Genomic DNA, 72,089 nt, shown 5'->3' with positions numbered 1-72,089 from the left:
TAGTGCAAAGCCCCACGTCAATTTTTTTTTAATTATTTCAGGAAATTCATGAAATAATTAAAAAAAAATTATGTGGGGCTTCGCACTATATTTGTGTCCAGTCAGGTACAGCAGGCAGGAACGGGCTGCCCCCAACCACCAGCTGCCTATTTGTACCTAGCCGGACACAACAATATAGGGAAGCCCTTTTTTTCTTAATTATTCCATGAATTTCATGAAATAATTAAAAAAAAAAATACGTGGGGCTTCGCCCTATTTTTGTGTCCAGCCAGGTACAACTAGGCAGCTGAGGGCTGGAATCCGCAGCGCAGGGAGGCCCAAGCTTTCTGGGCCCCACCCGCTGCAAATTGCAGTCCGCAGCCGCCCAGGAAAATGGCGCGTTCATAGAAGCGCCATCTTTTGGCGCTGTACCCAACTCATCCAGGGCCCTGATGCGGTGGCTCACTGGGTAATAAAGGGGTTAGGGCCAGCTTGGCATTATCAGCTGGCCCTAAGCCCGAAATTCATGGGGTCACGCCAATATTAGACATGACCGCCATGAATTTCTAGTAAAGTATTTAAAAAAACACAAACACCCAGAAAAAAGTCCTTTAATTGAAATAAAGACACAATTCTTTATTGTTCTAAATTAAACTATACTTACAGTCACGCCCATTCCAGCTGAAGCCAACGATCTCCTGCAATAAAAGAAAAATAATAAAGCAACCTCATCCTTACCTTTCCATGGTTCCCACGACAGCTTCAGCTCTGCTACATCGAGATGACAGGCTGGACCGCAGCAGAACGCTGCCATCCAGACTGTCATCCCGCAGACACTGAGAAGCGCAGGCATGCTTGCGCTCCTCAGTGTCTGGCTGTGACGGCATCCAGATGAGCCGAGGTCATGTCCAATGAACTCAGCTCACCTCATGCACGTCACTGACAGCGTGGGAAAATTCTCCTGCACTCAGCGCTTCAGCGTGAGACTTCTCCCACGCTGTCAGTGACATACATGAGGTGAGCTGAGTTCATTGGACATGAGCTCACCTCATGCACGTCACTGACAGCGTGGGAAAATTCTCCTGCACTCAGCGCTTCAGCGTGAGAATTTTCCCACGCTGTCAGTGACGTGCATGAGGTGAGCTGAGTTCATTGGACATTAACTCGGCTCATCTGGATGCCGTCACAGCCAGACACTGAGGAGCGCAAGCATGCCTGCGCTTCTCAGTGTCTGCGGGATGACAGGCTGGATGGCGGCGTTGTGCTGCGGTCCAGCCTGTCATCTCGATGTAGCAGAGCTGGAGCCGTCGTGGGAGCCATGGAAAGGTAAGGATGATGTTGCTTTATTATTTTACTTTTATTGCAGGAGATCGTTGGCTTCAGCTGGAATGGGTGTGATGAATTGTGTGTTTATTTCAATTAAAGGACTTTTTTCTGGGTGTTTGTGTTTTTTTTAAATACTTTACTAGAAATTCATGGTGGTCATGTCTAATATTGGCGTGACCCCATGAATTTCGGGCTTAGGGCCAGCTGATAATGCCAAGCTGGCCTTAACCCCTTTATTACCCAGTGAGCCACCGCACCAGGGCCCTGGATGAGTTGGGTACAGCGCCAGAAGATGGCGCTTCTATGAACGCGCCATTTTCCGGGGCGGCTGCGGACTGCAATTTGCAGCGGGTGGGGCCCAGAAAGCTTGGGCCTCCCTGCGCTGCGGATTCCAGCCCCCAGCTGCCTAGTTGTACCTGGCTGGACACAAAAATAGGGCGAAGCTCCACGTATTTTTTTTTTAAATTCATGAAATTCATGGAATAATTAAGAAAAAAAGGGATTCCCTATATTGTTGTGTCCGGCTAGGTACAAATAGGCAGCTGGTGGTTGGGGGCAGCCCGTTCCTGCCTGCTGTACCTGACTGGACACAAATATAGGGCGAAGCCCCACATCAATTTTTTTTAATTATTTCATGAATTTCCTGAAATGATTTAAAAAAAATTGACGTGGGGCTTCGCACTATATTTGTGTCCAGCCAGGTACAGCAGGTAGGAACGGGCTGCCCCCAACCACCAGCTGCCTATTTGTACCTGGTTGGACACAACAATATAGGGAAGCCCTTTTTTTCTTAATTATTTCATGAATTTCATGAAATAATTAAAAAAAAAAAATACGTGAAGCTTCTCCCTATTTTTGTGTCCAGCCAGGTACAACTAGGCAGCTGGGGGATGGAATCTGCAGCGCAGGGAGGCCCAAGCTTTCTGCCCCCCCGCTGAAAATTGAAGTCCACAGCCACCCCAGAAAATGACGCGTTCATAGAAGCTGGATGCTGTACCTGGCTGGCATACAAAAATATGGCGAAGCCCACGTCAAAAGTTTTGGGAAAAATTAATTAAAAAATAAATAATAGATAAGGGACTGCATCTTTATTAACTCCTCAAATGTCATTTAGTGTTAAAATAAAGGATTTATTAAAAAAAAAATTGATGTGGGGCTTCGCCCTATATTTGTGTCCAGCCAGGTACAGCAGGCAGGAACAGGCTGCCCCCAACCACCAGCTGCCTATTTTGTACCTGGCCGGACACAACAATATAGGGAAGCCCTTTTTTTCTTAATTATTCCATGAATTTCATGAAATAATTAAAAAAAAAAATGCGTGGGGCTTCGCCCTATTTTTGTGCTCAGCCAGGTACAACTAGGCAGCTGGGGGCTGGAATCCGCAGCGCAGGGAGACCCAAGCTTTCTGGGCCACCCCCGCTGCAAATTGCAGTCCGCAGCCGCCCCAGAAAATGGCGCGTTCATAGAAGCGCCATCTTCTGGCGCTGTACCCAACTCATCCAGGGCCCTGGTGCGGTGGCTCACTGGGTAATAAAGGGCCCTAAGTCCGAAATTCATGGGGTCACGCCAATATTAGACATGACCACCATGAATTTCTAGTAAAGTATTTAAAAAAACACAACACCCAGAAAAAAGTCCTTTAATTGAAATAAACACACAATTCTTTATTGTTCTAAATTAAACCATACTTACCATCACGCCCATTCCAGCTGAAGCCAACGATCTCCTGCAATAAAAGTAAAATAATAAAGCAACATCATCCTTACCTTTCCATGGCTCCCACGACAGCTTCAGCTCTGCTACATCGAGATGACAGGCTGGACCGCAGCAGAACGCTGCCATCCAGCCTGTCATCCCGCAGACACTGAAAAGCGCAGGCATACTTCCACTCCTCAGTGTCTGGCTGTGACGGCATAAAGATGAGCCGAGGTCATGTCCAATGAACTCAGCTCACCTCATGCACGTCACTGACAGCGTGGGAAAATTCTCCTGCACTCAGCACTTCAGCGTGAGAATTTTCCCACGCTGTCAGTGACGTGCATGAGGTGAGCTGAGTTCATTGGACATGACCTCACCTCATGTATGTCACTGACAGCGTGGGAGAATTCTCACGCTGAAGCGCTGAGTGCAGGAGAATTTTTCCACGCTGTCAGTGACGTGCATGAGGTGAGCTGAGTTCATTGGACATGAACTCGGCTCATCTGGATGACGTCACAGAGAGACACTGAGGAGCGCAAGCATGCCTGCACTTCTCAGTGTCTGCGGGATGACAGGCTGGATGGCAGCGTTCTGCTGCGGTCCAGCCTGTCATCTCGATGTAGCAGAGCTGGAGCTGTCCTGGGAACCATCGAAAGGTAAGGATGATGTTGCTTTATTATTTTTCTTTTATTGCAGGAGATCGTTGGCTTCAGCTGGAATGGGCGTGATGGTAAGTATGGTTTAATTTAGAACAATAAAGAATTGTGTGTTTATTTCAATTAAAGGACTTTATTCTGGGTGTTTGTGTTTTCTTTTAACTTTGACTATGGGGTTAGTAATGGGGGTGTCTTATAGACGCCTCTCCATTACTAACCTGGGCTTGATGTTAGCTGGCATTATAAGCTGACATCAACCCCAGCCCTATTACCCCACTGCCACCGCTACAGGGCAGTGGGAAGAGCGAGGCTAAGTGCCAGAATTGGCGCATCCTATGGATGCGCCATTTCTGGGGCAGCTGACGGCTGGTGTTTCTAGCCTGGGAGGGGGCCAATATTCATGGCACCCTTCCTGGGCTATTAAAATCAGCCCCCAGCTGTCTGCCTAGCCTTTGCTAGCTATTAAATTAGGGGGGACCCCACGTTATTTTTTTTGGGGGGTTCCCCCATTTTAATAGCTAGTAAAGGCTAGGTATTCAGCTGGGGGCTGATATTAGTTGCCTGGGAAGCTCCGTGGGTATTACCCCCTTCCCAGGCTTCAAACATTTGCCCCAGCTGTCTGCTTAACCTCCGCTAGAGCCTAAAATTAAGGGGAACCCCACGCCAATTTTTTTTTAAATAAATCCTTTATTTTAACACTAAATGACAAGTACAGTAATCAACACTGTCACTGTACTTCATATATATGTGACTGACATGTTTCTATCTATCTAATCTATGTGTGAAGCTCTATTCCTTCTATTCTAAATTGTCGGGTACAGATGCTGAATTGCCGGCCGGCTTTCTTAAAGAGACGGTGCACGAAAACACTATTATTTTTTTAAAAAATCCTTTACACTCAATGACAAGTACAGTAATCAACACTGTCACTGTACTTCATATATATGTGACTGACATGTTTCTATCTATCTAATCTATGTGTGAAGCTCTATTCTGTCTGTTATAAATTGTCGGGTACCGCTGCTGAATTGCCGGCCGGCTTTTTTAAAGAGACGGTGCATGAAAACACTATTATTTTTTAAAATAAATCCTTTACACTAAATGACAAGTACAGTAAGCAACACTGTCACTGTACTTCATATATATGTGACTGACATGGTTCTATCTACCTAATCTATGTGTGAAGCTATATTCTTTCTGTTGTAAATTGTCGGGTACCGGTGAATGCCGCTGATGAATTGCCGGCTTTTCATGTCATTCTACATTATTCTTAGTTGTTTTACTTCATGTAGAATTAACCTACAAGGAAAGAAAGGGTTTATTTTCATTCCGATATTTGTGTCCCATTGACTTGCATTGGTTTCCGGTATCGGAATCGGCGATATCCGATACTTTTTGGGTATCGGCCCGATCCAATCCGATACGATATTTCCTGATATCGGAAGGTATCGCTCAACAATAGTCAATATATATTTAGTTTTTCTTGTGAAAATATCTAAAGTTGCACAATTTCATTGAAATGCGGTGATGCCCCATATGTCTTCAGAAACTACTGTTTGGTCACACAGCAGGGCTTTGAAAGTAAGAGCGCTGTTTGTGTTTTGGGAATGCAGATTTTGCAAGAATATTTTGAGGGTGACGTTTGCGGAGTTCCAAAAGTACCAAAACAGCAGAAACCCTTCCAAAGTGATCCCATTTTATAAATTACTCCTCATAATGAATTCATCAACACCGGCAATTACTATTTTTGTCCAACAGGTGTTTTCACTCTGCAACATCCAGAATTGCAAATAAGCCAGTTTAGTGCCCAGCTTGCGCTTATGGAGACAAGCACCCCATACATTTTAAGTGGGCTCTACTCGCTAGAGAAATGCCAAATCTGTGGATTCTTTGTCTTACCATTAACGTGGAAACCCCTATTTTTTAGAAGGAAAGATGACGGTCCTGAGTTGGGGCTTGTGTTTTTTGCTATCCTGGCTTTTTCCCCAAACAGCTTTGTTCCTGCCATATTTTTGAAGCATATTTGTCTCAGAAAAGCCACAGCGATTCATAGTCAAACATAAATGGCTGAAATCATTCAGCTAGTGTCTGATACATGCTGCCCGTATTAGCTATCAGGTTTCCTTTAAATCCTCATACAGCTAAGTCAAACTAAAATAAAACAAAGTGATGACGTCCGGAATGAAGGAAAAATTACAAAAAATATTATTTTCCTCAAAAGTTAAAAGTGTTCAGTTCTCAAGTTTCTATCATTTTTTTTCCTGTAGATAGTTATAATGATTAGGATTTTTACATTCTCTGTAAACAGTCAGTCCATATGCTTTGTTTATTTTCTGCTTAAAATTTAATGGGTGAAGAAAAAAACTTTTGCCGAAACCCAGGATTGAACCATGTTCCTTTAGATCTTCAGTCTAACGCTCTCCCAACTGACCTATTTCGGCAGGACACATTTAGATTCAGGAATGTTCAACACACTGTAGATGTCACAACTGGATGTATTTATTTTTACTTTGACTTGTTTTTGCAAGATTATCTATATTTGAAAGTCCCGCTATTTTGCGTACATATTTAAGAACTTACATAAATTCTCTGTGAATGAATAGAAAAAACAGCAATTCTGCATTTTTTTTACATTTTCAAATTTACTCAATTCGCTAGGCTAATTCTGAATGTGTCTTTGTAGGACAGGTGATGATTGAGCATAAAACACAATTTGTAAGCATAATGTTGCATCAAGCTTTATTTTCTTCTTAGGTGCAAACAATTTTAAGTGAAGAAAAGAGATGCAAATTTAGAGAAAATATTCTACTGATTGTTAATGTTGAAAGTGAAAACATTTGTCCCAAAATGTGGTGAAACTTTTATGTCAGTATCACATGCGCATTTCAGACTTGTTAAACTATGTTCATCTGCTCTTTTAGCTTTTGTTTATTAAGTATATTTATAGTCTATTGATGCCTGAGGTAAAAAAATCTGAAATTAGACTTACTGGTAATTCGGTTTCTAGGAATCTTCCACGACAGCACCTTAGGAGGTTCATTCTCTGCCCTAATAGGGACAGAGAACACATAGAGATGAAATATTTCCTCCCATTTTCCTATCCACAGTATTTTTCCGATGCCAAAGCAACAACTAACATATGCACAAAGAAACTATTTGATGTTCCCAGAAGTCTTTAGTGAAAGCACAAATTCAGGACATTTAAGATTTGCGTCAACGACCCCCAAGAATACTGCCAAAGTGCCAACGTTGAGAATTGGTTTTGCTAAGCCCCATCACTTTTAGTTTTCGATTTCATATTGCCACCAATGGAGCGGAACCGCAACTGATCAGTAACAGGAATGAAGCTATTCAATTTCTTGAAAGAAAATGCTAAGGTCAGAAGTGGGATTCGAACCCACATCTTCACGAGAGACTGTGACCTGAACGAAGCGCCTTAGACCGCTCGGCCATCCTGACTTCTGCTGGCTGTTTTAATTTAACTCTTTCTAAGCTAAGCAGTAGAAAGATGAGCATTACTTGTGATGAAAGGAAATATACCATGAATTATTTTATTTCAATATTCATTTGTAACCTATTAGTTACAGCCAATTTTGAGCTTCATGACCAAGCACCGTTTTTTAAATCTGACATGTATCACTTTATGTGGCAATAACACTGGAATGCTTAACATATCCCCTTGATTCTGATAGTGTTATTTTGTAATACATTGTACTTTATATTAATGGTAAATTTAGGTCAATATATATTTAGTTTTTCTTGTGAAAATATCTAAAGTTGTACAATTTCATTGAAATGTGGTGATGCCGATATGTCTTCAGAAACTACTGTTTGGTCACACAGCAGGGCTTTGAAAGTAAGAGCGCTATTTGGGTTTTGGGAATGCAGATTTTGCAAGAATATTTTGAGGGTGACATTTGCGGAGTTCCAAAAGTACCAAAACAGCAGAAACCCCTCCAAAGTGATCCCATTTTATAAATTACTCCTCACAATGAATTCATCAACACCGGCAATTACTATTTTTGTCCAACAGGTGTTTTCACTCTGCAACATCTAGAATTGCAAATAAGCCAGTTTAGTGCCCAGCTTGCGCTTATGGAGACAAGCACCCCATACATTTTAAGTGGGCTCTCCTCGCTAGAGAAATGCCAAATCTGTGGATTCTTTGTCTTACCATTACCGTGGAAACCCCTATTTTTAGAATGAAAGATGATGGTCCTGAGTTTGGGCTTGTGTTTTTTGCCTTCCTGGCTTTTTCCCCAAACAGCTTTGTTCCTGGCATATTTTTGAAGCATATTTGTCTCAGTAATGCCACAGCGATTCATAGTCAAACATAAATGGCTGAAATCATTCAGCTAGTGTCTGATACATGCTGCCCGTATTAGCTATCAGGTTTCCTTTAAATCCTCATACAGCTAAGTCAAACTAAAATAAAACAAAGTGATGACGTCCAGAATGAAGGAAAAATTACAAAAAAATATTATTTTCCTCAAAAGTTAAAAGTGTTCAGTTCTCAAGTTTCTATCATTTTATTTCCTGTAGATAGTTATAATGATTAGGACTTTTACATTCTCTGTAAACAGTCAGTCCATATGCTTTGTTTATTTTCTGCAGAAAATTTAATGGGTGAAGAAAAAAACCTTTGCCGAAACACGGACCTTGAGATCTTCAGTCTAACGCTCTCCCAACTGAGCTATTTCGGCAGGACACATTTAGATTCAGGAATGTTCAACACACTGTAGATGTCACAACTGGATGTATTTATTTTTACTTTAACTTGTTTTTGCAAGATTATCTATATTTGAAAGTCCCGCTATTTTGCGTACATTTTAATAACTTACATTAATTCTTTGTGAATGAATAGAAAAAAAACAGCAATTCTGCATTTTTTTTACATTTTCAAATTTTATTAATTCGCCAGGGTAATTCTGACTGTGTCTCTGTAGGACAGGTGATGATTGAGCATAAAACACAATTTGTAAGCATAATGTTGCATCAAGCTTTATTTTTTTCTTAGGTGCAAACAATTGGAGTGAAGATAGGAGATGCAAATTTAGAGAAAATATTATACTGATTGTTAATGTTGAAAGTGAAAACATTTGTCCCAAAATGTGGTGAAACTTTGATGTCAGTATCACATGCGCATTTCAGACTTGTTAAACTATGTTCATCTGCTCTTTTAGCTTTTGTTTATTAAGTATATATATCGTCTATTGATGCCTGAGGTAAAAAAATCTGAAATTAGACTTACTGGTAATTCGGTTTCTAGGAATCTTCCACGACAGCACCTTAGGAGGTTCACTCTCTGCCCTAATAGGGACAGAGAACACATAGAGATGAAATAGTCCCTCCCATTTTCCTATCCACAGTATTTTTCCGATGCCAAAGCAACAACTAAGATATGCACAAAGAAACTATTTGATGTTCCCAGAAGTCTTTTGTGAAAGCACAAATTCAGGACATTTAAGATTTGCCTCAAGGACCCCCAGGAACACTGCCAAAGTGCCAACGTTGAGAATTGGTTTTGCTAAGCCCCATCACTTTTAGTTTTCAATTTGAGATTGCCACCAATAGAGCAGAACCCCAACAGATCAGTAACAGGAGTGAAGGTGTACAATTTCTTGAAAGAAAAAGCTAATGTCAGAAGAGGGATTCAAACCCACGCATCCAGGAGAGACTGCTACCTGAACGTAGCGCCTTAGACCGCTCAGCCATCCTGAATTCTTCAGGATTATGTAATTTAACTCTTTCTAAGCTAAGCAGTAGACAGATGGGCATCACTTGTGATGAAATCAAATATACCATGATTTCTTTTAGTTTAATATTAATTTGTAACCTATTAGTTACAGCCAATTTAGAGCTTCATGACCAAGCATCGTTTTTTAAATCTGACATGTATCACTTTATGTGGCAATAACACTGGAATGCTTAACATATCCCCGTGATTCTGATAGTGTTATTTTGTAACACATTGTACTTTATATTAATGGTAAATTTAGGTTAATATATATTTAGTTTATCTTGTGAAAATAGACGGGTCTCTGTGTAATGCTGGGGGTTGTAGTCTCCGTGGCGGCGACCCAGTCCCGTGGCTCAGGGTGGTCAAACCAGTGGCGGATCTGTTTATTTGGTTTTCAATGTTTAAATGTCCGACTACGCCACCCATGGATCGCGGTCACTGAGAACCGCCGCTGCGGGGCAGACCGCTGAGGCTGATGTTGGGTGCGCAGCAGAGGGTAGTATAAGGAGTATAGCCTCAGGGCAGCGTGTGTAGATGATGAGGGTTGTGGTGCATGGGCGCAGCAGAAATGACTCAGAGTCCGTGTAGTGCAGTTCAGAGTCTTTACTGTTGGTAATGAAGAAGGTCCTGCCGGGAGTACTGGCTAACATTAGAGGCCTGGTCAGTCTGTGAGCAAACAAGAGTCCCCCTGGCCAGGTGGAGGTGTAGGCCTTCCCGTCTGACTGCACTCTTCCTGGCTACCTTGCTGTAGTTGTGTAGTAGCCCACGTCCCTGAGTGTACCGTGTGGTGCTCACCCGTATGGCTGGTGACTTGGGGCTTTTGGTAGCCTCCGCTCCTCGATGGCGGTGCCGGTCCCTTGCGTGTGACTGAGCCTCTGGGCTTCCTATGGCCAGAGGACCTGAAATCCCCTGCCAGGTGGTTTCTGCTGCTGGATGTGGAAATCCTCACAGCCTCGGACTCCTGTGTCCGGTTCTCTGCGTCTTCGGCCAGGACAAGCTCTGCTAGCTCAAGTCCCTGGCCTTCAGCTCCTGTCTCCTACAGAGCTCCTTGCTTGCTGCTTTGACTCTCACTAGACTCTGACTCATTAACCCCGCCCCAGACCCAGTTTATAAAGGGCAGGTTCCTCAGCTCCCTGGACTGGGGCAGCAGGTGTTGCATGTTACAGTGCTCCTGACAAGGAAAACCCATGCTCGCTCTCAGACATGGTATTTCTACCACTGTGGCAACCAGACCCCTGGGGTGCCACATTTCCCCCTAGAAAATTTTAGTACTCCAGGACTAAACATAACTTTCATGAAAACATAACAGGGTATAAGCAATAACACAACATATATACAAGAAGTTTAGTCTTTATAGATCACGGCGCTTCCGTAACCAGGTGTCCAAGTCACCCAAGATGCACTTTGAGGGACCCATCCCAAACCCTCCACGTAGGCCCTGGGGTGGCTACAGGGCATCGATGATCCGGAGTTGGACCACGTCTTCCGCCACCTCCACGGGTTTTTGTTCTGTGGTCTGGACAAAAGGGGCACTTAACAGGTGCAACTATTTACAAGGTACAGTTCCGGTTATTCATTGTCCATAACCTGTCAGTCCATAAACCCTGTCGGGTAACTTGAGAAACATAATTATTATTCATGCAGCAAACATTAAACATTTCAACATTTGCAATGTACAGGTATATATTACTTTTTAGATTCTCCAGTGAGCGGGCATCTGACCTCTAGTGCTCCTGGTGGACCTACGTAACACACTATCTGGTGGTGTTCTTTCTGGGTCCCCTGTTTCCACCTCTTGTGTAGAGGGATCGCTAGTGTCTGCACTACAGGTGTTTGGAGATGTTACGGGTAGGTTGGGCAGCTTTCTGCGTACTCTTTGGCTTACCACGGGCACGGCCGGCTCACTACTAGCAGAGGGTTGATTCTCCTGGGCTGCTGGTATGGAATCTTCTGCCGCCCGGGCCGGTTGCCCTTCCAACACTACTTGCTCTTCTGTAGGGCCTTGAGGGGCTGGCTGGAGAAAGGTAAGGACGGGTACCACAATAGCATTGTTAATTTGTGTCCAGGACTAGGGAAATTCTCATAGTACTGTACTGACCATTTCTTCCTTTTCCTCTGCGGGTTGAGGGCTATCTTGGTCTTCATCAGTGCTTTGCAGCTGTTCGGGACATTTCTTCTGGTGGTCTCAGGAGACAGTGGCTGTGGTCTCTCCTCCATCCTTACTGATAATGCATACTTTCGGATTTTCATGGCTTGAGGGCAGTACTGTGTACGGGTCTTTCTCCCACTGGTCATCCAACTTATGGAGACGCCTCTTCCTCTTCAAGACCTGCTCTCCGGGTGCCAGGGGAACAGCGGGAGCATGCTGGTTATAAGTCCTCTCTTGCCTTTCTCTTGCTTGAGACAGACTTCTCTCAACACTCTCCTGCACTTTCCGGTACTGCTGCTGCTGTTCTGTATCCCAGTCTGCCTCTGGCGAGGTGTCCTCGGGTGTCAGGACTCCCATATCCAGGTCAATAGGCAGCTTACTAGGTCTTGCTCTCATTAGGTAAGCCGGGGTGCAGTTGGTGGAATTTACTGGGATGTGGTTATACAAGTCCACCAGATCAGGCAGTTTTTCAGGCCACAGACTGCGTTCTTCCAGGTGCAACGTTTTCAGAAAGTCTATCACCACCTGGTTCATCTTCTCGCACAATCCGTTGGTTTGGGGGTGATAGGGCGTTGTCCTTATCTTCTTGCAGCCATACAGGTTGCAGAACTCCTGGAAGACCTCAGCTTCGAAGGCTGGACCTTGGTCAGTCAACACTTGCTTCGGTTACCCGTGTGGACGGCAGAAGTGCTGCTGGAAGGCTCTAGCTGCTGTCTGAGCCGTTAAGTCTTAGACAGGGACCACCACCAGGAACCGGGAGTAGTGGTCTACGATGGTGAGGGCGTAGACGTACCTGAACCTACTTGGAGCCAGCTTCACATGGTCCAGGGCTACCAGTTCTAGTGGCTGCTTGGTGATGATGGGCTGCAGGGGAGTCTTCTGCCTGGCACAGTCCTTTCTTCTCAGGTTGCACGGGCCGCAGTCTCTGCACCATCTCTCAATGGCCCCTCTCATGCCTACCCAGAAGAGCCGTTCACGCAACAGGAACTCCAACTTCTTCCATCCAAAGTGCCCTGCTCTGTCGTGGTATGCCTCCAGGACCATAGCCGTGTCCCGTCTCGGGACCACTACCTGCCAGGTCAGCTCATGTGTCCGGGAGTTGACAATTCTCCGGCACAGCTTCCCCTTGTAGAGAAACAGTTTACTCTTCTCCTTCCACAGCTGTTTGGTCTCTTCCGGGGCGTCTGGGTCAAGGCGGGCATCAGCCTGTGTCAGCATCTCTTTTACCAGGCGGACGGCTGGGTCACTGTCTTGTGTCTCCGCCCAGCTGTAGTGGGGTAAGGGATTGAACGTGGCAGAGTGCTTGTCCCTTACACAGTGGGAATACTGGGTAATCCCATGACGGTGGAATGCAGGGAGTTCAATCTCTTCCAGTTCTTCTGGATCTTCCCCTCCGTCCGGCAAGTTTGGCATCCTGGACAGAGTGTCTGCGTTGGCATTTGTGCGTCCCGCCCAGTATTTGATGGTAAATTCATAGTTGGACAGCCGGGCCATCCATCTTTGCTCCAGGGCACCAAGTCTTGCAGTATCCAGGTGCGTCAACGGGTTGTTGTCTGTGTACACAGTGAACTTGGCAGAGGCAAGGTAATGTTTGAAACGTTCCGTCACTGCCCACACCACTGCCAGGAACTCTAGCTTGAAGGAGCTATAATTCTCAGGGTTTCTCTCTATTGGCCGTAGTTTTCGGCTGGCGTAAGCAATTACCCGCTCTCTGCCCTGCTGGATCTGGGATAGTATGGCTCCCAGCCCCACGTTACTGGTGTCCGTGTGGAGGATGGAAGGCTGGCCGTAATCAGGGTAAGCCAGGATCTCATCCCCCGTGAGGGCCATCTTCAGCTGGCGGAAAGACTTCTCTTCCAGCTTGTCCCACCTGAAGTCCAGCTTCTGATTCTTGGTCTTTGACTGAACCAACAGGAGGTCTTGCATAGGGGCTGCCATTTTGGTGAACCCGGGGATGAATCTTCGGTAGTAGCCTACCAACCCGAGGAACTGCTGCACTTCCTTTATGCTGGAGGGTCTTGGCCTGTCCTTAATCACCGTGATCTTATCAGGGTCTGGAGCTACTCCGTCAGCACTCACCACGTGTCCCAGGTACTGTACCTTTGGTTTCAGTAGATGACACTTGGAGGGTTTCCCCTTTAGGCCGTAGCCTGCCAGGGCGTCAAACACTTCTGCCAGGTGCTTCAGATGGTCCTCATATGTTTTGCAATACACGATGATATCGTCCAGGTATAGCAGGACCGTCTCGAAATTCTTGTGCCCCAGAAAGCACTCCATCAACCGCTGGAAGGTTCCTGGTGCGTTGTAGAGTCCGAACGGCATACAGTTGACTTCACTGAGACCCATCGGGGTGGTGTCACGGGTGTGTCGCCACGAAGATCGTCGCGATTACACAGCCTGACTTCTCGCAGCTGAGTTTTTGGTGCTTGGTGTTTTTCGGCAGGGAGGGAGTTAATTCTCTCTCTCTGTGCTAGACGAGGCCCAGCCTCGCCCAGCAGTAGTTAATTCTGCAGTATTGGGACTCCTTCAAATACCTGCCGTTCTGATAGGGTAGTTGTCGGTGAAAGCTTCTCATGCAGACTATCAGAGCGATACGTGGTATTGTGGAGTTGGGAGCGAAGGGTACTCGGTGTGTTTTTTTCCCTTCCTCTCTTTATTCTTTATCCCCTTACCCGTTGGTGTTCCCTCCGTTGTAGTGGTGTAAGTTTTTGTATGCGAGGTGGTTTTTGGTTTGCCCCTTGTACAGTCTCATTCGTCTTGTATTGTGTTTGGCAAATACGGTCCTGTCCCCAATTGTTGTGATCGGGGTCCTTCTCAGGACTAGATTACTGAGGTTCAGGGATTCTCAGGAGGTAGGTTTACGCTGGCGGCCTGGACCTCTGTACCATCAACAGTACCTCCAGGTAGAGGGATTAGGCAGGGCCTCAGTGTAGGGTCAGCATAGGCTCCTGACCTCCTGAACGCCGAGACAGCGTGACATTTTCACCGAAACACTAAAAGATTCTCTCCAGCCACCATGGATCCAATAGCCAATATAGCTCGGCAGTTGCAGAGTTTGTCCTTCGAGCTGACGGACGTTAAGTCCAAGGTTTTGTATCCCCTGGAGCAAGCCGGATCAGAACCCAAAGTAGCCCTCCCTGACAGGTTCACGGGGGGGCGGGACAAGTTTTTTGTTTTCCGGGAGGCATGTAAGTTGTACTTTCGGCTGCGGCCTCGGTCATCGGGGAGTGAAGAACAAAGGGTGGGAATTGTCATCTCGCTCCTTCAAGGGGACCCCCAATCTTGGGCGTTCTCTCTTCCCCCGGGCTCTCTGGCTCTCCGGTCAGTGGATGGGTTTTTCTCTGCTCTGGGTCTCGTATATGATGACCCGGATCGGATCTCCCTTGCTGAATCTAAGTTACGTAGGATCCAGCAGGGAGATCGTCCAGCGGAGGAATTCTGTTCAGAGTTCCGTAGGTTGGCCACGGACACCCAGTGGAATGACCCGGCTCTTCGGAGCCAGTTTTGTCAAGGTTTATCTGACAAATTAAAGGATATGTTGGCACAGTATGACTCTCCCGCGTCGCTGCAAGCCTTGCTATTCGCATTGACAGACGGCTTCGGGAGAGGTGCGGGATAACTCCACCCCCTGTGATGACTCCACCTTCTACAAGGGTCCCTTGTATGGAGGTTCCCCTGGTCAGTCCAGAGGAGCCTATGCAGTTAGGAGGGACATCCTTTCGGGGGAGGGGACCGGCGGTGCGCCACAAGACAGGAAGGTGTTTCTTCTGCGGGAGAAAGGGACATTTTATTGGGGGGTGTCCTTCCCGTCCTTTGCAGAGCAAAGAGTCGTCGGAAAACTATTGATCCCAGGTTGTGTGGTGGACGGCAATCTGGGAGTAGGTATTTCGTCCCTAGGTTCTTCTCAGTTTCTTGTACCGGCGGAGGTGGTGGTGGGTACGAGAACTGAGAGGTTATCTGTTCTTCTGGATAGTGGGGCCGGGGCTAATCTGGTGGACGCTCGGTTTGCTCGAGTTCAAGGTATACGATTGAGTGTGTTGGCTAAACCCATCCCCATATTCTCGATCGACGCCAGGCCTCTCGGTCAGGGAAGTTTTTCGCAAGTGGTGCATAACATAAATCTTCAGGTGGGGGCGTTACATAAAGAACTGTTGTCTTGTTATGTGTTGGAGGGTCTTCCCTCTCCTATTGTGTTGGGCCTTCCTTGGTTAATTAAGCATAACCCGGTTATTAATTGGCAATCCAGAGAGATAAGTCAATGGAGTGAATTCAGTAAAAAAAACTGCATGAATACGGCTATCGGTACGGTCGCTCCTAGGGTCTTACCCCCATTTCTGGCTGACTTTGAGGATGTGTTCTCGGAAAGAGGGTGTCAGGAACTACCTCCTCATCGCGTGTGTGACTGTTCGGTAAAACTGCTACCTGGGGCCAAGTTACCTAAATCTAGGTTGTATAATTTGTCTGGTCCGGAGAGGCAGGCCATGAAGGATTATATTTCTGAGAGTCTGGCTAAGGAGCTTATTAGACCTTCATCTTCCCCGGTGGCCGCGGGGTTCTTCTTTGTGAAGAAGAAAGATGGAGGCCTACGCCCTTGCCTGGATTTCCGTGAACTTAATCGGATTACGGTCCGAGATCCGTATCCACTCCCACTTATCCCCGATCTCTTCAATCAGATCGTGGGCGCCAAATGGTTCTCTAAATTGGATCTCAGGGGGGCGTACAATCTGATTAGGATGAAGGAGGGGGATGAGTGGAAGACGGCTTTTAACACTCCGGAGGGACATTATGAGAACCTTGTCATGCCATTTGGTCTGACTAATGCCCCGGCGGTGTTCCAACACTTTGTTAATGACATTTTTCGCTGCCTGGTGGGTCAGTTTGTTGTTAATTATCTGGATGACATCTTAATTTACTCGCCTGATCTTGTGTCTCATCAGGAGCATGTTAGGCAGGTGTTACAGATCTTGCGGGATAATAAACTGTACGCCAAGTGGGAAAAGTGTGTGGTCGCCGTTCAGGAACTCCAGTTTCTAGGCTTCCTGGTGTCAGCGTCTGCTTTTCTTATGGACCCTGGGAAAGTGCGGGCAGTTCTTGAGTGGGATCGGCCAGAGAATCTTAAGGCACTACAACGTTTTCTGGGGTTTGCTAATTATTACCAGAAATTCATTCGTAATTTCTCGTCCATGGTTAAACCTCTCACAGACATGACAAAAAAAGGGACGGATTTTTCTAGGTGGTCTGACAAGGCTTGTCAAGCTTTCTCCTCCTTGAAAAAATGTTTTGCCTCGGCACCCATACTCATTCAACCTGATGCGTCACAGCCATTCATTGTAGAGTTAGACGCTTCTGAGGTGGGGGTAGGGGCAGTATTATCACAAGGTTCGTCTCCTGGTGAATGGCGTCCGTGCGCTTTTTTCTCTAAAAAATTGTCGTCCGCTGAGAGGAATTACGATGTCGGCAATAGGGAACTCTTGGCCATTAAGTTAGCTTTTGAGGAGTGGCGCCATTTTTTGGAGGGGACAATCCATCCGGTCACCATCATCACCGATCACAAGAACCTGCTATATCTGGAGTCCGCAAAATGTCTGAATCCCAGACAAGCTAGGTGGTCATTGTTTTTTACCAGGTTTAATTTTGTCGTCACATGTCGTCCTGGATCAAAAAATGTAAAGGCGGATGCCTTATCTCGTAGTTTCCCTGGGGCCGGTAATACGGATGACCCGGTTCCTATCCTTCAGGAGGGGGTGGTGGTGTCGGCAGTATGCTCTGAGCTTGAGGAGGAAGTATTGGAGGCTCAGGGGGACGCCCCTGTTGGACCTCCTGGGAGACTGTTTGTTCCAGATCAGTTGCGACAAAAGGTGATCGAGGCACACCATAACTCAGCTTTGGCAGGACACCCAGGGAGTAAAGCAACTGTGGATCTCCTTTTGCGTCAGTTTTGGTGGCCTAATTTACATAGGGAGGTGGGAACTTTTGTTGCGTCCTGTGGGGTTTGTGCACGCTCTAAGACCCCACGTACCCGTCCGTCTGGGGCTCTCTTAGCTTTGAAGATCCCGGAGCGTCCTTGGACTCATCTGTCTATGGACTTTATTACGGATCTCCCGCCATCTTCGGGTAAAACGGTCATACTCGTTGTAGTGGACAGGTTCAGCAAGATGGCACATTTTATCGCTCTTCCTGCTCTTCCTAATGCTAAAACTCTTGCGCAGGTGTTCATTGGGGAGATTGTAAGGCTTCACGGTGTACCCTCTGATGTGGTGTCAGATCGGGGGTCTCAGTTTGTGTCCAAATTCTGGAGGGCTTTTTGTACACGGCGGTGGATGCATTTATCGTTTTCTTCGGCTTTTCATCTTCAGACCAATGGTCAGACGGAACGTCTGAACCAGAGTTTGGAGACATATCTCTGGTGTTTTGTGTCAGAGAACCAGAAGGACTGTGCTTCTTTCTTACCTCTGGCGGAGTTTGCTCTTAATAATAGGCGGAGTGAGTCCACTGGTAAGTCCCCGTTTTTTGGGGCATATGGTTTTCACCCCCAGTTTTGTTCTTTCAGTAGGGGGGGCTCTTCGGGGGTTCCTGAGGAGGAACGATTTTCGTCATCACTTGCTTCGATATGGAAAGGGGTGCTGAATAATCTAAGTACTATGGGGAACCGATACAAACGTATGGCTGATAGGAAGAGAGTGTCTGGTCCGGACCTAAGTGTGAACGATCGGGTATGGTTGTCTACCAAGAATATTAAACTTAAGGTTCCCTCCTGGAAACTGGGTCCCAGGTTCATCGGGCCGTACAGGATCTGCTCTATAATTAATCAGGTGGCATTTCGTCTTGACCTCCCCTCTACTTTTAAAATTCACAACGTGTTCCACAGATCTTTGCTTAAAAGGTATGTGGCGCCCGTGATACCGTCACCTTTACCTCCTCCTCCTGTGGTGGTCAATGGTAACTTGGAGTTTCAGGTATCGAAAGTCATCGATTCACCTTTTAATCGACGGTCCCTTAAGTACCTGGTTCATTGGAAGGGGCATGGTCCTAAGGAGAGGATGTGGGTTCCTGCGTCGGATATTAACTCAGACCCTCACCCGGATAAACCTGGCTCTGCGGATCCGGAGGCCCCTCGTAGAAGGGGGGGTACTGTCACGGGTGTGTCGCCACGAAGATCATCGCGATTACACAGCTTGACTTCTCGCAGCTAAGTTTTTGGTGCTTGGTGTTTTTCGTCAGGGAGGGAGTTAATTCTCTCTCTCTGTGCTAGACGAGGCCTGCCTCGCCCAGCTGTAGTTAATTCTGCAGTATTGGGACTCCTTCAAATACCTGCCGTTCTGATAGGGTAGTTGTCGGTGAAAGCTTCTCATGCAGACTATCAGAGCGGTACGTGGTATTGTGGAGTTGGGAGCGAAGGGTACTCGGTGTGGTTTTTTCCCTTCCTCGCTTTATTCTTTATCCCCTTACCCATTGGTGTTCCCTCCGTTGTAGTGGTGTAAGTTTTTGTATGCGAGGTGGTTTTGGTTTGCCCCTTGTACAGTCTCGTTCATCTTGTATTGTGTTTGGCAAATACGGTCCTGTCCCCAATTGTTGTGATCGGGATCCTTCTCAAGACTAGATTACTGAGGTTCCGGGATTATCAGGAGGTAGGTTTACGCTGGCGGCCTGGACGTCTGTACCATCAACAGTACCTCCAGGTAGAGGGATTAGGCAGGGCCTCAGTGTAGGGTCAGCATAGGCTCCTGACCTCCTGAACGCCGATACAGCGTGACAGGTGGTGAACACGGTCTTCTCCTTGTCTGCGTCTGCTACAGGAACCTGCCAGTACCCACTAGTAAGATCCAAAGTGGAGAAGAAGTTAGCAGACTTTAATGCAGCTAAAGATTCCTCTATCTTAGGTAACGGGTACGCATCTTTGTGTGTGATACGGTTGACCTTTCTGTAATCTACACACATTCTCATGGTGCCATCTTTCTTTTTCACAAGAACTAGTGGAGCTGCCCAGGGGCTACAGCTGTCCCTGATTACCCCAGCCTCCTTCATGTCTCGCAACATTCCCTTGGCATTCTGATAGTGTGCAGGGGGTACAGGCCGGTATCTTTCCTTTATGGGTGGATGGTCTCCCGTGAGGATGTGGTGTTCTACCCCCTTTACTCCCCCAAAGTCTAGCGGGTGTTTGCTAAAGACTCTTTCGTACTCCTGAACCACCCGGTAGACTCCCTGTTTTTGGTGTGAGGGAGTGGAGTCAGTGCCCACCTGCAGCTTCTGACACCAGTCCTCCGATTGTTTCTAGGAGCCGTTACCCTCCTCTTATAGAGATGGAGGCAAGGGTTCCACGGCCTTTACAGAGTTTTGGCTAACGGTGAACAATTTGGCTAGAGTGGCATACCGGGGCAAGTATACTTTTCTTTCCCCAATGTTTAGGATGGGGACGGGTACCCTCCCATGGCGTACATCGACCACCCCCCGTGCAGTCAAAATGGTGGGCCTACTGTCTGAGTAGACGGGTTCTACCATGGCTTGGTAGTCCCTTCCTCTTAACCCGATTGCAGTCAGGCACGAGATCATCATCTCACTTTTTGGGGGCATGGCGATAGGGAACGGGTCACTCATCCTAACGCTACCAATCTCACCACCAGACAGTTCTACCTGTTGCCTTTTCATCAGGGCTCTGATCTCTTTTTGCAGGACACGCTGCTGGCTGGAGCTGGCATTCATCGCAACCTGCTGTAATATGACAATTATCGCTGCAAGACAATTTTCAATAACATTAGTACCCAAGGTTATCTTAGGGTGGCTTTCACGACGGTCAATGTCCACAATAATCAGTCCTTGCGCTGGCAGTTCAACTTTACCAATTTTGATGGTCACCTCCTTGAATCCCACCTGCGGCACGGGCTCACCATTGCTGGCTATGATGCTCAAATCGTTATCTGGGTAGCGGGTAATATCTGAGTCATTCCAGTACCGCTTAAAAAGCACATAGGGGATGGTGGTTACCTGTGACCCGGTGTCCAATAGTGCACTCATAGGAATGCCATCCAGCACCACAGGCAAGACCGGTCGTCCCCCTACGTACTTATCACGCCAGCTCGATGGGCCTGATGGTCTTATGCCTGGGGGTCGGCCCTCAGCCCCAGGTTGAGCCCGTTTAAATGACAGTACCTTGTCATATGTCCTGGTTGGTTGCAGCGGCGGCAGATGGATTGTCCGTCCTGGTCGTAGCGGTCGCTGGGCCTTCCTCTGGACGATGGGACCCTCCTCTGTCGGCGCAAAGGGGCGTCCTCCGGACTGGAAGCCAGCTGGCTCTTTCTTGGAGGGGACACCTGTAAAGACTGCACAGTTCTGGTTAGCGCGGCAACGCTTTTGGTCAGCTCTTGGACCTGATGGTGCAGGTCTGCAGCCAGGGCTTTGTCCAAAGCCTGTGCATCAGCTCCCACAGGCTCTGCAGACAAGGGCGCCGCCTCCTGGTGATAGGGGGGCGCCTGTGGGTTACAGCGCCACCTGGTGCCGGTTCTTGGAGCACACGGATGGCACTGTCTTTAAACTGCGCAAAGTCTAAATCAGGGTTCTGTAAGGCAATTACACGCAACTGGGTTCGGTGGGTGCTGGACAGCAGACCCTCAATGAACTGTTCAGTCAACAGCTTATCCTCATTCCGCACGCTGTCAGGGTCTGCCTGCTTATTGGCTCTCAAGGCCTCCTGCAAATTCAAAGCATAGTCCTGTATACTGTCTTGTGCCCGTTGTTTGCACCCATAAAATTTTAGCTTGATCTCTGCTGAGGTGCGGGTATCAAAAGTGTCCTTTAGACGGGCCAGTATTTCGTTTACAGTCCCCTTTTCCCTGGCTGACCAGGACTTTACTTCTCTTTGGGCTGCTCCGATTAACTGGCCTATCAGGATGCTCACCTTTTATTCCTCGGACAGGGGTTATACTTTGAATAGGCTATTCAGTCTTTCCTTAAAGTCGCTCAGGGTATGCGACTCCCCTGAGTACTGGGGTAACCATGCCGCTCCGGGGATATACGGCATCGTGAACGGCATCACTGCGGCAGCAGCCGCGCTGGCAGCTCCCTCCATTCCTGGTGTATTCCTCCCCCCTAGTTAACCGTGGCCTACCTTCCGTTGCTTTTTCTCCGTAGGCCGCGGCTCCGCAGGCGATCGTCGGGGTCGAGAACCTTGCGTCGCGTGCTGATGACGTCGGCGTCTGCTGGGCTGCTTCCAGGACCTTGCGCAGCATCAGTACGGAAGGCGGGGCTTCAGCTCTCGCGCGCTTTTTTTCGTCCACGCCCCTCTTCTTCCCGCGCGGCGTCACGAAAATGGCGCCCAAAGGCGGGAAAATGGCTGCGGATGGCGGGAAAACGGCTGCGGATGGCGGGAAACTTCACCACGGTAAGTATCACAGTCTTTCTTCAGGTACGCAGTACCCGGTGGTTGCGGGCACAAAATCCTGCTGACTACGCCAAAGTTGACGCGCCCCCTGGGCCGTGTGTAGGGGAATAACTGGAGCCGGGTCTCTGTGTAATGCTGGGGGTTGTAGTCTCAGTGGTTGCGACCCGGTCCCGTGGCTCAGGGTGGTCAAACCAGTGGCGGATCTGTTTATTTGGTTTTCAATGTTTAAATGTCTGACTACGCCACCCGTGGATCGCGGTCACTGAGAACCGCCGCTGTGGGGCAGACCGCTGAGGCTGATGTTGGGTGCGCAGCAGAGGGTAGTATAACTCCCCACGGGAGGAGTATAGCCTCAGGGCAGCGTGTGTAGATGATGAGGGTTGTGGTGCATGGGTGCAGCAGAAATGACTCAGAGTCCGTGCAGTGCAGTTCAGAGTCTTTACTGTTGGTAATGAAGAAGGTTCTGCCGGGAGTACTGGCTAACATTAGAGGCCTGGTCAGTCTGTGAGCGAACAAGAGTGCCCCTGGCCAGGTGGAGGTGTAGGCCTTCCCGTCTGACTGCACTCTTCCTGGCTACGTTGCTGTAGTCGTGTAGTAGCCCACGTCCCTGAGTGTACCGTCTGGTGCTCACCCGTATGGTTGGTGACTTGGGGCTTTTGGTAGCCTCCCCTCCTCGGTCCCTTGCGTGTGACTGAGCCTCCGGGCTTCCTATGGCCAGAGAACCTTAAATCCCCTGCCAGGTGGTTTCTGCTGCTGGATGTGGAAATCCTCACAGCCTCGGACTCCTGTGTCCGGTTCTCTGCGTCTTTGGCCAGGACGAGCTCTGCTAGCTCAAGTCCCTGGCCTTCAGCTCCTGTCTCCTACAGAGCTCCTTGCTTGCTGCTCTGACTCTCACTAGACTCTGATTCACTAACCCCGCCCCAGACCCAGTTTATAAAGGGCAGGTTCCTCAGCTCCCTGGACTGGGGCAGGAGGTGTTGCATGTTACAGTGCTCCTGACCAGGAAAACCCATGCTAGCTCTCAGACATGGTATTTCTACCACTGTGGCAACCAGACCCCTAGGGTGCCACATGACCAAGTTGACAAGCACTTTCCAAGTGATGCTAAAATCGCTTAGAAAGCGCTTGACAACCCGCATGCGGAAATGCATGTGAACAACGCTGGTGCAGGTGCAGCTACCATGTTAGTCATTCAATGAAGCTCAGCCTGAGGTTGGGCTCCATGGAAGTGTCACAATCAAGGTGCCGGACGTTATTGCAGCACGCTCACTTTGTAGTTCGCGGTGACTGTAATGTCTCTTATCCGACCACGCTCACTCAGCACTACTGGCAACCCATCAGCAACCTGCAACTGCGTCACAGGGGGCTGAAGGGAACAGGTGACTGCATGCACCGGCCATTGTGCAATCTAAATGCCGCTGTCAGTGATTGAAAAAGGCACTTAAATACTCAAAACAGCAGCAATCAAGGCGAGCTCTGATCACTGCTGTTACTGGCAGACGCCGGCTATGTAACACAGCCGACATCTGCCCGGTATGGTGCAGGCTCAGCTCCTGAACCCGCTCCATACAAGCACATCCCAATGGTGACAGTTATGACAAGGTTAGCAAATTTCACTTGTCTGTTCCTAAATGTGGAAAGACAAATGGAATTCCCTAACACATGTGAAAGAGACCTAATAGATTTAGTAAAGGTGCCTCAAGCATATGAATGTTATTACACACCACAATGCACAGTTACGTACACGCATCTTACAAAAATACATATTATTCCAGATACGCAGACGCGCACAAACACGCCGACGCGCAGAAACACGCAGACGCGCACAAACACATCAGTACATGAATACATCATCTGAACCACCATCAATTGTAATGTCAGGTCAGCCCCATATATCTTTGTATCGCATAAACCTACAACTCCCAGCATGTAATTAACAATAGAGATACTGGGAGTTATCAGTCATCATCAGACTGCGGACCATACAGGAAGCACAGTTCTGATGAGACACAGGCAGGATCACAAATGAACATTTACATCCATGTATCTTACCTGAGACGTCTTCTCTGATTAGAGTCGTTCTCTTTCTTTTCGTCTCCATCTTGTCCAGACCCCTTGAGGACTTTTCTCATCCACAGCTCGTCTCTGCAGACTTCCATATTCTCCGGTCTTCTGCAGCTCATCCCCACACGATGCCCTTAAAGATAGCAGTGTCATTATCATGCTCCTGAATAAAAATATCTACACTGATCCCCTGAATAAACCTAACTCTTATAATGCTCCCTGCACAAAACATACACTCTACCCCTCTTATGGTACCTGCTCTCCACACTGTCCTCTCCTTACCATACTGGGCCCCCTGTTCACATTGTCCTCTCACACTGTGTCCCCCCTATACTGCTCAGTCTCTATACTGTGCCCTTTCATCACACTCCCCCTCCTCAGCATACTGTTCCCCCCTTTCTGTGCCCTCATACTGTTTCCCCCATACTGCCGCATCTCCATACCTTCCCCCACACTACCTAGTCTCTGTGCTGTGTCACCTCACACTTTTCTCCCTCCATACTGTCTCCTCACACTATTCCCCCACTCTCCGTACTGTTTCCTCATACATCCCTTCCCCATTCTGTTCCCGCACCCATTCCCACACCTCCCCTAGTTATTTCACACATCTCCCCATTCTGTCTCCTAAAATTTCTCTCCCATCTCTCCCCAAATATAATAAATCTTCGGAAGAGCACACAGACATGCAGAAGCGCGCTTACACACTCGAAAACAAGCGCACACAGACACATACTAAGGGCTCTTTCACACGTCAGTACATGTGATGACAGTTTCCACACGTACCAGAGACATTGGTACACGCAGACCCATTTAAAATGAAAGTTTTTACCTGCTGCACCTCCTGCAAAACGTCCCGCACACTGATGACAGCGCTCTTCCCAAGCGCTCAACAAGGGGTGCCCTGTCAATCACTGAGCACAGCTCCGGGGCCCGCTCGCTGCAGGAGTCATTCTCCTCGGCGTGAGCGCTCGCACGGATTACAGCGGGTGACACTTAGGAGAGGTGAGTATAAGGAGTTTTTTATTTTATTCCTATTTTTACAGTTGGACACGGCGGGAGTAGACTACTACTCTCATCATTGACCCTGCTGCTGCTGATCGCAGCACCGGCAGGGATCTATGATGAGGGCAGCACCCAGCTCTTGGGAACAGCGCTAACTGTACATTGATTCCCAAGCGCTGGTATGTGTCACGCGGATGACACACAGGTGGACACGGATATCTCCAGTCCCGTAACTATCAGGACATGTGAAAGAGCCCTAATATACACAAGCAGATACACATACAGAAATGGGGACACGTACACATGCAGGCAAGCACTCACAGAAATGTACACGCAGTCATGCACAGACACACTCAGACAATCACACACAAAAATGCAGACATGCAGGGAAGCATGCACACACGTGTGAAGACACATATACACATGTAGACATGCAGGCACTCAAATACATACACACACATGCAGGCAGGCATATACACACACACTGTACACACACAGCCATATACACAAACTGTACACACATGCATATACACACAGGCAGGCATATATACACACACACGCAAGCATATATACACACGCATCGCAGGCATATACACACACACACTGTACACACAGGCATATACACACACACACTGTACACACACAGGCATTTACACACACACTGTACACACACACACGCAGGCATATACACGCACGCACCGCAGACATATACACACATGCACTGCAGGCATATACACGCACACAGGCATATGACTCACCCATAAAAACATTATTGAATATTTAGCACGGTGCTCTTGATATGAAATTGAAGCAGTGACAGCTGTAGGCCTGCAGCCTTGTTTCAAATTCCAGGCCTGGTTGGAGAGTTGAACTGTAGAGTGCTGCAGGTCACCGTCCACATATCCAGCCCCGGAACCGGTATAAAAAAGCCCAGAGTCAGAGCAGGAGAGAAGGGGGCGGTGCCACCACCCGGGAGCCAGTATTACTACAGGGGAGCAGGCCAGGGCAGATATGGAGCCGGGATGGGACGTATCAGAAGCCCGGGAGCAGGGAGAGCAGAGCGAGACATCAGCTTCGGTGGCGCCGGCGTCTCAGAGGCCGGCCCCGGAGCAGAGAGAAAGCACTGCAGAGCGCGGTCGCGGCGTATCAGAGGCCAGAAGAGAGCGGCGTCAGCATCAGTGTCACCTGACACCACAGCACAGTCTGCCAGCCAGCGGGAAAGCAGAGCGCGCTGTGCGTGTCACCGCCCAGAAAAAATCCGTCCTCTCAGTGGCAGAGACTCACATGGTAAGTATGCTGCATGCACGTCACTGCAGGCCCGCTGTCACCAATGAATGTGCCGTGCGCGCGATGCTACATTTGCTTCAGCCGCGCTTTTAAAGGGCCCCCGCCACCAATTTTCTCACTCTCATATCGGGGCCCACCGGGAAATTTTCCGATTTCCCGCCAGGCCAGACCGACCCTGCACACACAGTATACAAGGACTGTTCCACCACCCGCTGTAGCAGCAGTTCTGCCGGAGCCGTTATCTTGTCACGTGTCATCTTTTCAGAGCGATGTTATGAAAGATACATTGTATCGACTTATACAACTAAGCCCCGCCCACATACCATATAAGGCTCTACAGCTCGCCCTTTCAACCCCATCCCGGCGAGGTCCTGAGCTGTGATTGGCTGAGGGGATACCGCTGCAGGACCAGTAGTAATACTACCAGGAAGCAACTCTCCAAAACACCGTACGATATGGGGGATGTGGACCTGGTGAAGCTGGGAGCTCTCCCAGTAAAGAATGCTCTGACCGGGGAGGTGAGCTGGGGTCTGATCATACTGTTCTGGGGTCTTAATACCATTGTTTCCTTATCCTCGCTGTCTAGATCACACCCAGATCCGCAGTCTCAGCTGTGGTAATGAATTAGGGGATTTCATCACTCTCTGCAGTGCCTGGTTATATAGCAATGCTGGTGAGTGATCATTGTACATGCTCTGCAGTCATTATGCACATGTCTGCACATTATATACCCTATAGACTAACTATGAGGCTCACCTGATCACCCACATACCAGAAAGTGGGTACAGTCACCCAGAAGTGAGGTACAACTTTGAGGCTGCTTTCAGATTGCTGTGGTCTCCACAATGAGGTGATGGGGCTCCATGCAGCAGTCTGCGGGGGAGTCTATTCTTACCCACCTTCAACTAAGGCCTCATTCAGACCTCCGCTTTTCACATACCTGTTCAATCCGTATTTCACGTTAACCCATTATAGTCTATGGGGCTATTCACACATCTGTAGTTTTTTTTTTTCTTTTTGTGGACGGAGTGTCCATGATGAAAAGAATAAGGGACATGTTTGTTTTGGATTCAAATCAATAAGTCTGTGAACATAAGGCTACATTCCCACAATGGGTTTTTGGTGAGGTTTTTTTTTTTTACGCTGTGTATTTTAACCCCTTTAAAGCCTGTGGCGTAATAGTACGCACCACGCTATCACCTCCTGTTCAGCGCTGGCTCCGGCGCTGAGCCCACACTGAACCGGGCACATGTCAGCTGATTTATACAGCTAACATGTGCCCGCAACAGCCGCGGGTGGAATCCCGATCCACTCGCGGCTGTCAACATGTTAAATGCCGCTGTCAATTTCTGACAGCGGCATTTAAGGCTGCGTGCCCACTTTGCGTTTTTCAAGCATTTTTGCCGCTGAATTTCCGCAGCGAAAACGCTTAAACGCTTGGTAATACGTGCCCAATGGTCCCCAATGATGATCCACATGTGCTGTGCACATGCTGCAGAAATTTCCGCTGCTGACTATCATTGCGGAAAAAATACGCAGCATGTCCATTAATTTTGTGGACACGCAGCGTAATTGCCGCCAATGACTTGCATTGAATCGCTTAATATCCGCATGACTACATATGCACATGCGGATATTAAGCGATTCAATGTGCGGATGGTACCCGGGTCTGGAGAAGAGGAGACTCCCCTTCAGACCCAGGTACCATAGTACCTGTTAAAAAAAGAATTTAAAATAAAAAATAAACATATACTTACCTTATGATGGCTCCTGGTCTTTTCTCCGCTGCGTCCAGTCTCTTGTATGGCTCTCGGTGGTGGGAAAGGACCCTCCATGACGTCATTTAGTCGGTCGCGTGACCTGTCACATGACTAAATGACACCATGAAAGGTCCTTTCACACCACCGCCAGACGTACAAGAGATTGGACGCAGCGGAGAAAAGACCGGGGGCCATCAGAAGGTAAGTATAATGTTTTTTCTTTTAATCTTTTTTTAACTATTACTTGGTCACACTATATAAATCCATGCCGGTTGCATGGATTTATATAGTGTGAACAAGTTGTCAAGCACTTTCCAAGTGATGCTAAAATCGCTTGGAAAAGCGCTTGATAACCCGCATGAAGAAATGCATGCAAAAACGCTTGACAAACGCTTCTACCTGGCGGGAAAAACGCATGTAAAATCCGCATGCATTTTTCCTGCCAGGGAGATGCGGAAAAAATCTGCAGCATTTCTGCATCATGGGCACTTAGCCTAAGGCTATGTGCCCACGATGCAGAAATGAAGCAGAAAATTTCTGCAGCATTTCTGCATCTCCCTGGCAGAAAAAACGCATGCAGATTGTGCAAACGGCATGGATTTATATAGTGTGACCGTAAAAATAAAAAAATAAAAGCTATACTTGCCTCCGATGCCGCCGCGTGTGCTGTCGCGCTCCTTCCTGGTTCCTTCCTGGCTTGCCGGCATCTCGCGAGACAGCCTGCGGTCACATGACCGCGACGTCATCTCAGGTCCTGGAAGGAGAAGCGCTGCAGGGGCAGCCGGACAGGTGAATATAAACTTTATTTATTATTTTATTCTTTTTTCACAGGTACAATGGTACCCAGGTCTGGATGAGAGTCTCCTCTCCTCCAGAACTGGGTACCATCCGCACATTGAACCGCATATAATCCGCTTGTACAAATGTACAGACACTGATTCTATGCGTCTCAATGCAAGTCAATGGCGGCGCTTCCGCAAAATTAATGAACATGCTGCGGATTTATTTGCGCTGCAGAAACGCTGCGGAAAAATCCGCAGCATGTGCATTGACATTGCGGAATGCCATTGGGGACCATGGGGTGCGGATTACCATGCGTTTTTGATGCGTTTCCGCTGCGGAAATTCCGCAGCATAAACGCATGAAGAACACATCGTGTGCACGCAGCCTAACAGCGCCGCCCCGGAACTGCGTCACTTACCCCACCCATCGGTGACCCCGTCACGTGATCGCGGTTCACTGATGGGTGGGCATGACAACCCTGGGTCTGCAGCAGACCCCAGTGGTTGTCATGTACTGATCGCTATGAGCGCCATCTGGTGATTGGCGCTCATAGCACAGGAGCATTTCTGCTACATAGAGGTGATCTGCTCATCACCTCTATGTAGCAGAGGCGTACGGACAATTGCTGCTTCTAGTCTCCTATGGAGACTATAGAAGCAAGCAAAAAGTGTAAAAATGTTTTTAAAAATATTAAAACAATATAAAAGTTTAAATCACCCCCCTTTTGCCCCATTCAAAATAAAATACTAAAAAAAAAAACACATACACATATTTGGTATCGCAGAGTTCAGAATCGCCCGATCTATCAATATAAAAAAAAGAATTAATCCGATCTGTAAACAGTGTAACGAGAAAAAAATTCCAAACGCCAGAAATACGTTTTTTTTTAAAACATCGGATCTACCCCAAAATGTCAATAAAGCGAACTCTCGATCTGCGCATGTGCCGCCTCGGCGCCATTTTATTGAAGTCCTGCACATAAGACACCAGCTCTCACTGTGCACGTGTCGCCCACACAATGATGGCGGCGCAGAATTTCAAAACTGAGTCAGGTCACTGAATAATCAGTGACCTGTACAAGAAGCAGAGGAGGCTTGGGGTGTGGGGGGAGAAGATCCTGCCCCCACGTTATGCCCTGAAGCACACAAGACGTCATTTTCTGAAAACTTCACAAGGTGAGTATTCAGCAGCCACTGAGTGGATCCCTTCATATCAGGTATCAGATTAATCAGCTTCGCTGTGCCATTATAACCCTGCCTTAATTTAAAGGGCTAAATACTGCTGACAGGTTCTCTTTAACGAGTAGGAGCAGTTTGAATTTATTTTTGTTTTTTTTAGAATTAAACAGGATTACCACACTGATGGTAAAGATGGTCACTTGGATCAAAAATGTATGAAAATGTAATTCTGCACATTGAGGAGAATCTTATTTTTCCTCTTATTTAAAGGAGTACTCAGAATTTTTTAATTTCTTCCATTGGTAGCTGTTAGGTGTGTATGTCCAATGAGCGCAGTAATATATTCTCAGGTTACCGTTTTCAGCAGCGCACTGATATGACCACATTTGCGTCCTTCTGAACCACACTTTCTGCTGTATGGAATGGAGGTCACTTTTTGAATTTTCTCAATGTGTAAGGGCTAATGCAGACAACCGTATGATCTGTCCATATAAAATCCAACAAAACATTGGATTACACCCAGACCAATGTTAGTCTATCGAGCTGTTCAATAATTATTTATGCATGCTCTAGTTTGATCTGATATTCACATCGCACTCAGCCATGCAATTCAGTGAGTGCGTGGGAAACATTGGACTGCACTCGGATGACATCTGAGTGCAGTCTGATTTCCGATCACTGACCGAATGGAGAACATTCAGACATTTTTTTTTTCTTCATCTTCTCCACTTGTGCTCCGATTCTCTCATCTGAGAGAATCTGAGCACACTGATCGGAGTGTGATTTGCATAATCGGCACGATGAGAGAATCTATGGCAGTCTGCACCTGCTCTTAGCCCATGAGACACTTAACGAGACCTCATACTGAGTCTCATAGACGTAAATAGAGAAAGCATCCACCGCTCCACACAGAAGATGCAGTATGATCTGATGATTTACAGATGCGGTCACGTGGTACCGGCATGGACCAGAGTGCTGCTGAAAACAGCCAAAGATGGCGACCAGTGAGAATTATTTAAAAAAAAAAAAAGCCTTACTTCTAGATTTTTAATTTTATATTTTTGAGCATGATATGCTGCTCGGTGGAGAATTATTGACTGACAGGTACTAGAACATAAATAGAATAGGGCATCACCAAGTGCAAGCGTAGGGAGCTCCACGGTGCATTGCACTGATAGTGTCCCACATTCAGAGCAACGCCAAATTTAAAGGGTGGTCCTAGAAGACCTTGGTTTGTGCGGTATTTATCTGCCTTAGCCACCCTATACAGCAGGAGGCTTACAGGTTTCCCTCCGCTTTTTGCTTTCATGTCTTGGAAGATTTTAATGACTGAAGAAGAGACTGGCTTAGAGTTTATGTAAATGGTAATGTGTCCTGGCACCAAAGTCAGACTGGATGGCATAACAGATACGTAGAAGGGCCAACTGCCCCTAGGGATTTGTGTAACAGCTTTATTTTTAATAGGAACTCGTGTACTAACAGGTCTCCCTAAGGATAGGTTTATGCGATAGTATAAAAAATAGGTCCAAACTTTCATCCAGAAAAGTATGGTGAATTTTTTTTTTCTCTCACTTGTCAGCCTTATACAATCCGATAGATTATATATATATTTTTTTTTTTTGACTGATAACAGTTGTGTGTACGAGCCCTGAGTAGATCAAGACTGCTTGTCTAATACCCAAAGCCCTACCTTGCAGCTCGGGAGGCCTGTAGGGTAGCACTGCCCAGATATGTGCCCTGCCTGAAGATTTCTGTGGAGTAGATCCCGTTCTGTGCTGCTTGTAAGTTCTGTGATCCGGAGCATGGACACCGTATCTGCCATTCGGAGGAAGAAAGGTGGTAATCCTAAAATCTTCTTTTATTAGCTATGCATACAAACTGGTGACAGGTCACCATGCGGACATCTACCCGTTTTGTGTGCTGAGACAGTCCTTGGTCATGATGGGAGGTCATGTATGTCCAGTGTATATGTTACATGTGTATCTCAGATGCAGTGGACATAGGGGAGTCTAACCATGATGAATATACAGATGTCTGGACGCTGCTGATAGTCAGCTGTGGGGATTACATTTGGCATTTTGCACCTTCAGACAGTTGAGTTGCAGTCGCTGTGGAGAGACCACACCAGCGTCCTGTTCTTCCTGAGAAGATTCGGCTGCCAGGTTTGCCGCTGGATGGCAAAAGAAGTTTCCAAGCTGCAAAATTCGTTCGGTGACAACCAAATCCGTCTGATCGGGATTGGACCGGAGAGTTTGGGGCTGGAAGAATTTGTAGATGGTAAATTTTTCACAGGGGGTAAGTGTACATAGAGGCAAGTTCGGCATTTACAGGCAACATGTTGGTCAAAGACCCCAAGACATGGCAAGGGAGCTGAGGTACTGATTTGCATTCACCGACATGGAAAATTATTGGCTGCCTGGTGATAAAGTAAGACTCCTGTAAAAATGAATACACCGTGTTGTGTCTGTCTGGCCTGACTGGACAGAGCATGATATAAAATAACCAATTGTGACTGACACCCTCCCTGTGCCATATTTTGCCCCTCAAGGTATATATTATATATTGGCTGGAGTTTTCCTTTACATTCTTCCACTATTAGTATCAATGGCATCAATCAAGCTTCTGTAATGTCAAAAAACATCTCTATGATCTTGTCTTATTAAGCTTTACATTTTAAATAGCTGCTCTTATCTAAAAATAGGTTCTGGATTATCAGATGTTGGAGCAAAGATCTGGTTAGGAGTCACTACTGCAGATCATTTTCACAATCTTCTCATATACAAGCCCATAACAACTTGTTTGGCAGTTAACAAAATATGTTTTACTGTTTACGCTGGTCTGTATCCCCCTTACTTAAAGGGGTTGTCCAGGACTAAGTTTTTAGGCTCACAGTCAAAAAAAAAAACAGTGACCACTACTGTGGCATATAAAAGTTTGGGCACCCCTGGTCAAAATTACTGTTATTGTGAACAGTTAACAGTTGAGCAAGTTGAAGATGAAATGATTTATAAAAGGCCTAAAGTTAAGAAGACAGATTTCCTTTCTATTTTAGGCAAAAAAAATAAAAATTAAAAAAATACATTATATGTGTGTGTGTGTGTGTGTGTGTGTGTATATATACATACAGTGGATACGGAAAGTATTCAGACCCCTTTAAATTTTTCACTCTTTGTTTCATTGCAGCCATTTGGTAAATCTAAAAAGTTCATTTTTTTTTTCATTAAAGTATACTCTGCACCCCATCTTGACTGAAAAAAAAACAGAAATGCAGAAATTTTTGCAAATTTATTAAAAAAGAAAAACTGAAATATCACATGGTCATAAGTATTCAGACCCTTTGCTCAGACACTCATATTTAAGTCACATGCTGTCCATTTCCTTGTAATCCTCCTTGAGATGGTTCTACTCCTTCATTGGAGTCCAGATGTTTAATTAAACTGATAGGACTTGATTTGGAAAGGCACACACCTGTCTATATAAGACGTCACAGCTCACAGTGCATGTCAGACCAAATGAGAATCATGAGCTCAAAGGAACCGCCCAAGGAGCTCAGAGACAGAATTGTGGCAAGGCACAGATCTGGCCAAGGTTACAAAAGAATTACTGCATTATTCAAGGTTCCTAAGAGCACAGTGGCCTCCATAATCCTTAAATGGAAGAAGTTTAGGACCACAGAAGTCTTCCTAGACCTGGCCGTCCAGCCAAACTGAGCAATCGTGGGAGAAGAGCAATGGTGAGAGAGGTAAAGAAGAACCCCAATATCACTGTGGCTGAGCTCCAGAGATGCAGTAGGGAGATGGGAGAAAGTTCCACAAAGTCAACTATTACTGCAGCCCTCCACCAGTCGGGCCTTTATGGCAGAGTGGACCGACGGAAGCCTCTCCTCAGAGAAAGACATATGAAAGCCTGCATAGAGTTTGCTCAAAAACACATGAAGGACTCCCAGACTATGAGAAATAAGATTCTCTGGTCTGATGAGACGAAGATAGAACTTTTTGGTGATAATTTTAAGCGGTATGTGTGGAGAAAACCAGGCACTGCTCATCACCTGCCCAATACAATCCCAACAGTGAAACATGGTGGTGGCAGCATCATGCTATGAGGGTGTTTTTCAGCTGCAGGGACAGGATTAATGGTTGCAATTGAAGGAAACATGAATGCGGCCAAGTATAGAGATATCCTGGATTCAAACCTCTTCCAGAGTGCTCTGGACCTCAGACTTGGCCGAAGGTTCACCTTCCAACAAGACAATGATCCTAAGCACACAGCTAAAATAACAAAGGAGTGGCTTCAGAACAACTCTGTGACCATTCTTGACTAGCACAGCCAGAACCCTGACCTAAACCCAATTGAGCATCTCTGGAGAGACCTGAAAATTGCTGTCCACCAACGTTCATCATCCAACCTGACAGAACTGGAGAGGATCTTCAAGGAAGAATGGCAGAGGCTCCCCAAATCCAGGTGTGAAAAACTTGTTGCATCATTCCCTAGAAGACTCATGGCTGTACTAGCTCAAAAGGGTGCTTCTACTCAATACTGAGCAAAGGGTCTGAATACTTATGACCATGTGATATTTCAGTTTTTCTTTTTCAATAAATTTACAAAAATTTCTACATTTCTGTTTTTTTTTCAGTCAAGATGGGGTGCAGAGTGTACTTTAATGAGAAAAAAATGAAAAATGTAAAGGGGTTTGAATGCTTTCCGTACCCAGTGTTTTTGTGTGTGTGTGTGTGTTTGTGTATATATATATATGTACTAGATGGTGGCCCGATTCGAACACATCGGGTATTCTAGAATATGTATGCGGCCGACCGGGCGCAATCAGCAGAGCGTTGTTTAAATTTGGCACCAAAATCGCTGATTGGTCGCTGTTGCCGGCCGCGACCAATCAGAAAAACGGTGTTTAAATTTGGCGGCAATATCGGTGATTGGTGGCGGCCGCGACCAATCAGCGAACTGTGTTAGTGAGGACTAGAGATGAGCGTTGTTCTACTCGAACTGTTCGCCAATCTCAAATTCGAGCTGTTTTGGGCGGTGTTCGAGCCGGTCGGCGAACACGAACAATTTGAGAAAAATTCGGCTGTTCGAGGTTATGTTCGATAACTGTTCGTGCACCAAAATCATAACTGGATTTTTTCTCAGTAATGATGAAAATTAATGTTAATACGCAGTTTGAGTGTACAGCGGGGTGGGGGGAGGGGCAGGGGATGGATCTCATTTTTTTTTCTCTTTCCCGCATTTACAGTGGGGAGGTGCAATCTGTCAGCCTATCAGCAGCGCACACACGGAGCGAAGTGTTTTTTTTCACACAAGCAAGGGCATGTGTGATTGGCAGTGTATGTCACATGTCCTTGCCCTATAAGACCAAGCCATTTTCCCCGTCGCCACCATTTTCTCACTGCTGCAGCTGCGTGTTAGACGGCACCGCTGTTGCTGTGTGCGCTATACCTTGTTAATTTCAAGCCAATTTTCGCACAAATATACAGATAGCTTGGGAGTAGGGAATAGTTGTGATTGCAGTCCTTTTAAGGACTAGGTTACAGCATTTCCTACGACTTTTATCAGGCAGGTCTGTGCTCTTAAACAGATAGATTGTGGGAGTAAAGACTAATTGTAATTGGAGTCCTTTTCAGGACTAGGTTACATCAGTTCCTATCAGTTTTTGCCAGGCAGGTCTGTGCCAGTGCTGTGCAAGTTTTTTTCACAGCATTTGGCTGAATCTAGCAAAGCTAATCCTTTTTGGCCTATTGCAGAGTGTGTTAGTCAGTGGAGTAGCCTATCTGTGTTGCAAGATATACCACCTGTGTATAGAATACCAATTTTTTTACTGCACCTAGTGAAGTAAAATCTTTTGGGCATAGCATCATTCTATTAGTCCATCTATACTGACCTCCATCAGGTTGCAAACTGAATATAATATTTTTCTGCATCTAGCTCTGAAAAAATATTTGGGCTTCTAGCAGTGTGTGGGACTTGGTCTATTAGTCCATCTATACTGACCTCCATCAGGTTGCAAATTAAAAATAATTTTTTTCTTCATTTATCTCTGAAAAAATATTTGGGCTTCTAGCAGTGTGTGGGACTTGGTCTATTAGTCCATCTATACTGACCTCCATCAGGTTGCAAATTAAAAATAATTTTTTTCTGCATCTAGCTCTGAAAAAATATTTGGGCTTCTAGCAGTGTGTGGGACTTGGTCTATTAGTCCATCTATACTGACCTCCATCAGGTTGCAAATTGAATAAAAAAATTTTCTGCATCTAGCTCTGAAAAAATATTTGGGCTTCTAGCGGTGTGTGGGACTTGGTCTATTAGTCCATCTATACTGACCTCCATCAGGTTGCAAATTGAATAAAAAAATTTTCTGCATCTAGCTCTGAAAAAATATTTGGGCTTCTAGCTGTTAGAACCTTGCTGTTAGGTTTTTTTTCCTTTGCTGGTCACATGACCTTGTTGGCCTATTTAATCCTGCTCCGCCCTTCTGGCTTTGCTGGACTTCATTGTATATCTACTTTCTAGCTAGCCTGTGCTCTGTGTCTACGCTGTTAGTTTGCTTGGTCTACGGACCTCTATGTTCTATCTATTTTGTTTGTTCTTCTGTCTGCTACTATTTCTGTTAGGAGGTGTCCCATATTCCTCCCAGTCCTTAGTACTTGTAGGGATTCCCTCCCCACATCTATAGGTCTTCGTACAGACTAGATTAGGACTTTAGCAGGTCTGATCGCAGGATCAGGTTCCCTGTTACATCGTAGGGATTCAGCTGAGTCCTATAGTAGGGACAGATCTCCTCTCTTTCCTTAGCTTTGGTAGCAGAACATAACAGTAAGTCCAGCCTGTAAATTCTCTAAGGAAAGATTTTTTTTTGTTCCATCATGGTGTCGGTTCAGGATTTGGCTAAACACCTGCAGGGACTCTCTCTGGAAGTGGCCGAGCTCCGTCAGCACGTGAGTAACTGTCCTGGAGCATATTTCTTGGAGCCTAAGGTATGTTTGCCGGATTTATTTTTTGGTGAACATCGAGAATTTTTTTCATTTAAAAATGCTTGCTTATTGTATTTTCGTTTGAGACCCAAGTCCTCTGGGGATGAATCCCAGCGCGTAGGGTTCATAATGTCACTTTTGCGCAAAGAGCCTCAGGAGTGGGCCTTTTCTTTGCAACCTAGTGATACATGCTTCAGATCAGTGGATAGTTTTTTTTCTGCTTTAGGACTATTATATGATGATCCTGACCGTGTGGCATCAGCTGAGACTGAGTTGAAACGTTTAAAACAAGGATCAGGTAATATGGAAAAATATTGTACACATTTTCGTCGTTGGTCCACTCAAACAGGGTGGAACGATTCTGCTCTGAAAAGTCTATTTCTTGCTGGGCTCAGTGAAAGGGTTAAAGACCTGCTAATTGCTTATCCTACACCTGAGGATTTGCAACAGGCTATGCAATTAGCTATACGGGTGGATAGAAGACTGCGTGCTAGGGTTAATGAGAGCAAATCCTCTGCTATGTCAGTTTCTGGTTATGATAATGTGTGTACTAACAGTGGTGAACCGATGGAGATTGGATCGGTGGCACCTCGCTCTCAAGAAAAACCAGGATGTTGAGCAGTTCTTGCGTTGTTTTGTGGCAGACAATCAAGAGGGGTGGTCTGAGTTTCTGCCACTTGCCGAATTTGCTCTGAACAATCATACATCTTCTTCTGCTGGTTGTTCGCCTTTTTTTTTTGTTGTTCTGGGAGACATCCGTCGTTTGGGTCGTTCTCCAAGTTGGGATCTGCTGTGCCTGAGGAGGAGAATTTTTCCGGTGATTTGGAAAGAGTTTGGACGGATGTACGTGGTAACCTTCAGGAGGCCAACAGAAAATCTAAAGACTACTTTGATAGGAAACGACAGGAGGTTTTGTTCGCTGTTGGTGACATGGTTTGGTTGTCCTCTAGGAATCTGCGGTTAAGGATTCCTTCTAAGAAATTGGGTCCCAAGTTTGTAGGGCCCTTTAAGGTGCTTCAGGTTGTCAACCAATCTGCTGTTAGGTTGGAGGTTCCTACCTCCTGGAGAATTAATCCAGTCTTTCATGTCTCTCTGTTAAAAAAAGCTGTTGTGTCGGATGGTGACGCCTCTGCCTCTGTTCCTCCGGTGGTGGAGGACGGGGAATATGAAATTTCTCGCATCCTTGACTCTAGACGGTATAGAGGTAGTTTGCAGTATCTTGTGGCCTGGAAAGGTTTCGGACCCGAGGATAACTCTTGGGTGAGGTCAGATGATGTTTCCGCGTCCAGACTTATCAGAGCGTTTCACAGGAGATTTCCTGATAAGCCTGGTCCTAGGGGATCCAGAGGATCCTCTTAGAAGGGGGGGTACTGTTAGAACCTTGCTGTTAGGTTTTTTTTCCTTTGCTGGTCACATGACCTTGTTGGCCTATTTAATCCTGCTCCGCCCTTCTGGCTTTGCTGGACTTCATTGTATATCTACTTTCTAGCTAGCCTGTGCTCTGTGTCTACTCTGTTAGTTTGCTTGGTCTACGGACCTCTATGTTCTATCTATTTTGTTTGTTCTTCTGTCTGCTACTATTTCTGTTAGGAGGTGTCCCATATTCCTCCCAGTCCTTAGTACTTGTAGGGATTCCCTCCCCACATCTATAGGTCTTCGTACAGACTAGATTAGGACTTTAGCAGGTCTGATCGCAGGATCAGGTTCCCTGTTACATCGTAGGGATTCAGCTGAGTCCTATAGTAGGGACAGATCTCCTCTCTTTCCTTAGCTTTGGTAGCAGAACATAACACTAGCGGTGTGTGGGACTTGGTCTATTAGTCCATCTATACTGACCTCCATCAGGTTGCAAATTGAATAAAAAAATTTTCTGCATCTAGCTCTGAAAAAATATTTGGGCTTCTAGCGGTGTGTGGGACTTGGTCTATTAGTCCATCTATACTGACCTCCATCAGGTTGCAAATTAAAAATAATTTTTTTCTGCATCTAGCTCTGGCAAAATATTTGGGCTTCTAGCAGTGTGTGGGACTTGGTCTATTAGTCCATCTATACTGACCTCCATCAGGTTGCAAATTAAAAATAATTTTTTTCTGCATCTAACCCAGCCAATAGTTTTGGCCTAATACCACAGTTTGGCCACTCAGCTCTGCTCGGTTACCATCCATTGTTTTTTTGTGCAAACAACTCCAGAGTTGTGAATTAGTTAACCACCAAAATGAGTGGAAAAAGGCCTGCTGCTGGTGGAAAGGGGAATAGGCGTGTTGGGAAGGGGAAAAAAGGTTGTGTCCGTGGGGTAGGTGCAGAAGAAAGACCATCTTCCAGCCAAACTAAAATGTCTACTTCTTTTAGCGGACAATGTGATAAGATCCCTTTCTTACGGCCACGCCAATCGCTACAAATTCCAGATGAGGCACAAAAACAGCAGGTGCTTCAACGGATATCAAGTGCTCCTTTAAGTGGGCTCTCCTCCACATCAACTTCAACATCACAAATACTCCAGTCCTCAAAGGTGTCACCCAAATCGCACTTGCTTCCTCACAGCTCCCAAATCTCCAGCTGCCCGTCTGAGTATGAGGTAGAACAGATGGTTGAGTCTGCAGAGCTGTTTACTCATACTATAGCCTGGGAATCAGAGGTCGACTCCAGCACTTCTGTGAATCCAGACGAGGAAATGATCTGCACTGATGCCCAGAATCTTTATGAGTCGGATCCAGGACCAGACGCAGAAGGTTCTGACCATAATGTAGACCCTCATTCCCAAACTGTAACTCCTGTTGGTGGAGACAATGAGGAAGACGATGATAAGACTCAAATACCTGATTGGAGCGACAACTTTAGTTTTTTGTCAGGGCAGGAACAGGTTGGCTCTGAGGACGACGGGTGTGATAACGCACAGGGTGATGATGATGAGGTCGGAGATCCCACTTACTGTCAACCCACAGTCAGCCAAGAGATGAGGTCAGCAGAGGAGGTGGAGGAAGATGCTAGTGACGACGAGGTCAGGTTGCGCCTTCCTGGACAGAGACGTAGTACTGGAAGCACGTCAACAACTGCATCCTCAAACACAACTCTGCCTCTCACCACAAGTCGTGGTGGCTCTTCAGGTCGCATGGGTGCTAAGCCTTGCATAGCCTGGGCATTTTTTCAGATCGATAAAGATGACCCAACTCGTGTTATCTGTAACATTTGTCAGCAAAAGCTAAGTAGAGGCCAAAAAATACATAGTTTGAGTACTTCATGCATGAACCGGCACATGGACATGAAGCATAAGTTGCAGTGGGAAGCTCAGTGTGCTACAATGCGGCCTAGCCGGCCGGGCCAACCACCGTCTGCCATATCTTGTGCATCCGCGGCCTCTTCATCCTCTGTGACTGGGGGGACAGCAGTCACACCTGTTTTGGGGCGCAGACCTGCCACCTCTTTACCCGCAACAGCCAGCGTGATTGGCAGGTCATCATTTTCTTTGGAGGTGGGAACACCAGCTGGTCTTGAGCGCTGTCCGACATCGATAGCACCACCTTTGGATCAAGGCAACCTAACATGTCCGCCTGCATCTTCCTCACAGACCGGCAGTTTGCCGGGGACACCCTTATCAACCCCGTCTAAGCACAATAGCCAGGCCTCGGTCCCTCAGATGTGGACAAGTAAAAGACCATTTCCTCCTAGCCATGAGAAAGCTAAGAGGTTGAATTTCACCATCTGCAAGCTCTTGGCTACAGAAATGCTGCCTTTCCGCCTGGTGGACACAGAGGATTTTCGAGACCTTATGTCCGTCGCAGTGCCCCAGTACCAGATGCCCAGTCGGCACTACTTCTCAAAGAAAGGTGTGCCTGCGCTCCACCAGCATGTCGCACACAACATCACCGCTTCTTTGAGAAACTCTGTGTGTGACAGGGTGCATTTCACCACAGACACTTGGACGAGTAGGCATGGACAGGGGCGTTACATGTCGCTGACTGGGCACTGGGTAACTATGGTGACAGCAGGACAAGGGGCTGCTGTCCAAGTCTTGCCGTCCCCACGAGTTGTGCGTCAATCCTCTTTATGTCATTTTTCCTCCACTGCTTCTGCCTCCTCAACCTCCTCTCGGTCTTCCACCTGCACCCAAAGCCTGTCTGGTCATGCCACAAGCTTTCTAACTGCGCAGAAGGGATCCTGCACACCTCCTTACTATGCTGGCAGTAGGGCTCAACGTCATCAGGCGGTTTTTACATTGAAATGTCTGGGAAATGTGAGTCACACAGCTGAGGAGTTGTGGTCAGCTCTGGAGAACCAATTTCATGAATGGTTGTCTCCACTGGACCTGAAACCAGGGAAGGCCGTGTGCGACAATGCTGCAAACCTGGGTGCGGCCCTTCGCCGGGGCAATGTCACACACGTGCCTTGTATGGCTCACGTGTTGAACCTGGTTGTCCAGCAATTTTTAGCCCACTATCCCAGACTAGATGGCCTTCTGCAGAGGGCACGGTCGCTGTGTGCTCACTTCCGCCGTTCGCATACCGCAGCTCAGCGACTTACATCTCTACAGAAGTCGTTGGGCCTGCCACTTCACCGGCTAAAATGCGATGTGCCTACCCGGTGGAATTCAACTCTGCACATGTTGCAGCGTCTGTGGCAGCACCGACAAGCCCTGGTGCAATACGTTCTGACGTATAGCCTGGGCCAACGAGATTCAGAGGTGGGGCAAATCACGCTGGAGGAGTGGTCTCAGATCAGGGACCTATGCACCCTTCTGCACAGTTTTGAAATGGCGACGAAGATGTTTAGTGCTGACGATGCCATTATCAGCATGACTATTCCGGTGATTTACATGCTGGAGCACATGTTAAACAGAATTCGGAGTCAGGTGGTGGCACAAGAGGAGGTGGAGGAAGTAGAGGAGGAGGAGTTGTATGCGCAAGGGCTAACATCTGCAAGGTCCAGAAGGTCGGCAGCACCAAGGCGGCAGGCATGTGAGGGTGGGGGAGATGGTTTTACCAGGGCGCATGGTAGCAGCCAAACTAGTGAGGAAGGTGCAGGAGCCCAGGAAGAAGTGGAGGACGAACTGATGGAAGACTCATCAGATGAGGGAGACCTTGATCACATTTCTGTTGTGCGAGGTTGGGGGGAGAGGACAGAGGAAGGAAGCATGATTGTTACCTCGCCACCAACACAACAGGGACTTGGTGCTCCTGGATGCGCAACACACATGAGTGCCTTCTTGCTGCACTACCTGCAACATGACCCTCGAATTGTGAGAATTAGAAATAATCCTGACTACTGGGTTGCCACACTGTTAGATCCCCGGTACAAAAGTAAATTTGCAGAAATTATTCCTGCCATAGAAAGGGATGCACGCATGCAGGAGTATCAGCAGAGACTGTTGCAGAATCTTACATGTGCTTTTCCGCAAAATACCAGTGGTGCACGTAGTGAATCTCACAGTTCCAACTTGCCAACCGTGGGACCGTCAAGTGTTCAGCACTCAAACCGTAACAGAACCACAGTATCTGCTGGTAACATCAATTTTGCGGAATCATTTCACCACTTTTTTAGCCCATCCTTTGCAAGGCCACAGGAGACAAGAAGTCTGACACATAGTCAACGCCTAGAGACGATGGTACAGGAGTATCTCCAAGTAAACATTGAAGCCACGACTGTGTCACTGGACCCTTGCTCTTTTTGGGCTTCCAATCTGGATAAATGGCCGGAGCTAGCCACTTACGCCTTGGAGATCTTGTCATGCCCCGCAGCCAGCGTTCTGTCTGAACGTGTGTTCAGCGCTGCTGGTGGTGTGCTGACAGATAAGCGCACGCGGCTCTCCACTGATAATGTAGACAGACTCACGTTCATAAAGATGAACAAATCATGGATCCGAAACGACTTTTCTACCCCTGTGTCATCCTGGGGAGAGTAAAAGCTTGATGATTGGTTAAAATCACCCTACCAACCGTTTTAAGCTTTCAAATTACTAATCATGTTTATCTGTATCTTGACTGGAAAATAATTTGGGCTTTGTAGCAGTGTGCAGCACTGATCCTATTAGGCCATCTATAATAAGCTTCACCAGACTTAAAATTAAAAATAATTTTTAGCTGCATCTAGCCCGGAAAATAATTTTGGGGCTCCGAGATGCGCAAGACACATAAGTGCCTTCTTGCTGCACTACCTGCAGCATGACCCTCATATTGTCAGAATTCGAAGTAATCATGACTACTGGGTTGCCACACTCTTAGATCCCCCAAACTTTTCGATCAACCTTTTCATTTTAATAAAGACCAAAAAAATGGTCATTTTTGAAATTATAAGCATTAGCAGGTTGTTAGAAACTGAAATCAAACAGTTTTCAACTCAAAACTTTATTCTAGGTGATGTTACATTTTCACATAGGACCCCTTGTTCGAAAGGAGCTTCTGAACTCTCTCGTCCATTGAATTTGTCAGGTTTTGGATGGTTTCTGCTTCAATTGTTTTGCATGAGGACAGAATACCCTCCCAGAGCTGTTGCTTAGATGTGAACTGCCTCCCGCCATCATAGACACTCCTTTTAATGATGCTCCAAAGGTTCTGAATGGGGTAGAGGTCAGGGGAGCATGGGGGTCACACCATAAGTTTGTCCCCTTTTATGCCCATATCAGCCAGAGATGCAGATGTTTTATGTGCAGCATGAGATGGTGCATTATCATGCAGAAAAATGATCTTGCTGTGAAATACACGGTTCTTCTTCTTGAACCATGGCAGGAAGTGCTGTTTGAGAAAATCCACATACATTATGGAGTTCATCTTTAGCGCCTTCAGGGATCCTAAAGGGGCCGACAATCTCTCTCCCCATGATTCCAGCCCAAAACATTACTCCACCTCCTCCTTGTTGGCGCTGTAGCCGTGTTTGCGTGGGGTGTCCATCAACCAGCCATCCTCCACTCCATTCATCTGGACCATCGAGCGCTGCACGGCACTCATCCGTGAACAAAACAGTTTTGAAATCAGTCTTCATGTAATGTTTGGCCCACTGGAGCCGTTTCTGCTTGTGTGAAGTGGATAGAGGAGGTCGACAGGATGGCGTATGCACAGCTGCAAACCTCTGAAGGACCCTGCATCTTGTTGTTCGGGGGACGTTGGAGGCACAAGCAGCTTCAAAAACTTGTCTGCTGCTATGACAAGGCTTCTTTGCCGCTGCTCTTTCAACCTGACGTAATTGCCTGTAGGAAAGAGTCCTCAATTTGCCCTTATCAGCACGCACACGTGTGTACTGTGAATCAGCTACATACTTCTTGATTGCCAAGACACTTCATCCTGATCATCGCACAATGTTGATTGTAGTCATGCCTTGACCTATACACTCCACAATTTGTTGCTTCTCAGCAGCCGACGCATCCTTTTTCTTTCCCATTTTGGCAGAAAATGTAGGCTGCTTAATAATGTGAGAGAGCCTTCTTAAGTAGTCTTGCCTTTCATTGGACACACCTGCCAAACTAATTAGCACAGGTGTCTGCAATTGCTTACAGTGATATAAAGAGCCCTGACACACATCACCATCAATGAGTTTAACTGACAAACAAACAAATTCTTCCCTTATCACTCCTAAACACTTTTTGCATAATAATTTGGAATGTGGTGTACATGTGCTTTTCCACAAAACACCAGTGGTTCACGTAGTGAATCTTACAGTTCTAACTTGCCAACCGTGGTCTGTATGGAATTGTTCAATAAAGGGCCCAAAATTAAGATAACATAGATGGGAGAGGTCTCTATGAATAGGAATTCCTAAGTATTTGATACCCTGTGAGGGCCAGGCAAAGGGAAAGTTGGACTGGATGGAATCCTATATGGATTTAGGGAGGGAGACATCGAGGGCCTCAGACTTCGCTGCATTGATTTTAAAATTTTACCATGTAACAAAGTGATCTATTTCAGCCATAACAGCAGGGATGGATATATGTGATTGAGTGATATATACTAGGACATCATCAGCAAATAGAGAGCACTTGTACTCGGTGCCTCCCAGCTCAATCCACCTAATATTGGGGTTATGGCGAATTGATGAGAGCAGGTGCTCCGTCACTAGGATGTATAAGAGAGGGGACAGAGGACATCCCTGCCTTGTCCCATTGGTGATTGTGAAAGGTAATGAAAATGTTCTGACGCACCCCCTGGGCCTTGGGACACCCGGAGCCGGACCCTTTTTGGTGGATGCTGGTGGTTGTAGTCTTCGTGGCGGCGATCCGGTTCCGTGGCTCAGGGCGGTCAAACCAGTGGTGGAACTATTTATGTGGTTTTGATGTTTAAATGTCCGACTACGCCACCCGTGGATTGCGGTCAGAGTGAACCGCCGCTACAGGGCAGACCGCTAAGGCTGGTGTTGTGGGTGCAGCAGAGCGTAGCATAACTCCCCACGGGAGGAGTATAGCCTCAGGGCAGTGTATGCGGAGAATGGGGGTTATGGTGCAGGGCAGCAGCAGTAATGACACGGAGTCAGTGATGCAGTTCAGGGCCTTTACTCACAGTTCTTATTATCCAGACCACGTCTGCAGGTAACGGCTGCCCACGTCGTACTGTGCTCACCAGGTGAGGGGCTCAGACAACTCCCAGATAACTTTGGAGCGCTTCACAGGACCCCCTTTGTGTGTCCTTTGTCTGGCCTTTCTTACCAACACTTCTGTCCGGCTGCCTCGGGCCTCCTCTTGGTAAACTTGGCGCCAGTTTCCCTGACCCTATGTGGTGCCTTCCTAGCGGGTGGAGCAAGGGGCTGCGCCACATAAAATGTCAGAGCCTCCGGTTTCTAGCTGAGGGTCGTTTCCTGCCTCCACTAGTTCGGGGACCGGTCTCCCCCTTTGGCCTGACCCCTCCACGCAGGTGGATTCGGGCGTGCGGTGGCGACTCGCCCGTCCGCACCCCTGGGATCCCTTTATTCCTCGTTCCTGGAGCCTTCTCCGCTCCTCTTCCTTCCTTCTCCGCTCCTCTTCCTTCCTTCTCCCTCTTGCAGGCCTGGGCCTCTGTTACTAGGCCCGCCTCCGGAGCAGAGCTCATGCAGAGCCCCTGCTCCCTGCCACTTCTGCTCAGACTTCTCTGCACTGAACTAAGATGGTGCCCACCTTTTATACTCCCTTCTCAATGCACCCAGGAACTGCTTCCTCCCTGCTCCTGCACTGCAGGGTTCCCCTTCCTCAGTGTTCCCTCCCCCCACTCCAGCCAGGGACAGGGACTGTCGTGCCCATCTCAGGGGCATATTGGTCGCCCTGCCCCACGGCAATGTGGTGTAATGCATGCAGGTGTCGGGTCCTGATCCACACTCCATCCTTATCTGAGAGTGAGATATCACACCTCTGGGTGAGGTGCAATACGTCTGTAGCAACCGAGCCCTCGGTGCTACAGTTCCATTTATCTTCAGCCTAGGTGACGTATTGTCATACAGGGCCGTGATTTTGGCTATAAAAGGGTCCCCTAGACCCCTACCCCAAGCTTTTTAAGAGAATCATATATGGCTTGCCAGGAGACTCTATGGAATGCTTTCTCAGCATCCAACGAGAGTATCTACTTACAAATTTTTAACTGCATCTAGCCCAGGAAATACTTTGTGCCTAGTAGCAGTGTCTGCTAGTCAGCGGATTATCCCGGCTGTTAAGCAAGCTACACCACCTGTAGTTTGGACACTTAATTTTTTCAAAGGAAATGCTTCGGGACCACGGGATACTTAGTGAAGAGCATCAGGAGGCACCCCAAGGCATAGGGGCTGGGACTGGCACTAGGATGCCTTGCGGTGGACAGCCGAGCTCGATCCTTATAAAAGCTTTTTAACTGCAGCAGCTTTAGTGGACGCTACTGGAGCTGGAATTACGCGGCTGCTGGCATGAGACTTGCCCTCCAATAGATCCTTGTAAATGGATTTAAAGTGTATTCATTCAAATTAGAGACAATTTAAATTAAAAAGCTTAGAGCTGCCTCCACCACAGGGGGGCTCTCTCGACCCACCAGCGGACAGGCACCAGTATTGGGAGAGGGGGGCTGGCCGTCAGGGTTCACCGCGGCTCTGGCACAAACCCGGCGACACGGAGGTGGCACGGGCAGGAGCGGACTGGCCGTGTCGGCTTCTCACTTTTTGGATTTTAGAAGGGCATGACATGCCTATATCTGTGTCTCCCCCTCCTTTTACTCCTCCACCTCTTTTCTTTTCGCATGACTATATGTACTTGTCACTTTTCCATGTGTTAGTTGTGTCTTCTGAGCAGTTTGTCAGCTTTTGGACACCTTTGAAGGTGTTTTCTATGTGTTTCTATGTGTTTTTGTTTGCCTGCCATTGGTTTTAACGGTGTTCGAAGGTGTTCGACGAACAGTTCGACGAACAGTTCGGCGAACACACGGGTGTTCGACGAACCGAACCGAACTCGAACACTACGGGGGTGGCTCAACACTAGTGAGGACGAGATAGCTTGTTTAAATTTGGCGCTAAAATTGCTGATTAGTCGCAACCGCGACCAATTAGCAAAACGGTGTTTAAATTTGATGCCAATATCGCTGATTGGTCGCGACCAATCAGCAAACCATATTACTGAGGACCGGGCAGCGGCGCCGTCCCTCCCTTCACACTTGCCGTCGGGAGATCAGCGGCCCAAGCCGCTGATCTCCCGACGGTAGCCGCATGGAGGTTAGCGGCGCCGCCCATCGGGGTACTTGTGCTGCCAGCAGCGGGGAGATGAGCGGCTAGCGCCGCTCATCTCCCGGCTACATCGCCGCTGACTTCCGTCCGGCAGATGAGCCGGTAACGGCCGCCATCTTTTTGTGAAATCCTGCGTCGCTGATTGGCCGCGGCCGGACCAATCAGCTACGCGGGATTTCCTGGACAGAAAGACAGACAGACTGACGGGATAAGACGATTATATATATATTAGATATCTCTTGCTTAACTGTTCACAATAACAGTAATTTTGACCAGGGGTGCCCAAACTTTTACACGCCACTGTGCCTGCCGGCGAATCAGCTGCTCCACATCAACAGAGCAGCTTTTCTTCCAGGCTGCTTTTTTGAAGGGGTGTGATTGCTGAAAAAAAAAAAATAGTCCTAGATAACCCCTTAAGTGCTGTAAGAATGCACACAGTAGTTTTGCCCACAGAACATAAGATACTGCATTGTTTTAAGGGGAATCTGCATAAACAGCACCTATGTCTTGCAGACTGTACATGAAATAAAATGATCAGAAAATAAGATTTCCCACAATCCTGTGATGTTATTGTTATCCCCCTTAATAAAAGAAGGAATGGTTAATAACATATTTTATTGAGAAGTAGCTAATTATGCAATGTCATGACATGATGCATACAAGGAGGAGCTTCAGCCTGTGGTGGGCATATGATATAAGTCGTCCTTGAATTACTCCAGGTTTTGCGCAATAGTTTTATGGCTTTTTGCACAACCCTGATTGCCATTCCCTTATCTTGTTAATGAACATCACGCCTTGTAAACTCAACAGCACTCGGCTGCCTTTTATTCTCTGTAGTTTTCTGGCTTTTGATGTTGTGGAACTACAAATCTCTGCTTTATTTCAGAATTATAACTGGATGAATCCAAGCAGAGCTACAAGGAGCTGGGATTCAAGAGGTCGGTGTCTGAAAAGTCCATAAAGTTCGGCTACGACCGATGGTTATATTAGACAACCTTGTGTCCTAGCCTAAGCAGAGGTGGGCTAATTCGTAGTTTTCGTTTAAAGGAAACTTGTCCCCAAGTTTTCCAAATATAAAGTACAGGAAAAGGGGAAATCCAGAATTCGAATCTTCGTATAAAAGTACTATTTTATTTAAAAGCACGCAGATGTGTATGGTCATATCCAATAAATTAGTCCCAAAAAAACATGAATAAGGGGGGAATTATTCACTGGCAAAAGCGATTCAAACTGAAGTTCCTAATCATTGCAGTGATGACAGTCCTGGTGACAGGTACCCTTTTAAAGCCATATGTTTTATGCTATTAAAAAGAACAACAAAAAAAACACATACATATAAATAAATCTTTTTTTTAAATACCCGTGGCCACATAACCTTCTGCTAAGGAGCACTATATTAGGGAATCTTTTTCTATGCAATATACTGAGGGTTCACTTATGTTTATTTCTCATTGTAGGTATAATACTCTTTCTATAGTTCCTGCAGCTCTTGGGAAAAAGGTTTGAGATATTGTCACCAAGGTGAGAATATACTTATGCAGAAAATATATATATGTCAAGCGTTTTTGCATGCATTTCTGCATGCGGGTTATCAAGAGCTCTTCCAAGCGATTTTTAGCTTCACTTGGAAAGTGCTTGACAACTTGTTCACACTATATAAATCCATGCAACCGGCATGGATTTATAGTAGTGTGACCAAGTTAGTTAAAAAAAAAGAATAAAAATGGTAAATAAAATTTTTTATACTTGCCTTCCGATGTTCTCCCGGTGTTTTCTCAGCTCCGTCCGGTGTCTTGGGCGGCTCGCGGTGGTGTGAAGGACCTGCGGTGGCGTCATTGAGTCGTGTCAGGTCACATGACTCAATGACGTCATGGCAGGTCCTTCACAACACCACGACCCATACAGCAGACCAGACAGAGCCGAGAAAACACCAGGAGGACATCAGAAGGTGAGTATAATCTTTATTTTTTATTTTAAATTCTTTTTTTTAACAGGTTCTATGGTACCTGGGTCTGGATGAGAGTCTCCTCTCCTCCAGACCTGGGTACCATCCGCACATTGAAACTCATAATATCCATGTGTACAAATGTACTAACACGGATATTATGCGTTTCAATGCAAGTCAATGGCGGCGATTACGCTGCGTGTCCACAAAATTAATGGACATGCTGCGTATTTTTCCGCAATGATAATCCACAGCGGAAATTTCTGCAGCATGTGCAGAGCACATGCGGATTATCCTTGGGGACCATGGGGCACGTATTACCAAGCGGTTTTTAAGCGTTTTTGCTGCGGAAATTCAGCGTCAAAAACCCTTGAAAAACGCGTAGTGGGCACGCAGCCATAAGGTGTCCATATCCCCAAGCGCTCACACTATTAAATAGGATAAGCAATTCTGCAGAAGAATTTGCTCAGGATACAGGGTGTTAGCAGAGGGTTAGAAACAGATTAGACGATGAGTACACAGCGCACACTTAACAAGTAAAGCTAAACATGATTAGAGTGCAAATAGTGTACCAAGGTAGAGTAGATAATGTAAAAATAATACAGGCTAATTACCATATCATTACAGTCACAGGTCAAAATGAACAGCTTCACATCCCAGGCCAACCTTGATCTTTATTTAAAAAAAAAAAAAAAAGGTCCAATTGAGGAAGTTTTTCCTTCTCAAATATAACAATGAACCTTGTCATATGGAAACAGACTTGGGGCTCTTTCACACATCAGTATTTCCGGTACGTGTGATGAGTTTCCACACGTACCGGAAACACTGGCACATGTAGACCCATTCAAATCTATGGGTCTGTGCACATGTCAGTGTGTTTCCATGAACCATGCGTCTGTGTGCTCCACAAGCTGACATGTCAGTTTTTTGAACGAAAGCACGGATCATATGGACCCATTCAAGTCAATGGGTCCGTGTAAACACGTGCCTAACACGGATGCCATCATTGTGACATGTACCGGCGCTTGGGAAACAGTGTACAGTTAGCCCTGTTCCCAAGCGCCGGATGCTGAATGCTGTACTCTTCATGGTTTCCTGCCGGCGCTGCGATCAGCACCAGCAGGGACAATGATGAGACTAGTAGGGTCTGCTCCCGCAGTGTCCACCTGTAAAAATAAGAATAAAATAAAAAATCCTTATACTCACCTGTCCTAAGTGTTCCCGTGTATGTTGTAATCCATGCGACTCATCAGCAGAGGAGTCGGGGAGAATGAGCGGGTCCTGGAGCTGTGCTTAGTGAGTGACGGACATCGCTCCTGAGCTCCGGGGCCCGCTCATGACAGCCGCTCATTCTCCTCGGCCTCAGCGGTCTATGGATTACAGCCAGGGACATTTAGGACAAGTGAGTATAAGGATTTTGGATTTTATTCTTATTTTTACAGGTGGACACTTCGGGAGCAGAATACTACTCTCCATTGTGTCCCTGCTGGTGTCGATCACAGTGCCTGCGGGGGACAATAATGAGGGCAGTGTTCAGCACCCTGCATTTGGGAATAGCACTAACTGTACACTGATTCCCAAGCGCCGGTACGTGTGCTCTTGATGCGGCACACGGTTGCCACACGTGTGACACACACGGGACGTGGATATCTCCACTACCGGAAATATACGGACAGACGTGTGAAACCAGCCTTAAAGTAGTTGTCCTACAAACAAAGTCAATTTTAAGTAATAGATCTTAGAATAAAATATTTGTAATATGTTATGTAAGAGCTGTAGAAAGCATATGGCTAATTTAAATATGTAATAACAAAGGTTAAAAACCTTGAATAATACAGATCATAAAGTCTAATGCAAACAAGTGCCCCCCCACTCCCAAACACAGTAAGATACCCCCACAGTGAATTCCTCCATATTATGGTGACCCCATCACAGTATGATTGCTCACACAGAGTAATGGGCCCCGCATAGCGCTCTGTACGGAGTAATGGGCCCTGCATAGCTGGCCCCACATGATCCTCTGTAGAGTATAATAGGCCCCACATTAAACAAAAAAAAATACTCCCTTCTCCTCATTCGACTTCCCCCTGCTCCAGTCTCTGCAGTGCATCTTCTGATCCTTTGCACTGCTTGGAACAGTGGGTGCGTTGTAATGACATCATCGCGCCCGCTGCGCTGAAACGTCAGATGTAGAGGGAGAATGATGGGAGAGGGAGCGTCGGCTGAAACTCCTTCCATCATTGCTTTCAATATTGTCAGCATCCAGGATGCTGATACAGTTGAAAGTGCGATGCCGGGTGGGTGGCCTGCCTGGCGTTGTGGGCTAAATACAGTCGCCCTGCTGACCAGAGTTTGAGATATGTGCCCTAGAGTATAAATCCCTGTACATTGTGAGCCCTCGCGGGCAGAGTCCTCGCTCCTCCTGTACCAGCCGCCGGCTTGCATTGTTCAAAATTTACTGTAATTGTTTGTGCTATGTATATCCCTTTCACATGTAAAGCTCCATGGAATGAATGGCGCTATAATAATAATACGTTTTTCTTGACGGATGATAGTGTTTACCTAAGTTAGACTTTATTTCAACTAACTTACATTTTACAGGCAAATGCAGATGGGGTGCAAGGAAGCTTCAGTGGAGATCTCCTGCAGAGTGGGGGGATGTTGATTGTCACTAAAAGTAAAAGGATTTTATATGAATTGTTCACAAATTAGAATTGTAAGAATTTATCTAAAACAACCACAAGATGGCAGGATGGAGCTTATCAGGCGAAGATAGTGAGGAAGAAGGGTAAAGCCTGTCATAAATCTATAGAGCTGGGGGTCCACAGCGTGTGGCTCCCCAACTATTATGAAACTACAGCTCAGTATGTTTTAATAGGAGATATCCATCACTGCTATTTTTTTATTTTTTTGCTGAAATTAAACTGTTTAACTTGCTCTATCCCCCTTTTTTCTTTTTTTTACAAGGAGGAGAAGAAGTTTTGCTTCACTTTGTACAAGATTCCCCTGGTGAGCACATTTCTCTAGAAACCTTAGTGAAAACTCTGGGAATTTCTGCAAATGTGACTGAAGGACAGCGCCCTCAGGTAACTCATATGGAGCAGGACCTGTTAGTGGACTGCTCTATTCTACCTTTTTCTACTCTCCTTACCCTAAAGTGAATTTTCGCCTTTTACTTCCATATAATTTCTAGCTTCAAGATTAATTTAATCTACAAGACTATCCCTACAGCAGGGGGTGCTCTGAAACAGAGCTCCAAATCTTCTACAATAGGTTGATTTTGTAGTTGATGTATTAAGACTGACTTTGTGCATTAAAGTTTTTAATGAAGGGCTCGCTGGTGTACGTTGTGCCAATTCATTAAAGGGGATATCCAGGACTATTTTTAAAAATTTTTTTAGTACAGGCCTAAGAACTAACAGGTAAGTAGTTGCGCCGATCTCTGCAGACACAGACCGCTTCTGCAGGAAATTCTACTGCTTCCGCTCTGCTCTGTTGACAGGGCGTGACTGCCAATTTCATGCTGACTGACAGCCGGCTCCCCGCTGCCTAACTGCAGGGAGCTAGGTGTCAGTCATTATCATATTTCTTGCACTGACTGGAATCTTCATTGCTTGAAATCCCACTTCTGACTAGAGGGGTCTCACACTATTCTAATGGGCCATAACATGAATGGAGGGTCCCCTTTGTCACTAAAAAACGTATTCATTGTAAACTCTAATGAAACAAACTGTAACTCCCTAATTGTATTTGTTTTTATTTATTGCTGTTTTACAAGATCTCTGTTTGCTGTTAGCAAATGGAAATCTTATTCCTTAAAGGGGTACTCTCATGTTTTCTCCAGAGCAGCTCACAGCTCTGCAGTTCTGTGCTTTCTTGTTGCTTGGGGGAGGGGTGGGTGCTCCATGTTGAGTGACAGTTCTAGCCAGGGTCTTCGTCCTGCTACAACACATTAATGCTCTGTCAGTGTTTGTTCTTCCTCTTTACTCATCACTATATTTGCACTTAGACATAAGGTGCATTTGAACAATTACAGTGGTGGCTAAAAGTATTGGCACCCCTGCAATTCTGTCAGATAATACTCAGTTTCTTCCTGAAAATGATTGCAATCATTGCTGCTGATTTTTTAGTTGTAATATGGATTCTAAAATACAGCCGTTTAATGTCTGTGTGAAGTTGGCCTTTAAAATGGTTGTCCAACCTTAGGTACAAGTTGTAGCGTCGGCGTCCCTGCCTCCTGCTAGGCAGGGACGCTGTTCCCCTCACCTCTCCGCTCCGTGCCCGGCGTCTTCCTCCCGCTCTGCTGGCAGCACGCGCTCCTTCCCGGCCACCGCGCTTAGGGCGCGCGCGCTCCTCCTCTCTTAAAGGGGCCGCGCGCGCCGTCCTAAGGAGTCCCCGGCCAATGGCCGGAGGACCTCTCCATATATAAGGCACCTCCTCCATAATGGAGGTGCCCGAGCAATGTTGTTGCATAGCCTATCACTCTGCTTCAGCCCTCAGGTCCCGTTACCAGATTCCTGCCAGTTACCTGCCAGTTTCCTGTTTGATACTTGCCTGATACGTGTCTATCTGCTGACATTCCTGCGGTCCGACAGTCGGCCTACCAGCCCTGCCAGTCTGTCTATGGATCCGTCTGCCCGCTCACCTATGAGCGCTCACCTGCTACCTTCCCGCTAGCCTTCCTGGAGGCTCTGCCATCACATGCTGTGACCACCTGCCCGTCCAGAGACTCTTACCCGCTCACCTGGGAGCGCTCACCTGCTACCTGCTTGCTAGCCTACCTGGAGGCTCTGCCATCACATGCTGTGACCACCTGCCCGTCCAGAGACTCTTGCCCGCTCACCTGGGAGCGTCCACCTGCTACCTGCCTGTTAGCCTACCTGGAGGCTTAGCCATCACTTGCCGTGACCACCCGCCTGTCAAGAGACTGTCCCCGTCACTTGCCGTGACTACCCGCCTGTCAAGAGACTGTCCCCGTCACTTGCCGTGACCTCCTGCCCTCTTACCCAGAGACTGTCTCCGTCACTAGCCGTGACTGCCTGCCCGCCTTCCCTGGGTGTCACCCGCTTCCTTACAAGGACTGCCCCTTTGTATAGTTGCTCAGTGGTTCCACCTCCCAGACCCGTTACACAAGTCTTCAGTCACTGTGACTTGCATACATGCAGTCACATGCCAACTAGTTTGCATTGAGGGAGGCCGCGGCCAGTGTATAGAGCAAGGCCAGATGCGTATAGTCAAAATGTAGCCGGGAGTATGCAAATTGCATACTTGTGGTCCCATGACCACCAGGCACTGGCATTCACAGTGCGCGAATCGTTTGGATTCACAAGTCTGCAGTCACCTCTTCTGATGCAGGATAACTACCTCGTGTCTTGCTGCTGTGCTCAATATTGACATAGTATATGATCTGTGATCTAAAACGGTCTTCCACAAACTCACCTTCTTTAAGCTAACTACACAGCTATTTCTGTTTCAGTCAATGACTGTATTTCAACTTGCATGATGAGCGGTATCACCTGTTTGGTATAATTGGTTACTCATACACCTGACTATAATCCTAGAAAATCCCAGACTTTTTGCAAGTGTGCCTGGATGAATTGATGCTGTTTTAAAAGCAAAGGGCGGTCACACCAAATATTGACTTGATTCCGCTTTTTCTTTTGTTCATTCACTTAGTTTTTTTATGAATTAACACTGCATAATTAACACTTCTATTTTTGAATGCATTCTTATTTTGCAATATTTTTCCACTTCTGCCTAATTGTTTTGCACAGTATTATCGTATGTAATTAAAGAACATAAAATAAGTGCAAAATGACATGGACATTCATTCCTAAACTATTGTGAAGATTAAAGCAGGACATAAACCACCGCACTGACAAGTCTATATTAGTCAATGTATTTAAATTCATTATTTTTACATTTTTTATTACCACATGTGATCAGTTTTGTTATTTAGTAATTGTATAATAATTATAAATTATATTACACAGTGGTCTATTTGTCTTTTTTTACCACTTTTTTTTTAGAAGTTCTTTGCACATCTGTATTTTGCAAATGAGCCGCTAGTGAAACGGGGCTGAAACTACACTTTCATCTCCCCTCTGTCTCCACCTGCCTGTGTCATTGACTGACAGGTCACTCTTGTCTAAGTTGCCCATTTTCCCCTCCCGATGGGTCGTCTTGGTGAAGAAGACTGTCAATGTCTAGCCCTGTCTGCAAGCTAATCAGCTAATGCCAGATACTGACAGCCTTCTTCATCAGGACCGTACTGTGCATGGACTGCCCCGCTCTAATTGTAGCTCATTAGTATAGAAAATGTGAAGGGAAATCGCTTCTCTACGACAAAGTTGTGTATTGAGTCTTTACAGCTACTTTACAGTTTGAGGTGAAAACCTACTGACGACAAGTCCCCGTTGAGTTTCTTGGATTAGGTATAGAGCAGCAAGCTATGCCCATCATAGGACATTAGGTTACTACCTAAAGACCCAATACACAGTGCAGCACAGCTGGAGTCACTGATTATAGCTGAACCCTAACAGATACTAGGAATACATGTTCATCTTAAACAGCTTTTAAAGGGGTAAGGTTTCTCTTTGTGGAGAGCGCCACATTGTCGTAAGGAGACTTCCAGGCCATGCAATGATTATCTTGCAATTTAAATGTGCAAATAGAGGAAAAGGACAAGAACTCTATTGCCATCTACTCACCAGTTCTCTTGCTTTGCACTGATGAGGATCAAACACCATGAAACATGTGTCTAGTTTGGCTTCTTATCCATGTGACAATGTTAAAGGCTCAATATTGACATTTGGCATTGATACATCCAGTAGGTGGCACTAGAGTCCTTGTCCTCTTTCTCTCTGAAGATGTTATTTAAAGGGGTTGTCTGGCCTTAGAATGAATGCAGACTTGTAGCCTATGTTACTGTAGAATTGTGAATCCTCTCAGCGAGCGCACTGCATGGATTCTCTGGTGGTGGGTGTATGACTGCAACTATGTGATTTGCATACATTCGGTCACGTGCCGACTAGACGTGCATGACCACACTCTGGCAGCATACTTGTACTAAGGATGGACAACCCCTTTAAAGCATTTTTAGAGAGACTTCAAATGTGTGAGCAGGTTTAGGAATTGTTTACATCCACTAAAAGAAGAAATACATACACTATATGTGTGTGTGTGTGTGTGTGTGTGTGTGTGTATGTATGTGTGGAGATATATATATACACACACACACACACACGTGGTCAAAATTGTTGGTACCCCTCGTTGAATGAAAGAAAAACCCACAATGGTCACAGAAATAACTTGAATCTGACAAAAGTAATAATAAATTAAAAATCTATGAAAGTTAGACATTGCTTTTCAACCCTGCTTCCACAGAATTTAAAAAAAAATTAAACTCATGAAATCGGCCTGGACAGAAATGATGGTACCCCTGAAAATAATATGACAAAAGAGACATGTTAAATCAAGTTGTGTCCACTAATTAGCATCACAGGTGTCTACAATCTTGTAATCAGTCAGAGGGCCTGTATACAGGTCTACAGATACTCACTGTGCTGTTTGGTGACATGGTGTGTACCACACTCAACATGGACAAGAGGAAGCAAAGGAAAGAGTTGTCTCAGGAGACTAGAAAGAAAATGATAGACAAGCATGTTAAAGGTAAAGGTTATAAGATCATCTACAAGCAGATTGATGTTCCTGTGACTACAGTTGCACATATTATTCAGAAATTTTATGATCCATGGGACTGTAGCTAACCTCCCTGGACGTGGCCGCAGGAGGAAAATTGATGACATATCAGAGATGGATAATACGAATGGTAATTAAAGAGCCCAGGATAACATCTAAAGAGATTAAAGGTGAACTTCAAGCTCAAGGAACATCAGTGTCAGAGCACACCGTCCGTAGTTGTTTGATCCAAAGTGGACTTCGTGGGAGATGACCAAGGAGAACACCATTGTTGGTAAAAAAAAAATTCATAAAAAAGCCAGACTGGAATTTGCCAAACTACACGTTGACAAGCCACAAAGCTTCTGGGAGAATGTCCTATGGACAGATGAGGCAAAAATGGAAGTTTTTGGCAAGGCACATCAGCTCTATGTTCACAGACCGAAAAATGAAGCATATCAAGAAAAGAGCACTGTCCCTACTGTGAAACATGGAGGAGGCTCTGTTATGTTCTGGGGCTGCTTTCCTGCATCTGGCAAAATTTTGGAGGAAAAAAGTGCGTCTTTTATAGTTCGAAAAATATGAAATATATAATATATACATATATATACAGTACAGACCAAAAGTTTGGACACACCTTCTCATTTAAAGATTTTTCTGTGTTTTCATGACTTTGAAAATTGTACATTCACACTGAAGGCACCAAAACTATGAATTAACACATGTGGAATTATATACCTAACAAAAAAAGTGTGAAACAACTGAAAATATGTCTTATATTCTAGGTTCTTCAAAGTAGCCACCTTTTGCTTTGATGACTGCTTTGCACACTCTTGGCATTCTCTTGATGAGCTTCAAGAGGTAGTCACCGGAAATGGTTTTCACTTCACAGATGTGCCCTGTCAGGTTTAATAAGTGGGATTTCTTGCCTTATAAACGGGGTTGGGACCATCATTTGTGTTGTGCAGAAGTCAGGTGGATACACAGCTGATAGTCCTACTGAATAGACTGTTAGCTGCTTTTTTCTTGTCATAATACTAATTCTAAGTAAAGAAAAATGAGTGGTCATCATTACTTTAAGAAATGAAGGTCAGTCAGTCCGAAAAATTGGGAAAACTTTGAAAGTGTCCCCAAGTGCACTTGCAAAAACCATCAAGTGCTACAAAGAAACTGGCTCACATGAGGACTGCCCCAGGAAAGGAAGACCAAGAGTCACCTCTCCTTCTGAGGATAAGTTTATCCGAGTCACCAGCCTCAGAAATTGCAGGTTAACAGCAGCTCAGATTAGAGACCAAGTCAATGCCACACAGAGTTCTAGCAGCAGACACATCTCTTCAACAACTGTTAAGAGGAGACTTTGTGCAGCAGGCCTTCATGGTAAAATAGCTGCTAGGAAACCACTGCTAAGGACAGGCAACAAGCAGAAGAGACTTGTTTGGGCTAAAGATCACAAGTAATGGACATTAGACCAGTGGAAATCTGTGCTTTGGTCTGATGAGTCCAAATATGAGATCTTTGGTTCCAACCACCGTGTCTTTGCGCGACGCAGAAAAGGTGAACGGATGGACTCTACATGCCTGGTTCCCCCCGTGAAGCATGTAGGAGGAGGTGTGATGGTGTGGGAGTGCTTTTCTGGTGACACTGTTGGGGATTTATTCAAAACTGAAGGCATACTGAACCAGCATGGCTACCACAGCATCTTGCAGCGGCATGCTATTCCATCCGGTTTGCGTTTAGTTGGACCACCATTTATTTTTCAACAGGACAATGACCCCAAACACACCTCCAGGCTGTGTAAGGGCTATTTGACCAAGAAGGAGAGTGATGGGATGCTAAGCCAGATGACCTGGTCTCCACAGTCACTAGACCTGAACCCAATTGAGATGGTTTGGGGTGAGCTGGACCGCAGAGTGAAGGCAAAAGGGCCAACAAGTGCTAAGCATCTCTGGGGACTCCTTCAAGATTGTTGGAAAACCATTTCCGGTGACTACCTCTTGAAGCTCATCAAGAGAATGCCAAGAGTGTGCAAAGCAGTCATCAAAGCAAAAGTGGCTACTTTGAAGAACCTAGACTATAAGACATATTTTCAGTTGTTTCACACTTTTTTGTTAAGTATATAATTCCACATGTGTTAATTCATAGTTTTGATGCCTTCAGTGTGAATGTACAATTTTCATAGTCATGAAAATACAGAAAAATCTTTAAATGAGAAGGTGTGTCCAAACTTTTGGTCTGTACTGTATATACGCATGTTTTTATAGAGCTACTATATTTTTATATACCAGCTGTTGGACGTAAAAGCAACACATGCTATACTAAATATTTTATGATTCCATTTCAATGTTTCCGATTTCATTGTTCAATTGAATTTTCATAGATTTAGATTTAGATTTATTTTGATTTCATTTAATTATTTCGTCTGACATTGCAATGGAATTGAGCTGTGTTGTTTACCATAGCGTTCATTTCGTGAGTATAATTTATTCTGCGTTTGAATTGAAATATTTCGTTAGCATGTTTTTATTTATTTTTTTGTTTTTTAGTCTGTGTTTCTTCCTTTTTTAACTTTCTTTCTTCTTTTTCAGTGCAATCGATCTGCTTTAGTTCACCCAAATAATGCCTGGCAGAACATCAAACTTAGGTTGTTGTACTCGCGGAGCGGAAGCAGTGCGACGAGTTATTGTAAATCAAACTGAGGAAGAATGGACATCAACGAACGAGTGAAATAAACAAAGAATGGCTCAAATACAGTCATGGCCAAAAGTTTTGAGAATGACACCAAAATTATATTTTCACATGATCTGCTGGCCTCAGGTTTTTATTAGTGTTTGTCTGATGTTTATATCACATACAGAAATATAATTGCAATCATATTATGAGTACCAATAGGTTATATAGACAGTTAGAATGAGTTAATGCAGCAAGTCAATATTTGCAGTGTTGCCCCTTCTTCTTCAAGACCTCTGTAATTCTCCCTGACATGCTCTCAGTCAACTTTTGGACCAAATCCTGACTGATAGCAGTCCATTCTTGCATAATCAATGCTTGCATTTTGCCAGAATTTGTTGGTTTTTGTTTGTCCACCCGTCTCTTGATGATTGACCACAAGTTCTCAATGGGATTAAGATCTGGGGAGTTTCCAGGCCATGGACCAAAAATCTCTATGTTTTGTTCCATGAGCCATTTAGTTATCACCTTTGCTTTATGGCAAGGTGCTCCATCATGCTGGAAAAGGCATTGTTGGGCGCCAAACTGCTCTTGGACGGTTGGGAGAAGTTGCTCTTGGAGGACATTCTGGTACCATTCTTTATTCATGGCTGTGTTTTTAGGCAAGACTGTGAGTGAGCCGATTCCCTTGGCTGAGAAGCAACCCCACACATTAATGGTTTCAGGATGCTTTACAGTTGGCATGAGACAAGACTGGTGGTAGCGCTCACCTCTTCTTCTCCGAATAAGCTGTTTTCCAGATGTCCCAAACAATCAAAAAGGGGATTCATCAGAGAAAATGACTTTGCCCCAGTCCTCAGCAGTCCACTCCCTGTACCTTTTGCAGAATATCAGTCGGTCCCTGATGTTTTTCCTGGAGAGAAGTGGCTTCTTTGCTGCCCTCCTTGAAACCAGCACTTGCTCAAAGAGTCTCCGCCTCACAGTGCATGCAGAAGCACTCACACCAGCCTGCTGCCATTCCTGAGCAAGCTCGGCACTGCTGGTAGTCCAATCCCGCAGCTGAAACAGTTTTAAGATACGGTCCTGGCGCTTGCTGGTCATCCTTGGGCGCCCTGGAGCCTTTTTGACAACAATGGAAGCTCTCTCCTTGAAGTTCTTGATGATGCGATAGATTGTTGACTGAGGTGCAATCTTTGTAGCTGCGATACTCTTCCCTGTTAGGCCATTTTTGTGCAGTGCAATGATGGCTGCACGTGTTTCTTTAGAGATAACCATGGTTAACTGAAGAGAAACAATGATACCAAGAACCAGCCTCCTTTTAAAGTGTCCAGTGATGTCATTCTTACTTAATCATGACTGATTGATCGCCAGCCCTGTCCTCATCAACACCCACACCTGTGTTAATGGATCAATCACTAAAACGATGTTAGCTGCTCCTTTTAAGGCAGGACTGCAATGATGTTGAAATGTGTTTTGGGGGTTAAAGTTCATTTTTTGGGCAAATATTGACTTTGCAAGTACAGTAATTGCTGTTAAGCTGATCACTCTTTGACATTCAGGAGTATATGCAAATTGTCATTACAAAAAATGAAGCAGTAAACTTTGGAAAAATTACTATTTGTCTCATTCTCAATACTTTTGGCCATGACTGTACGTGCCGAGGAAGCAGCAGAGCGACATGCAGCCAGACTTGAGGATGCACGGCGATCGCGTTCTGCAGCTTCAGATCTGCTTCGTTCTCAACAGAATGAACGCGACAGGCTGAGAGTGGCTGAAAGACGTCAGCGAGAAAGAGCAGATAAGCGTCAAACACGACTCCGTGCCTCCAAAGGTGAAGATGTCCTCATTCCTCGTATTCCTATGATTCCAACGGATATGCCATTTCAATTTAAGAGATTGCAATTCCCAATTTGATTGGCGTTTATAGTCACCATCAACAAAGCTCAGGGCCAGTCTTTAGAATTGTGCGGTTTAAATCTAGACATGGATTGCTTCTCACGTGGACATGTGTTGCGTGTTCTAGAGTCGGCAAACCAGACAATCTCTATATCCACACAGACAATGGAACAACAAAAAATATTGTATACCCACAAGCATTGTGAAATTAAATATTTTAGAAACATGCGCTTTCTCTTTTCTTTCTTTTTTCATTTAGCCAGACTGATCCACAGCAACGCGTGGCCCGGTAAAGCTAGTAAATAAATATATATTATATATATTTTATACATTTTTTTTTATGTTTCTTAACTTAAAATTGAGAAATTATTTGCAAACAGATCTTGTTTTACTACATTTTATGCAGTGTCAGTTTTTCCCACTAGAGGGCGTTTCTACAAAGGAATCTACAATGCAGGAGTGAAGACACTTCAATTTCAGCAGCCATTACTGAAGTCAGCAGATAATGACATCTATCTGAAACCTCTTCAATGCAACAATAATAGAAATTATCAAGCATGTTGAGATAGTAAGGTCCATAGAGAAGAAAGGGGTGTATGATGACCAGAAACTATATACTGAGAGTGCGGAAACTTGTTGGATTTTGGGATTATAGGACTTTGTGGGATATTAGAAGACAGAGTAAAGGAAATTGTTACTTTGTCATAAAAATAGAACATTTAATTATCTTTTTAAAATGTATTATTACATGTTTTTTATGTTGTTTTTAAACTAAAGCTGGCATGATTTTTATAATCTTGTAAAACCCCTTTTATCTGACCAGCAGTAATGCAGTCTTTTCTACGTTGAAAGTGAAGCCGAAGTGTGCCTAAGACACCATTATTGACTATTAATATAAAGATGCATGCTGGGCCACTAAGAGTTCTGTGAAGACAAGGAATAAGTAAGAGTATGTTGGTAGTTTTAAAGTTTTTTTTTCTTACCAGGCTGAAAGAAAATGCCTGCATTTGCTCTATGTGACTGCAGACTGCCGAATATGACGGTGTGCAACGCTCATGCTGTCACAACTCCCCTGAATTTCTTGTGTGGGTGCGTAGGTGGCAGTTTGCACTCATCTGACTTCTCTCAATAAAGAATTGTGAGAACCATGGTGAGTCTAGTCGGCACGTGTTTTCAAATCGCAAACGTATGATCACCCCGCTCCACCCCCACATGAGGAATACTATGAAATTATGACAAGATGCGGATCACGCTGTCATGATTCGGCAGTCTGCAGTCATTTCAGCCAGGACAACCTCTTTTAAACTGCAAATGTTTCAGGAGAACTTGAAGTAGAATATCTATGTCTGCCTCTAGCTCCTCACCCTCCATAGAATTTTATGAGCACCAACTATCCTCTTCTATCTCAGTAATGGTAAAATCCACCTGAAAAAAAAACTGAAGGGTAAGTGCACAAGATGTGTTTTTTTAGGCAGGTTACCTTAGGACCCTGCCTGAAAAAGTGCTTAACAGATACTAAAAAGAATGAAGATATGCACTCAATGGCACAACTGTGCATTTGTTTACAAATTTTTTAGCTTATTTTTACTCTTTCAGGTTGTAAGGTCAGAATTTTCATTGTTGTAATAACCAGCAAAAAAAGGTGCATAAGGTATCAAAAAAGACACTCTGATATCACCCCGGTGTCCCTCAGCAGTCAAGTCGCATAATGTCACATGGCCCCTGATTGGCTGCTTTGTTCACATTGTTTCATGTGACCACTGAGGGACATAGAGGTGACATTGTAGGAAATGCGCTAATCTGGGAGGTAAGTATTCAGGTATTTTATTTTACTCTACACAGTGGAGCTGGTAATAAGAGGTTGTCCAGACTAATAGTACTAATAGATTGGTGGTCTGAAACCCGCCAACCCTACTGATCAGCTGTTTGCCGATGAACTGCACTACCTGACAGCTGTTGTCAGAGGAAATAACTCCTCAATTAACCACACTCTGTTGGGTGACATATGCTATCACCTGCAATTTGTAAAATTGCTACTGCTGATTTTTTTTGGAGATTTGTGTGAATTGAATCACTCATCGTTCAAAATTGCTGGTAACTGCAATAGCCATGTGCCAATATCCATGTCCCCTTCCCAGCCTATTAATATCCGCCCACACAGCTGTCTGCATAGCCTTTTCTGGTTATTAAATATAGGGGAGACGCCACATGATTTTTTTTTGGGACCCCCTTTTCAATAACCAGTAAAGGCTATGCAGAGAGCTGTGAGCTGATATTAATAGGCTGGGAAGATCCATGGAGAAGATCTGGCCCATTCCCAGAATAACAACACCAGCTCATAGCTGTCTGCTTTTCTTACTAATATGATGACATTGATAAGAATAGTCTACATTGACTTACATTGTTTTTGGACTGTGTGTTGTCTAGCCTCACACCATTCTATTGATTCTATCCACTCAATGTTTAGAGACTAGTGTTGAGCATTCCGATACTGAAATATCGGGTATCGGCCGATATTCGCGGTATCGGAATTCCGATACTTAATTCCGATACTTTTAGAATATCGTATACCGGAAACGGAAGTTCCCATAATGCAATGAGCCAGTTTCATTTTATTCAGCCAATGAGGATCCTACGAAGTGTGGGCACATCCTGTTAGGCATGTAGGCATGTTAACTAATGGAATGGCTGTGATTGGCTGCTGAAATGATGTCATGATGCACTATAAAAGCCGCCGCCATTTTGAGCTCACTCTGCTGTGAATTCAGTTAGGGATAGGACGCTGTTGTTCTGAGGGACAGTTTTAGCTACCTATTTGCTCTATTCTGCTTTGCCCAAGCTACTTTATAAATCGCTGTGCCTTGCAGCGCTAGTGCACAGTTCTTTGTGCTGTTCACTGCTGTCTGCAAGGTCTCTGTGTGTGAGTGCAGCTCACGCTGTAGTGTGTGCTTCAGCCACGTCTGGTTGTAGTGCGCTCAGCATGCGTCACTGTCTCACACATTGTCCTTTTTTGCTAATTGATCATTTTTCCTGATTTCTCCTATTAGTGTGGTGGTTCCATCCGTATTCAGATACATTGGTTCCAAACACACTATATAGGAGTAGATAGAGGAGCCTTTCTGCAGCATTGTGCCCTGCAGCCCCAGCCAGATTAGTATTAGCCTATTTTTTGTAGCCTCATCTATTGCATTGTAGGTTACCTTCCTGCATTGTAATAGCTACAAAAAGTTTGTGATACTATCGGTATTACATCTTTGGGCACATCCAGTGTCTTTTTGTGACAAAAAAAACCTAAATAAAGTTCACCAAACACTCCACTTTACAGTTGTATAGGCCACATTAGCTCATATTAAAGTCTAGTCCACACTTTATAAAATTAGTGTTTAGCAGCTGTTCAGGAATAAGCACTCTAAGCCCTAAGTACTTTTCTGCCTATCTTTATCAGTCTACCAAGATGAAGAAGGCAGGGAGTAAGGCATGTGGTCGTGGGCGTGGGCTTGGAGTTTCTGCAGGGAGAGGACGTGAGGATTCTGTGCCTGCAGGGAGAGGACGTGGGGATTCTGTGCCTACTGCGGGCACCAGTGACTCAGCATCCCCCAGTTTTACCAGGGAACAGTCCTTTATGCGCAGCTTTATAGGAGCTAGCCGTACCCCACTGCTGCGGGAGGACCAAATTGAAGCCATTGTCGGATGAATGGCAGCTAACGCATCGACTTCAATTAGTTCCAGATCCTCTCAGGTCCTGAGCACTGAAGAGCACCCATCTGTCTCTTCACCACCTGCCAAATTGCCCAGGCAGTCAGAGAGCCCTGGACAGGAGCCATCTCTACTTCTGTTCTCTGAATCTCTTGGCTTGGAAAGAGGGGGCCAGCCAAGCAGAATTCAAGAATTTGAAGAAGAGGTAGTATGCAGTGATGCGCAACCGTTTTGTCTCTCTGAATCTGAAGAGGCGGGTGGGCCAGTGCCTATGGTCAGCAGCACACCTCAGTACGCATCTGATGATGAGACTCAGGTGCCACTTTCTGGTGTGTGCTGTGCTGTCGAGACTACCCAGTAGAAGCAGTTCTTTGAAGAGGGTGGTGTAGATGATGAGGTCCTTGACCCATCATGGCGTGAGGGACAGGAAGGTGGAGGGAGCAGCTCTGAGGAAGAGATTCCCCGAACGGCCCCAAAAGGAAGGAGAGGGAGGGGGCAGACTTGGTTGCCTGTAGCCTCCACTTCGGCACCCATTAGGAGCATGGCTCTTCCAAAATCCAAAGCGGGTGCTCCCAAGACTTGCAGTGCCTGTTCCTTTTTTGACACAGTTGCAGATGACATATGCTTTGTCAAATGCAAGCTGTGTAATCAGATGGTGAAAAGAGGGAAAAGTGTCAGCAACCTCAATACCACAAATATGTGGAAACATGTGCGGACCAAGCACGTGGTGGAGTTACAAAAACACACTGAAGACCTAGGCCAACCTACAGCGCCACCTACCACCTCTTCAGCTCGTGTTGTAGCCTCTTCCTCCAGCTCACACACAGCTGGTTCGGCTTCCTCACAGGATCGCCATGGAAGAACCTCTGGCACTGTTGTACAGAGACACAGTGTAATTCCACCCACAGCACCACTTTCCCTGTCATCCTCACACTCCCAGGCCAGTCTACAGCCATCGTTAGCACAGGCATGGGAGAAAAGGTGCCCATACTCGGCAAACCACCCCCGAGTACAGGATCTGAATGCTGGCATTGAAAAACTACTGGCCCTTGAAATGCTATCATTCAGGCTGGTGGAGACTGACACCTTCTGTAACTTTATGGCATTGGCAGTCCCACAATACAACGTGCCCAGCCGCTTTTATTTCAGCAGGCAAGCCGTCCCTGCCCTGCAACAGCATGTGGAGGGAAAAATTAAACATGCGCTACAAAACGCCGTCAGTAGCAAGGTCCACCTGACCACCGATGCGTGGACCAGTAAGCATGGACAGGGACGATACCTTTCCCTCACTGCCCATTGGGTAAATGTTGTGGAGCCTTGTACAGATCTTGAGAGTGGCGCTGTACGTGTTCTGCCAACTCCAAGGACTGCAGGAATCCAGTCTGTATACATTGACTCCTCCTCATACTCCAGTTCCTCTGAATCAGCGCTGGAGGAGCCGTCACGGTCTACCTCCACATCGACCCGTGAACGGTTGGTTACCTGTTATGATGACCGATATGAGCACAGCCGTGGCCAAACGTCAACAGGCCGCATTAAAATTAATTTCTTTGGGGAATCGAAGCCACACAGCGCAGAAGCTCTGGAATGCCATCAAGCAGCAGAGCGACGTGTGGTTTGTGCCAGCGAATCTCTAGCCAGGCATGGTAGTGTGTGACAATGGCCGAAATCTGGTGGCAGCTCTGGGCCTGGGCAACCTTACTCACATCCCATGTATGGCACATGTGCTCAACTTGGTCGTGGAGAGCTTTTTGAGGGACTATGCGGATCTTGATGCACTGCTTCACAAGGTCCGCATAGAGTGTGCTCACTTGCGGTGTTCCTGCAACGCAAGATCGCGCATTGCAGCTCTGCAGCACCGATTACATCTTCCGGAACATTGCATCATATGTGACCTACCCACCAGGTGGAATTCAACGTTACATATGTTGGAGAGGTTGTGTGAGCAGCAGGCAGCAGTAATGGAGTACCAGCTGCAGCAGGCACAAACAAGTCGCAGTGCGCGCCGTTCACACTTCACCACCACTGAGTGGGCCTCTATGAAGGACATTTGCCACGTTTTGCGTGCCTTCGATTATTCCACGCTTATGGCGAGTGCAGATGATGCACTAGTCAGCATGACTATCCCCCTTATCTGCCTGCTTGAAAAAACACTGCAAGCACTAAGGGAGGAGGTTTTGGAAGAGGTGGAGGATGAGGAGTCACAAATGCCATCTGCTTCTGTACAGTCTGCACAATGTGGTTCCTCACAAAGGCCTAGGCAGGGGACACTTTGTGAGGAGGATGAGGAGGAGTCAATGGAGGAGGAAGACATCTGTCCAGAGGAGGGAGGTACACAATGCTCTAGTAGTCAGTATCTAGAGCGAGGGTGGGGTGATGCAGAGCAGGCAGAGATCACGCGTCAAGCAGGGGACAGCGTTTCTTGGCCAGTTGGCAGTCTGCAGCACATGGTTGATTTCATGCTGCAGAGCCTGAGAAACGACCGCGTCATCGCCTACATTCTCAACACGGCTGATTATTGGGTGTCCACCCTCCTAGATCCTCGCTACCGGGACAACTTACAAAGCCTCATAACACCATTGAACCGGGAGCGTAAAATGCGGGAGTACCAAGACGCACTGGTGCATTCCATCACGTTCTCCATTCCAACCGAGAGCAGTGCTCCTAGTGCTTTACTAAGCAGCTCAGTGCGTCGAGGCAGTGGAGGAAGCTCTGCACAAACAGGGAGCAGAAGCAGCGCCTCAGCACAAGGCAAGACCAGTATGGCCCAAATGTGGCAAAGTTTTGTGTCCCCGCCGCCACAAATGTCTACACCATCACAGACGGCTCCAGTCAGCAGGAGGCAAGGTTTCCGTCAGATGGTGACAGACTACATGTCTTGCCCTCTCAGTGTACTCCCAGACGGCTCTTCCCCCTTCAAGTTTTGGGTCTCTAAGCTGGATACATGGCCAGAGCTTAGCCAGTATGCATTGGAGGTGCTGGCTTGCCCTGCTGCTAGTGTATTATCAGAACGCGTCTTTAGTGCCGCAGGTGGTGTACTAACAGACCGTCGCATGCGCATATCCTGCGATAACGTTGACCGGCTTACTTTTCTGAAAATGAGCAAGGCCTGGATCTCGCATGAATTTGCCAGTTCTCTTCCAGAATAAATAATTGGTTGGCAACAGTATCCAGGTCTCCTGTTGTGTTCATGTTTCTACCACCTGAACTGTAATCCCTGAGCTCCAACACCGCCAGTTGCTGCTCAGAAGTGCCGTCTGCACAGTCAACGCTTGCTCCAGTGTTATTGGGGTTCAGTAACGTCAGCTGATCCCTAGCTGTGTGTCTGGCAAATTCTCCTGCTCTGTCCACATCCACTGTACTACTAATTTAAAACTTGCTCCAATTACACTTCTGGCTCCTCTGTTTTTAGTATTTACCCTGGGCTCCAACACCGCTAGTTGCTGCTCAGAAGTGCCGTCTGCACAGTCAACGCTTGCTCCAGTGTTATTGGGGTTCAGTAACATCAGCTGATCCCCAGCTGTGTGTCCGGCAAATTCTCCTGCTCTGTCCACATACACTGTACTACTAATTTAAAACTTGCTCCAATTACACCTCTGGCTCCTCTGTTTTTAGTATTTACCCTGGGCTCCAACAAGACTAGTTGCTGCTCAGAAGTGCCGTCTGCACAGTCAACACTTGCTGCCGTGTTATTGGGGTTCAGTAATGTCAGCTGTTCCCCTGCTGTGTGTACGGCAATTTCTCCTGCTCTGTCCACATTCACACTACTACAGATTTTAAAGTTGCTCCAATTACACCTCTGGCTCCTCTGTTTTCAGTATTATCCCTGAGCTCCAACACCGCCAGTTGGCACTCAGAAGTGCCGTCTGCACAGTCAACACTTGCTGGCGTTTTATTGGGGTTCAGTAACGTAAGCTGATCCCCTGCTGTGTGTCCGGCAAATTCTCCTGCTCTGTCCACATCCACTCTACTACTAATTTAAAACTTGCTCCAATTACACCTCTGGCTCCTCTGTTTTCAGTATTATCCCTGAGCTCCAACACTGCCAGTTGGCGCTCAGAATTGCCGTCTGCAAAGTCAACACTTGATGCCGTGTTATTGGGGTTCAGTAATGTCAGCTGTTCCAATGCTGTGTGTACGGCAATTTCTCCTGCTCTGTCCACATTCACACTACTACTGATTTTAAAGTTGCTCCAATTAGGCCTCTGGCTCCACTCTGTTTTTAGTATTTACCCTGGGTTCCAGCACCGCCAGCTGTTTCCCAGCAGTGTCTTTGGCACGGGTACTCCCTCCTGCCCAGCCTGGTTCCAGCACGCCAGCTGTTTCCGGGTAGTGTCAACGACACTTTGCCTCCAATGCGTTGTCCTGTCTTGTTGTTGTCGGATTAGCCGACTCTATGGTGCCTGCAGTTTAGGTGACTCCTATGTGGGTTGCGGGATCTGGCAATTAAGGCTGGTTCCATAGTGTCAATAGGACAAGCACCCCCTGTAGGACTGTGGGTTTCGGTAACTTCGGCCGGCTTGCTGCCTTGCAACTTTTTTTTTCATGGGTATCTTCTGCTACCCATCCGAGTTCCAGTACCGTCAGCTGGTTTTCGGCAGTGCTTTTGGCTTAGGTGCCTCCTTCTCGGTATCCAAGTTCCACCAAGGTCTGCTGGTCCTTGGTAGTGCTTTCTGGCACATGTACCTCCTGCTTAGTAACTGAGTTCCAGTACCGTCAGCTGGTCCTCGGTAGTTCCATTGGCTCTTGTACCTTCTGCTACCCATCTAAGTTCCAGTACCATCAGCTGGTTCTCGGCAGTTCCTCAGCCTTCTTGTACCTTCTGCTACATTTCCAAGTTCAAGCTTTTTGAAATGGTTCTTGGTAATCACTCTGGATCTCCCTGACGAAGACCCTGAAGACGAGGACCCTGAAGACCACCCCGAAGACGACGAGGACCCCAAAGACGAGGACCCTGAAGACGAGGACCCTGAAGACGAGGACCCTGAAGACGAGGACCCTGAAGACCACCCCGAAAAAGACGAGGACCCCTTAAGACGAAGACCCTGAAGACGACAACCCTGAAGACCACCCCAAAGAAGACGAGGACCCTGAAGACGACGACCCTGAAGATGAGGACCCTGAAGACCACCCCAAAGAAGACGAGGACCTCGAAGATGACGACCCTGAATACCACCCCGAAGAAGACGACGACCCTGAAGACGAGGACCCTGAAGACCACCCCGAAGAAGACGAGGACCCCGAAGATGAGGACCCCGAAGACGACGACCCTGCAGACCACCCTGAAGACCACCCCGAAGAAGACCAAGAAGATGACCTTGTAGAAGATGACCAAAAGGATAAAGAACAAGAAGACAACCACCAAGGTACAGAAGAACAAGAGACAGAAAACCAAGAAGCAGAAGTACAAAAAGCTGCAGAACAAAAAACGGAAGAACATGAAGCATAAGACTAAAAATCAGAGCAAAAGATATTATCTAAATTATAAGCAGAAGATGACTAAGCAGTGTATGGGGGTGAGTCCGTTCCTCCTCATGGTGCCCCTGGAAAAGACCTGCTGCTGCAGGCCAAACTGAACGCGGACAAATCCTGTTGTAAATCTTTTGTGACGGGCACAACGAAAGGTGTAATGTTCAAACTTTTATAGATAACAACTACAGGAATTCCTGTCACAAATAAGAATATGATGAAGAAGAAGAATATGAATATGATGAAGAATAATAGTTGAATAAGAAGAATATGAAGAATGTAAAAAAAAAAGAATAATACGAAGAAGGTGAAGAAGATGAAGAAGGTGAAAAAGAAGTTGATGAAAAAGATGCTGATGCTGAGGATGATGAATGAGAAAGTGTGGGAGAAGTAAAAAAGAAGGTGAAGAGCATGGAAGTAGTGAAACATAAATATCTGACAAAATATAAAAAAACTTAACATAGTCAATATTTCCGTAACTCAGAACGTCTTAAAAAAAATATTAATTCCTGCTATTCCATTTGATTGGGCTAAACCTCTATGCCTTTATTGTCTCACCCACCTCCCCCAATACATTCTACATTATTCTTAGTTGTTTTACTTCATGTAGAATTAACGTACAAGGAAAGAAAGGGTTTATTTTCATTCCGATATTTGAGTCCCATTGACTTGCCTTGGTTTCCGGTATCGGAATCGGCGATATCCGATATTTTTTGGGTATCGGTCCGATACAATCGGATCCGATATTTCTCGATATCGGAAGGTATCGCTCAACACTATTAGTGACTAATTTAAGGGATTTAAGTCATTTTTCTATCCACTACAGAATATAATACAAACTTGTCTCTCACTTAAAGGGCTCTCCACAGATCTGCATCACCCTACATCTCCTCCATCATCTGTCTATCTCCCTACCTGTGCTCTCCACTCCGCAACTGATCTAAGATTAACATCCTCCATAATTCAAACCTCCCAATTCCATCTCCATGACTTCTCTCATGCTAGGCTAGTTTTCTAGAATTCACTACCTAGGACCATATGACTAATACCTTGCCCACACATTTTTAAGAGTGCTTTAAAAACGCATCTCTATAGACACCTCAATTCACTAACCAAACTCTCCCCTG

General features: G+C 46.2%; 1 non-coding gene and 1 pseudogene across 1 annotated transcript; one reads left to right on the top strand and one right to left on the bottom strand.

Moving 5' to 3' along the window:
- Positions 1-6,027: 6,027 nt before the first annotated feature.
- Positions 6,028-6,100, bottom strand: TRNAF-GAA (transfer RNA phenylalanine (anticodon GAA)). The gene has a single exon. It is a non-coding gene; the product is annotated as a tRNA-Phe (tRNA).
- A 20,631-nt stretch (positions 6,101-26,731) lies between these two features.
- LOC141193167 (prostamide/prostaglandin F synthase-like) lies at positions 26,732-52,918 on the top strand (annotated as a pseudogene).
- Positions 52,919-72,089: the final 19,171 nt, after the last annotated feature.

This window comes from Phyllobates terribilis, unplaced genomic scaffold, assembly GCF_046119375.1.
Source record: "Phyllobates terribilis strain yellow unplaced genomic scaffold, ASM4611937v1 Scaffold_65__1_contigs__length_7625178, whole genome shotgun sequence".
NCBI lineage: Eukaryota > Metazoa > Chordata > Amphibia > Anura > Dendrobatidae > Phyllobates > Phyllobates terribilis.
This window is presented reverse-complemented; position numbering and strand designations above follow the sequence as displayed.